Raw genomic sequence first — 60,948 nt, forward strand, 5'->3', positions numbered from 1 at the left:
GAAAATGAGCAAGCTCTGGGCTATTCTAGGATTTGGGCCTAGCCAGGAAAGAGAGGAACCTGCAGGGATCCTTTGAGATATGCAGGATCAATGAGACCAGCAGAAACTTTGTAGAAGAGCTCCTGGAAAGGTCTTATGTGCAAAGTAAGTACCTCTGGTCTTTTTGCCAGAGGGCTTGGGGTTTTGTTTTTTTTTTATAATTTTATTTTTTTAAAGGGCTTGGGTTTAATTCACTTATTTGTTTATTATTTCATCAAATATTTATTGAGGGTCTATTTTACACCAGGTTGTGGTAGATACCAGGAATACTATAATGAGCAACATATATACAATATCAGGTAGGAAGCATTTGGATGCAAAAAAAGGAAATCCACCCACAGTGGCTTGGGCAACAATGGTAATTCATTGGCTCATATAACTGAAAAATCAAAGGAAAACTTCAGGTGAGGCTTGATCCAGAACTGATGTTCTTTCGGTTTCTCCTCTTTCTTCCATGTTAGCATGAGGTGTCAGCGTCATCCTAAGCCTGGATCCTTTTGTGTTTCTAAGAAGTAGGAGATTGAGAGATTGAGAAAGATTCAGTAGCTCCAGGCTCCCTGCTTCTCTTTAATGTCTGTGAAGGGAAAGGGAGAATCTTTGTGCAGCAAACAGCCAGAGGTGCACACTGGCTGTGCACCAGCTTGGTCATATGCCCAGCTCTGAATGAGTCTGACCTAGTGCATCTCTAGCCCCAAGAGAGATATTAGTTCCATCTGAACAAAATGGATTCTCAAATGGAAACTGCAAACTCTTAGGAAAGGGAAAACCAGAGCCTACCAAATGGTTACTGTTGCTATAGAACTTAAAGCCTAATTAGTGGAGGAGACTACAAATACAGTCAATCAAAGAAAACTGGGAACTGGGACATTTTACCAGAACAAAACATCTCTATTAAACTGGCTACATAATTTGTAGGGCCTAGTGAAAACTAAAAAGGCAAAGCCCATTACTAAAAAATTATTTAGGCCCTGGATGGTTGGCTCTGTGTTAGAGCATCAGCCCGGTGAACCTGTCTCTCTCTCTCTCACTAAAAAATAAAATAAGAAAATAATAATAATCATTATTACTTTATTTATTTTTTTGACAGAGACAGAGAGAGTCAGAGAGAGAGGGACAGATAGGAACAGACAGACAGGAAGGGAGAGAGATGAGAAGCATCAACTCATAGTTGTGGCTCCTTAGTTGTTCATTGATTGCTTTCTCATATGTGCCTTGACCGTGGGGCTACAGCAGACCAAGTAACCCCTTACTCAAGCCAGCGACCTTTGGTTTCAAGCCAGCGACCATGGAGTCATGTCTATAATTCCATGCTCAAGCCAGCCAACCCCATGCTCAAGCTGGTGAGCTCCCACTCAAGCAGGATGAGTCCATGTTCAAACTGGTGACCTCAGGGTTTCTTTTCTTTTCTTTTTTTTTTTTTGTATTTTTCTGAAGCTAGAAACGGGGAGAGACAGTCAGACAGACTCCCGCATGCGCCCGACTGGGATCCACCCGGCACACCCACCAGGGGGCGACGCTCTGCCCCTCCAGGGGGCGATGCTCTGCCCCTCCAGGGCATCGCTCTGTTGTGACCAGAGCCACTCTAGCGCCTGGGGCAGAGGCCAAGGAGCCATCCCCAGCGCCCGGGCCATCTTTGCTCCAATGGAGCCTCGGCTGCGGGAGGGGAAGAGAGAGACAGAGAGGAAGGAGAGGAGGAGGGGTGGAGAAGCAGATGGGCGCTTCTCCTGTGTGCCCTGGCCGGGAATCGAACCCAGGACTTCTGCACGCCAGGCCGACGCTCTACCACTGAGCCAACCGGCCAGGGCAACCTCAGGGTTTCAAACCTGGGTCCTCCACGTCCCAGTTCAACACTCTATCCACTGTGCACTGCCTGGTCAAGCAAGAAGAAAAAAATTATTTAGAGCCCTGGCCAGTGAGCTTGGTTTGTTAGAGCAGGGGTAGTCAACCTTTTTATACCTACCGCCCACTTTTGTATCTCTGTTAGTAGTAAAATTTTCTAACCACCCACCGGTTCCACAGTAATGTTGATTTATAAAGTAGGGAAGTAACTTTACTTTATAAAATTTATAAAGCAGAGTTACAGCAAGTTAAAGCATATAATAATAATTATTTACCAAGTACTTTATGTCAGATTTTCACTAAGTTTGGCAGAATAAATCTTTATAAACCAACTTACTATAGTTAATCTATCTTTTTATTTATACTTTGGTTGCTTTGCTACCGCCCACCATGAAAGCTAGAATGCCCACTGGTGGGTGGTAGGGACCAGGTTGACTACCACTGGGTTAGAGCATCATCCAGATACACAAAAGTTGTGAGTTCAATCCCTGGTCAGAGCACAGATAAGAACAGATTAATGTTTCTGTCTCTCACTCTCTCTTTTTTCCTCTCTCTCTAAAGTCAAAAATAAAATTAAAAAAAAAATTATCTAGAGCCCTGGACAGATACCTTGGTTGAATGTTCTCTTGATATGCCAAAATGGCAGGCTCGATCCCCGGTCAGGGCACATACAGGAAGCAACCAATGAATGCATAAATAAGTGGAACAACAAATCAGTGTTTCTCTCTCTCTTTTTCTCTCCCTTTCTCTCTAAAACTCAATAAATTGAAAAAATTATTTAGAATTTCAAGACAGCAACAGTATTAAATCAAGTGCAGGACCTTTTTAAGGTCTTGGGTGCCTGCCCATAAAGCCCTCCTTGCATCTCTATATTGAGACCTGGAGGATGATAAGGAATTAGCCAGGTGGGGTGCCCCAGGTAGTGGGAACAGCTTGTGCAAAGGCCTGTTGGCAGGAGATAGGTGCCCTGGGAAAGCTGGAGCTTAGAGTTCCAGATGAGACTGGAAAGGTGGATGGGGCTCATGTCAGGCAGAATCCTGTCAGGGAGCATCTAAGAAACAAAAGCCTCCTAGGGCTCTTGCTTGGTGGCCCCGGTGAGCCCATCCATCACTAGGAGACAGGGAGGAGCCAGCTATGGGCCAGACCCCACCTTGGACGGAGACCCAATGCACAGTGAACAGGTCAGAGAAGTGTGGTGAGAAACCTGGATGTCAAGAATTCTCACCTGCCCTGTGGTGGCACAGTGGATAAAGTGTAGGCCTGGAATGCTGAGGTCGCCAGTTCAAAACCTCAGGTTTGCTGGGTCAAGGCACATATGAGACGTAACTATGAGTTGATGCTTTCCGCTCTGAGACCCAGAGCAAGTTTCATCACCACTCTGCCTCAGTTTCTCCCCAGGATCACAGGGGTGCTGTGTGAAAAGATCTAACCCTTACCTTCCTCTCCAGCTCTAGCATTCTGTGATTTTCTTCTGGGGTTCCTAACAGTCTTAACTTCAGATAATAGAAAAAAGGAGGGAAGGAAGGAAGGAAGGAAGGAAGGAAGGAAGGAAGGAAGGAAGGAAGGAAGGAAGGAAGGAAGGAAGGAAGGAAGGAAGGAAGGAAAGAAAGAAAGAAAGGAAGGGAAATCCCTTTTTCATAGCAGGTCTTTATGTTATTAACAAACTCTGCTGAAGGTTTGAGGAGGTGTAGGAAGTTTACTTAGACTAATCTCCATATGCTCAAGTTGAATATTAGACATCCTTGGTCTTGGAAATCATTTTGGCTCTTCCATAAGCAATTTCTCACCGGCACCTTTTCTTTATTTAGCACTGTTATAAGAATGCCCAAACTTGTAGAGAATTTTTATTAAAATTTATTTCAGTCAAACAGAGGATACGCCTGCAAGCTGGATCTCAACAGACAGAGCTCTTTGAGGAAGAGGTGGCTGCAGGGGCAGCAGAGCTGCATCCCGCTGACTCCTGCTCCTGACTCACTGCTGACCGTTCTCACCCAGGACTGAGTTGCTCAGGAAGCCACGCCACTGCCATGGCTTTTAAAAATCCCGGAAAGACACCCATGGAACCAGAGATGGCGATTCACTGAATTAGAATTATGCTAATCAGTTGCGAGAATAAGTCTTTGAAGAAGGTGTGTGCTGACTTGATCAGAGGTGCAAAGGATAGGTATCTCAAAGTGAAAGGACCAGTTTGGATGCCTACCAAGGCGCAGAGAATCACTACAAGAAAAACTTCCCGTGGGGAGAGTTCTAAGACTTGTGATTCGTTTCAGATGAGGATCCACAAGCGATTCATTGACTTGCACAGTCTTTCTGAGATTGTTAAACAGATTACTTCCATCAGTATTGAGCCAGGAGTTGAGGCTGACATCACCATTGTAGATGCTTAAATCGGCCTTTTTAATAAATTGACTATCAGTGGTTAAAAAAATGGATCTCCACAGACTGAGATAAGTACTTCTAAAAATAACAGTTTGCAGTTTGTTTTATGCCTATGTGATTAAGGAGAGTAGTAAGGAAGATAACATGAAGGTGGAAGAAAGCAGGTGAGGTCAGATTACAGAATAGTTAAAATTATGTGCTCTCTTCAGGGTGGTGATGCTTTAGAAGAAGGGGTTAGAAAAGAGGTATTTCAAAGATGTGTTAACATAGATGCACAGAAACAATGACAGAACTTGTTTAAGGTGAAGATAAACCTTTCACTAAAGAAGTTATAACCTTGCCCTGGTCAGGTAGTTTGGTTGGTTACAGCATCATCCCGATACACCACCATTGTGACTTTGATACCCAGTTAGGGAACATATAGAAACAACCAGTAGCCTGACCTGTGGTGGCGCAGTGGATAAAGCCTCGACCTGGAATGCTGAGGTCGCTGGTTCGAAACCCTGGGCTTGCTCGGTCAAGGCACATATGGGAAGCAACTACTATGAGTTGATGCTTCCTGTTTCTCTTCCTCTTTCTCTCTCTCTTTCTGCCCTCTATCTAAAAAAAAAAAAAAAAATTCAATAAAGAATCAACCAGTGAATGCATAAATAAATGGGACACCAAATCAATGTTTACCTTTCTCTCTGTCTAAAATCATTTAAAAAAAAAAAAAAGTTATAGCCCTGACTGACTTGCTCAGTTGGTTAATGTTGTCCTGATACTTGATGGGTCTTATCCCGGGTCAGGGCACATACAAGAATTAACTAATGCATGTATACATAAGTGGAGCAACAATTCTCTCTCTTTCTTTCCCCTTCTTTCTCTCTAAAATCAATTTTAAAAAGTTATAAACATTCAGTTTTAATTAATAAATTCTTTTTTTTTTTTTTTTTTTTCTTCATTTTTCTGAAGCTGGAAACGGGGAGAGACAGTCAGACAGACTCCCGCATGCGCCCGACCGGGATCCACCCGGCACGCCCACCATGGGGCGACGCTCTGCCCACCAGGGGGCGATGCTCTGCCCATCCTGGGCGTCGCCATATTGCGACCAGAGCCACTCTAGCGCCTGGGGCAGAGGCCACAGAGCCATCCCCAGCGCCCGGGCCATCTTTGCTCCAATGGAGCCTTGGCTGTGGGAGGGGAAGAGAGAGACAGAGAGGAAAGTGCGGCGGAGGGGTGGAGAAGCAAATGGGCGCTTCTCCTGTGTGCCCTGGCCAGGAATCGAACCCGGGTCCTCCGCACGCTAGGATAAATTCTTAATTATTAAAAAAAACCTTCAATGTGCCAAGACTGCGGGTTCAATCCCCAGTCAGAGCACATGCAAGAATCAACCAGTGAATGCATAAATAAGTGGAACACCGAATTGATGTTTCTCTCTCTCTCCCCCTCCCCCTTCCTCTCTTTTTCTCAAATCAATAATAATTTTTAAAAAAGTTATAGGCCTGGAGCGTGACTACCCACCATGACTTGCCCAGTTAGGAATTTATGATCAGATGACCCTGTGAGATTACTTTCATAGAACTCCGTTTTCATTCACAGAACCCTAGCCTCTGCCACCTCACTGGTAGAACCCTAGCCTCTGCCACCTCACTGGTTTTCTTTCCCTCCTCATTGCCCTTCCTCACTCTCTCCATCCTGATTGCTCACTATAAATTTTTTGTAAATTATTCAGCTGAGCAAAAAGCAAAAGACTCACTAGCACAAGTTCTGAGATCTCCTTTAATGGGACCCACTCTCTTCAGGTTTAAAAAAGCAGTTTGGGCACTGGCCGGTTGGCTCAATGGTGGAGTGTTGGCCTGGTGTGTGGATGTCCTGGGTTTTATTCCCAGTAAGGGCACACAGGAGAAGCGACCATCTGATTCTCCCCCCCTCCCCTCCCCCTTCTCTCTCCTTCTCTGTCTCCGCCTCCTGCAGCCATGGATCAATTGGTTTGCCCCGGGTACTAAGGATTGGCTCAGGTGCCAAAAATAACTTAGTTGCAAGCATGGCCCCAGATGGGCAGAGCACCGACCCCAGATGGGGGTTGCCTGGTGGGCCATGGTTGGGGTGCATGTGAGAGTCTGTCTCTTTGTCTTACCTCCTCTCACTTGGAAAAGAAGAAAATAAAATAAAATAAAAAGCTGTTTGCTCCTCTCTATCACAAGGGAATAGCACTCTCTCCCGATGGTGACAGCCTTGTCTGTCTATCCCCTAGTCTGAGTTCATGGAGACAGGAAACAGGTCTAGTTGTACAAATCAGCCCCTCATATGTGGCAAGAAGCTCAATAAATGTTTGTAGGATCACTGAATGGGATTATTCAGACCCCCTTCCCCTTCATCCCCCACCTTGAAGCCCACCTTTCTTTTTTTCTCCTCCCAGGTAATGGTTTTGACAAAGCATTAGACGGACGATCCAGAAATTTTTAATGGGGTCAGTTTGTGAAAGAAGCTGATGGAATAGACAGAGTCCTGGCTAGGACAGTTGAGGCAAAAGTTGTATTCTCCAAGGAGAGTTTAGGGATTTTTGGTGGATATCAGATAGGGTAGATGTAGACCCAGGAGGAGGAGGTAGAGATGACACTAAGGCTCCATGCCTGGGTTTCTTGATGGGCACCCAGCCAGCCTTCCTGGCTGTGGCTGTGCCTAGAGATCTTATCTGGGGCCTGGCAGATACCTGGATCTGAGTCATGGGACCTGAGGCCTAGGAAACAGTTTTAATGTTGAAATTCAGGGGAGGGCAGAGGGTGGGTGATTCTAGTTGGCCACCAGCACATCATCACCACCCACACTTCCTGTCACCCACAGTTACCTTCATGTTTACCACTCATTGACCCTGTCACTCATTTGTCACCCTCACCATCATCTCTGCATCACAACCACTACCCCTTTCTTAACCATGCTGTCACTTGACTCGGTTCCCATCACCTTCTCCTGTATTGCTGCCATTCCTGTCCCAGCTCCATGCCAATGACTGTTGCTATCAGAACCAATCCAGTCTTCTTTATCAACTGCCTCAACTCCAACCCTGTCACTGCTTAGTTACATTCCCACTCCCCTGTCACCTTGACTATCACCACCTGGCCCAGTTTCCATTACTTCTAAGTCCTCTGGACTGTCACTATCTTTCTCTCCATCCCCTCTTTAGTTCACCAGAACTGCCCACCTCTGCTTCCTCACTGTCATCAACATCCTATCTTTTCACCTAGGTCTTTTCTGTTTGCTTGTTTCATTGTTTAGAGAGAGAGACAGAGAGAGAGAGAGACAGACGACAGACAGACAGACAGGGACAGGAAGATAAGGAAAAAGATGAGAAGCATCAGTTCTTCGTTGTGGCACCTTAGTTGTTCATTGATTGCTTCCTTGTATGTGCCTTGACTGGGGCCTTCAGTCGAGCCACTGACCCCTTGCTCAAGCCAGTGATCATGGGGTCATGTCTATGATCCCACCCTCAAGCTAGCTCAAGCCAATGAGCCTGCACTCAAGCTGGCGACCTCAGGGTTTCAAACCTGGTTCCTCAGTGTCCCAGGCCAACGCTCTTTCCACTGCGCCACCCCCTGGTCAGGCCTACTCAGGTCTTGAAATGAGTGTTCCCCTTTGGTGTAGACATCATCAATGTGTCTGAGCCTTTGCACCTGTCTTTTCAACCTCTGGCATCCTTTGGGCTTCCTTACCTGGAATTGCCATGCTCCCTAACTTTGCTCCCTTCTCTTATCAAGGGTGCTTCATTTCAACCCTCTGTTGGCTGTACTCTGAAGAGCAGCCTAGACCTAAAGTCTCTATTTATTAAGTTAATTATTATTTCCCTTTTTAGAATTCCCTGATGTCCCCTTGAACTATTACCTCCCCCATACACTCTTGTAGTCCTCCAGTACCTTGACATGTAACCCTTATGATCAGCTACTTATTCATTGTGTTTAAGGCTGTCTTGCCCATCAGACAGGACACTCTGGGAGGGCAGTAATTGTGTCTGTCTCAGTCATTGCCAGGTCCCCGAGCACGGTATTTGGCTTCTACTAGAGGCTCATGAATGTCTGTTGAGTGAATCTATTTTTTGAGCTCTTGTTTATTGAACACTTAGTGGTGCCAGAGACTGTGCTATGTGTTATATACATATTAACATATTCATTCCTGGTCATATTTTTGTTGTCCATTTTTATTTTATTTACTTTTTGAACATTCAAGGACTTTTGCTGATTTGACACAAACACTTGGAAACAAACTAAATACCCAATGATAGAGGAAAGAGTAAATGAAGTATGGCTTATCTCTTAGTTATGAAAATCATGGTTTGTTTGTTTTTTTGCATTTTCCTGAAGTTGGAAATGAGGCAATCAGACAGACTCCCGCATGCTCCTGACCGGGATCCACCCGTCATGCCCACCAGGGGGTGATGCTCTGCCCATCTGGGGCATTGCTCCATTGCAACCAGAGCCATTCTAGCGCCTGGGGCAGAGGCCAAGGAGCCATCCCCAGCGCCCAGGCCATCTTTTGCTCCAATAGAGCCTTGGCTGCGGGAGGGGAAGAGAGAGACAGACAGGAAGGAGAGGGGGAGGGGTGGAAAAGCAGATGGGCACTTCTCCTGTGTGCCCTGGCCGAGAATCGAACCCGGGACTCCTGCACGCCAGGCTGACGCTCTACCACTGAGCCAACCGGCCAGGGCCTGAAAATCATGGTTTTTAAGAGTTGATAATTATTCTATAATCCTAGCATTAAGTGAAAAGGACATTATACAAACAAGCCTGTGCAGAAAGAATTATTTTTAATTATGTCAACAGAGTATGATGACTCAAAGATGAAAAAGAGTGAAAGGATTAATAGGCATTGTGTTATTTTGAATTGTAATTTATTTTTATTTCTTAAAGTCATATATTCTTTGATGAGCATTATTACTTTTATAATAAAAGCTATGCATTTGTAAAAAAAGAAAAAACAAAGAGGTAAAAATAATGTTTTATGTGAAAGGGTCAGTATTTTATAATCCTATATTTTTGATTTACAAGATCGTAAATTCTAGCCTGACCAGATGGTGGCACAGTGGATAAAGCATTGACCTGGGATGCTGAGGACCCAGATTTGAAACCCTGAGGTTGCCGGCTTGAGCGTGGGCTCACCAGCTTGAGCGCCCAGGTTGCCAGCTTGAGCTTAGGGTCATTGACATGACCCCATAGTTGCTGGCTTGAACCCAAAGGACTCTGGCTTGAACAAGGGGTCACTGTCTTGGCTGGAGCACCCCTTCCCCAGTCAAGACATGTATGAGAAAGCAATCAATGAACAACTAAAGTGCCACAACTATGAGTTGATGCTTCTCATCTCTCTCCCTTCCTGTCTGTCCCTATCTCTCTCTTGCCAAAAAAAAGTAAATTCTAGACTGACCTGTGGTGACACAGTGGATAAAAGCATCGATCTGGAATGCTGAGGTCACTGGTTAAAAACCCTGGACTTGCAGGGTCAAGTCACATATGAGAAGTAACTACTACGAGTTGATGCTTCCTGCTTCTGCCCCCACCCCACCCCCATTTCTTTTTAATTTTAAATATTTATTATCTCTGGTAGATATTTTTCTTTTCTTTTCTTTTTCTTTTTTTTAAAGATTTTATTTATTGATTTTAGAGAGAGGGGAGAGAGAGAGAAAAGGGGGCAGAGGAGCAGAAAGCATCAACTCATAGAGTTGCTTTTCGTGTGTGCCTTGCCTGGGCAAGCCCCGGGTTGAACTGGCAACTTCAGCATTCTAGGTTGACACTTTTTCTTTTTTTTTCCTTTTTTTTTTTTTTCATTTTTCTGAAGCTGGAAACAGGGAGAGACAGTCAGACAGACTCCCGCATGCGCCCGACTGGGATCCACCCGGCACGCCCACCATGGGGCGATGCTCTGCCCACCACGGGGCGATGCTCTGCTCATCCTGGGCGTCGCCATGTTGCGACCAGAGCCACTCTAGCGCCTGAGGCAGAGGCCACAGAGCCATCCCCTTCGCCTGGGCCATCTTTTGCTCCAATGGAGCCTTGGCTGCGGGAGGGGAAGAGAGAGACAGAGAGGAAAGTGCGGCGGAGGGGTGGAGAAGCAAATGGGCACTTCTCTTGTGTGCCCTGGCCGGGAATCGAACTAGGTTGACACTTTTTCCACTGTGCCACCACAGATCAGCCCCCTCACCCCCTTTCTCTCTCTCTCAAATCAATAATAAATAAAGTTTTAAAAAAGATTATAAATTCTATGAGGCCAGGCCTCTTGTTTATCTCCCAGCACCAGGCCTGAATGAAAGAGAGATCAATTAAGTGTGGTAGAATTAATTAAGTGTACCTTTTCTGCTGCATCTCTCACTTTTTCATGTAATTCGTCAGAGTAACCTCTCCCTGCACAGGAAGAGTATTCTGGTGGCTGCCTTGATTTACAAAGCCAAAAAAACGTACGCACGTGATGGCATATTTAAGAAGTGATATGAATTTGAGAAATTCTTACTAGAAACATGAAAATAAGACCTGACTATTCACTAAATCTGCTCTTCCCTTTGTTCCTGTCTCAGAGAGAAGGAGTGGGGTGGATTACTAAGGCTCTTGGATTTTAAAAGTGCTATATGAACACTTTTTCTTTTTCCTTTTTCTCAGTTTTATTGTCTGGAAAGGGGAGTGAGATTCTTTCCCACTTTAAATTATTAATTTATTTTCTTTGAGTAGCATTTTTTTTTTTTTTACAGAGGCAGAGATAGACAGGGACAGACAGACAGGAATGGAGAGAGATGAGAAGCATCAATCATTAGTTTCTCGTTGCACATTGCGACTTCTTAGTTGTTCATTGACTGCTTTCTCACTTGTTCATTGACTGCTTTCTCACATGTGCCTTGACCGTGGGCCTTCAGCAGACCGAGTAACCCCCTGCTGGAGCCAGCGATCTTGGGTCTAAGCTGGTGAGCTCTTTGCTCAAGCCAGATGAGCCCACACTCAAGCTGGCGACCTCAGGGTCTTGAACCTGGGTCCTTTTGCATCCCAATCCGACGCTCTATCCACTGCGCCACCACCTGGTCAGGCTGAGTAGCATTTTAATGAGAACAACACGAAAGCGGGTGCATAACATAATAAATAAAATCTAAAATAAAGACAAAGTTCAAACAAAAGGTATTTATAAAACAAATCTTCCAGAAGAAAGAACTGAGACTAGGTTTGAAAATTTATTTCAAATTAACCAATGAGCTTTACAAGGTTTAGATCAGGGGTCCTCAAACTTTTTACACAGGGGGCCAGTTCACTGTCCCTCAGACCGTTGGAGGGCCAGACTATAAAAAAAAAAACTATGAACAAATCCCTACGCACACTGCACATATCTTGTTTTAAAGTAAAAAAACAAAATGGGAACAAATACAATATTTAAAATAAAGAACATGTGCTCACTTCGGCAGCACATATACTAAAATAAAGAACAAGTAAGTTTAAATCAACAAACTGACCAGTATTTCAATGGGAACTATGCTCCTCTCACTGACCACCAATGAAAGAGGTGCCCCTTCCAGAAGTGCGGCGGGGGCCAGATAAATGGCCTCAGGGGGCTACATGCGGCCCGCGGGCCGTAGTTTGGGGATCCCTGGTTTAGATGATACAAAGCCCAAGCGGTGGAGACAGAGAATTGCTAGTGTGTATAGAACAGCAAGAATTTCTGACAGATAGAGACAGAGCTCTGAAACCAAAACTGACTCCTCTTACTTCACAGGCCTGAGTATAATTTTATACACAAATAAGACAAATACAATACAGAGACATGAGCATGACACAAATAAAACCTGATTAAGCCTAATAGCAGAGTTGTAATTTGGCCCTTAACACAGGAGGGGACGAACACAGAGCGTAACAATTAACAAGGCAAGACCTTACAGAACAAAGAAAGAAGTTCAGGATATACAATTTCTTTCTATTGCAATTTAAGTGAGCACTTCTTAAATATTCCAATTTCAAAGCAATAATATCCAAAGTATCTAGATACTGGAATGAGACTACTCTATAGAAAATATACAATCAGAACAGTTTAATTGTTCAAGCTGGTATTTTCTAATTTTGAGAAAAATTTGATAGGTAGAGCAAGACTGAGAGAGAGAGAGAGAGACTGTCAAGAGTTGAGGGCAAGCCTGACCAGATGGTGGCGCAGTGGATAAAGTGTTGGACTGGGACACAGAGGACCCAGGTTTGAAACCCCAAAGTCGTCAGCTTGAGCGCGGACTCACCAGCTTGAGCGCAGGGTCGTTGGATTGAGCTCAAGGTCACTGGCTTGAGCAAGGGGTCACTCACTCTGCCCTCCATCCCCGCTCCGTCAAGGCACATATGAGAAAGCAATCACTGAACAACTAAGGAACTGCAATGAACAATTGATGCTTCTCATCTCTCTCCTTTCCTGTCTGTCCCTATCTGTCCTTCTCTCTGACTCTCTGTCTCTGTCTCTGTAAAAAAAAAAAAAAAGTTAAGGGTGAAGAAGGCCTGAACAATATGGAATTTCTGACCATTTTCCATTGTGGTGACAGAAGTTGTTTAGGTCTAGTAAGGTTTTGAAATCGTTAAGTACCATCCTCCGGCCATTGAAAGCCATTATCTAGTTTATATTGAGGCCAAACAGTGTTGCAAGAGAAAATAAGGCATTTTGGCTTGATGTCTCCCTCAAGGCTGAAAGATTTAACAGCTTAAGGGAGTGGATTTTGGAGGTGTGAAGTGTGTATTGCCCATAGTGTAGAAAGAGAATGGCAATAAGGGTGAGGGGTGGTGAGTGGCTGACTGTGAACCCTAATAGTGTCCCACTATGGACAGGTGTCCCCGTCAATAGCTGAGCCACCCTGAGAGAGTGAGGGCAGTCCCTTAGGCTGAGAGTCCCTTAGGTCAGGCATCCCCAAGTCCAAGGGGCCCCAAGCCAGGAGGCTGAGGAGTCTTCCAGCCTGGCACTAGGGATTTTGAGATGTGAGTGGAAGTGAGTGAGAACAAATTAAAAGACCCAGTGAGAGGAACCATAGGGTCACTCACTGAAATTGATGACCAGTGTAGACTGAGAAATCGGCAATGGAGAGGAGAAGTTCCCACTGTCCAGCATTCTCTTTCGCTGGCTCAGGAGGGCCACAGGGGAAGACCCCCGGCATGCAGGTCGGTCCCATGACCCCAAGCACGATTTGGAGGTAAGCCCAGTTTGAGCTGCTTCTACCCACTGCTCTCCAAGTTGCAAGCCTGAGATGGTCAGGGACCGAAGTGCTACTCCAATCCTGCCCATGTGGGACCTTCCTGGGTTTTGGCACCAAATGTTAAGTCACCAAAGGAGGGAAGCACAAGGCTTGGTGGGTTTTATAAGAAATTTATTTATGCATCTGAGATGGGCTGAGATCCTAGTGGCGTCAGCAGCGAGAGGGTGAAAAGCCTCAGCCCATATAGGACTGAGTATGATTGTATTTCTCCCTGCAGGGGAAAACTTCTGTTACCCATGGCAGTTTAAACAATGGAAGGGGTAAACAAAGGAGGGGGTGGTGATTAATGGCCAAGCAACAGAACATTCAATCAGTGAAGGGGGATAACTAGCTGGCAGAATGTCCGAGAGTCAGGTGGAGGTAGGACGTCAATCAGGATTGCTCAGGTGGAGAGCTATGGAACTTGCCCTGGTGCCAGCTCACTTAAAGTTCAACCTGGCTAGTTGAGGCTTTTGGTAAGGGGTCCTGGACCCGAACCTAACAAGGGTTACCACACCAGCCAGACACCCAGGAGGTATCTTTTGCTTCCTGCTAATGCATACCCGCAGCCAATCATTTTCCAGCACCAGGCTCCCGTCTAACCCCCTTTGGCCCGGCCACCACCATCTCTTGCCTTTATTACTGCAGCTGCCTCCTAATCAGATTCTCTGTTCCACTCTTGCTCCTCCCACCCCAAATTTGTGCTTTCTGAGCTACAAACACACTAAGCTTTCTAAATACTCTAATCTGCTCCTGCCACTCCTGTTTACAGCCCTTCAATGGCTTCCATCACTCTCAGGATCAAGTATAAGACAGTTCATGATCTGTCCCTGGCTGACCTCTTTATCATCACCATGTTCTCACCCTACTCTAACCACACAGAATTTCATGTTGGCCTTTCTCAGGCTCCCTCTGGACTTTTGCATGCACTGTCTCTTTTTTTTCAGAGGAAATTGTCCATTCTACCCCACATTTGGTTGCCTGGCTAACTCCGTTTCACTTCTCAGCTGTTAAAGTAGATGCCCCTTCCAACAAGAAGGCTTCCTGATTGCCACCCCGGAACCACCAACTTGGTTCGGTGCCCTTCCTCTCAACTCCACAGGCTCCTGTGCTCGTTACCGCTAATATTTACACTGTAACTTTCCTCTTCCTCCTCCTCCTGAGAAGTTTTATTTGAGCCAAACTGATGACAATTGCCACGAAGCAAAATATCAATGGACTGAGAAAATGCTCAAGGGCAGTTTTACCACTTATTTTAAACTCCAAATCAAAAGGGAAGACATAAGGGGGTTACTTGAAATTCATTGGTGACAGATTAGGAAGGCAGGCCTTGGCCAACTAGCTTAGTTGGGTAGAACCTGGTCCCAATACACCAAAGTTGTGGGTTTGATCCCCAGTCAGGGAACTGTAGGGCCAGCAGTGGCCTCCGCCTGTAGTGGCCGCTGCCGTGGCCATACAGATGCAGGTTTCCATTGGATTCAGGCAGAAGTAGAAAAAGTGTGGAGCCAGAAAAATGGGCCATTCAGTTTATTAAAGTCTTGTAATGGTGGACGAGCAAACAGGTAGGAAAGACTGCTTCCCTCTTTCTCTCCAGACTCACCTGGGTTCCCAGGCCACCACAAGCAAAACACCACTCCTCAGCCAAACAGGCCTGGCCGAAATCTCAGGGCTCCCAAGCCCCTTGGCTCTTTCTTTCTAGACTCTCCAGCAAAACAGTCTGGGGGAAAATACCCCTTTTCCGGCAAACAATAAGCAAAGCATCCTCCTCCGGTGGAGGCAGGCGATCCACAATTTGTAATCTGTGCCCTGAGGGCAAGCACCCGCAGCCTTTCATAGACTATACACACATGGTGCTGCCCCAATACAAGCAAGCAAACCTTAAAAAACCACTTGTTTAGCCTGACCTGTGGTAGCGCAGTGGATAAAGTATTGACCTGGAGTGCTTAGGTCCCCGGTTCAAAACTCTGGGCTTCCCTGGTCAAGGCACATATGGGAGTTGATACTTCCTGCTCCTCCCCCCTCCTCTCTCCTTCTCCCTCTCTCTCTCCTCTCCAAAATGAATAAATAAAATCTAACCCCCCCCCAAAACAAACAAAAAACCCAACAGGCACACACAAGAATCAACCACTGAGTGCATAAATAAGTAGAAAGACAAATCAATGTTGCTCTCTCTCTTTCTCACTTTCTTTAAAAAAAAAAAAGATTAGGTAGGCAGGAGAAAGCAAAGTGGAGGAGAGAGATTGGGGGTACAATTCTGAGATTGGATAAAAAATAAAACAAATAGAAATACTCCTCTTTTTAAAAAAATTTTGCGTATTGATTTTAGTGAGACAGAAACACCAATCCTGTATGTGCCCTGACTGCGGATCAAACCCACAACCTTTGTACTTCAGAAGGATGCTCTAACCAACTGAGCCATCTGGCCAGGGATAGATGTGCTTTTTTACTTTGGTAGGTATATGATAGTTAACAGTTAATAATTAAGCAGAGAACAATCATAATAAGGGTTTCTGTGGTCTGTGCTCTGGTGCAGTGATTGTGCCCTGAGGTGTCTGGAAAAAGGAAATTATTCTGACATTCCTATGGTATGTTATCTTAGATACAAAAAGACAATAGGCAGGCTCAGTAAAAATAAAGACTGACCTTTGGTGGGGGGAAAAGATTGACCAATCTGGGACACGGCTACGCACTATGATGCATTTTTAGTTAGAAATTTAGTTATTTATTTAAAAAATTTTATTTATTGATTTTATAGGGGATATGGTGGGGGGGGGGACGAGAAGTAGTTGCTTCACTCTACTTGATTATCTGTTGCTCATTACATATGCCCTGGCCAGGCAAGCTCAGGGTTTCAAACCAGTGACCTCAGTATTCTAGGTCCATGCTTTTACCCACTGCGCAACACAGGTAAGACAGAAATTTAGTAATTTATTTATCATTTTAAAAATTTTGGCCTGACCTGTGATGGTGCAGTGGGTAAAGTGTTGACCTGGAACACTGAAGTCGCCAGTTCGAAACCCTGGGCTTGCCTGTTCATACAACATACGGGAGTTGATGCTTCCTGCTCCACTACTCTTCTCTAAAGATGAATAAATAAGATCTAAAAAAAATTATAAAATATTTTTATTGATTTCTTAGGGAGAGGCTAGAGTGAGAGAGAAAGGCAGGAAGAGGAGTGGAAAACATCAACTCGCAGATGCTTCTGTATGTGCCTTGACTAGGCAAGCACGGGGTTTTGAACCAGGGACCTCAGCATTCTAGGTTGACACTTTTTTTTTTCCTGAGACAGAGAGATAGATAGATAGGGACAGACAGACAGGAACGGAGACAGATGAGAAGCATCAATCATTAGTTTTTCATTGCAACACCTTATTTGTTCATTGATTACTTTCTCATATGTGCCTTGACCGCGGGCCTTCAGCAGATTGAGTAACCCCTTGCTCGATCCAGCGACCTTCAGTCCAAGCTGGTGAGCTTTGCTCAAACCAGATGAGCCCGCTCTCAAGCTGGCGACCTTGGAGTCTCGAACCTGGATTCTCCACATCCCAGTCCGACGTTCTATCCACTGCGCCACCGCCTGGTCAGGTGACACTTTTTAATTTTAATTTTTATTTTTTTATTCTTCTGAAGTGAGACAGACTCCCACATGCGCCTGACTGGGATCCATCTGGCAAGCCCCCTAGGGGGCGATGCACTGCCCATCTAGGGCATTGCTCTGTTGCAACCGGAGCCATTCTAGTGCCTGAGGCAGAGGCCATGGAGCCATCCTCAGCGCCCGGGCCAACTTTGCTTCAGTGGAGCCCTGGCTGTGGGAGGGGAAGAGAGACAGAGAGGAAGGAGAGGAGCAGGGATGGAGAAGCAGATGGGTGCTTCTCTTGTGTGCCCCAATCAGGAATTGAACCCGGGACTTCTACACACTGGGCCAACGCTCTACCACTGAGCCAACTGGCCAGGGGCCAGGTCCACGCTTTATCGATGCTTTATCCACTGTGCCACCACAGATTTTTTTTTTTTTTTTTTTTTTTTTTTTTTTTTTTTTTTTTTTTTTTTTTCATTTTTCTGAAGCTGGAAACGGGGAGAGACAGTCAGACAGACTCCCGCATGCGCCCGACCGGGATCCACCCGGCACGCCCACCATGGGGCGACGCTCTGCCCACCAGGGGGCGATGCTCTGCCCATCCTGGGCGTCGCCATATTGCGACCAGAGCCATTCTAGCGCCTGGGGCAGAGGCCACAGAGCCATGCCCAGCGCCCGGGCCATCTTTGCTCCAATGGAGCCTTGGCTGCGGGAGGGGAAGAGAGAGACAGAGAGGAAAGCGCGGCGGAGGGGTGGAGAAGCAAATGGGCGCTTCTCCTGTGTGCCCTGGCCGGGAATCGAACCCGGGTCCTCCGCACGCTAGGCCGACGCTCTACCGCTGAGCCAACCGTCCAGGGCCACCACAGATTTTTAAAAATTTTTTAATATTTTTAATTTTTTTGAAATTTTTTTACTTGATTGATTTTAGAGATACAGCAGGCCAGGGCCAAGAAAGTTTTAATTTCAAACCATTAGGTCTTTGCATTTGTAAGGCCCACCATGTAAGCCTCTTCTGAACTTGTCAGGTTTAGTATGTGGCCTCTTTTTGGGCTACATTTCTCTTCTTTGGTCATATGCATTGTAACTTCTAATTTTTTTTTAAAGGTTTTTTTTATTTTTAATTTTATTTATTTTTTTTACAGAGACGGAGAGTCAGAGAGAGGGATAGACAGGGACAGCCAGACAGGAACGAAGAGAGATGAGAAGCATCAATCATCAGTTTTTCATTGTGCATTGACACCTTAGTTGTTCATTGATTGCTTTCTCATATGTGCCTTGACCGTTGGCCTTCAGCAGACCAAGTAACCCCTTGCTGGAGCCAGCGAGCTTGGGTCCAAGCTGGTGTGCTTTTGCTCAAACCAGATGAGCCCGCGCTCAAGCTGGTGACCTCAGGGTCTTGAACCTGGGTCCTTCCGCATCCCAGTCCGATGCTCTATCCACTGTGCCACCACCTGGTCAGGCTGTAACTTCTTATTTACTCACCAGCTTCCCTACATGCCTTGTAAGCCCTCCAGTGCTGGGACTATGACTTGTTTTCCATTGCACATCCAACACCTATCCCTGTGTGTGTGTGTGTGTGTGTGTGTGTGTGTGTGTGTGTGTGTGAGAGAGAGAGAGAGAGAGAGAGAGACACACACACACACACAGAGACAGAGAGAGACAGAGAGAGGGACAGATAGGGACAGACAAGCCAGAAGAGAGAGAGCCCTTGCTTAAGCCAGTGCCCTTGGGCTTAACCTGGTGAGCCTTGCTCAAACCAGATGAGCCCGCGCTCAAGCTAGCATCCTCAGGGTTTCGAACCTGGGTCCTCCGCGTCCCAGTTCGATGCTCTAACCACTGTGCAACCACCTGGTCAGGTCAACACCTATCACTTGATAGAGTTTCCATGGCTGCTGAATGCATGAAAGAGTAACAAATAAATCAAGTAGAAACTGATTAATATTTTTTAAGAGCTCAGAAGTAGACATTCAGAAGGATCCATCAATCAGTTCTCCATAGGAGATAAAATTGTCTTATGACCTAAGAAATAATGTGGATTTAATAGGCAGAATCTGAGGGTGAATATGCAGTTAGGAACAGTGGTGTGTTGGGGAGTGTCAGTGGGAGTGGTCCACTTCCTCTGGAGAAGTATTTTATTATTGACATTGTTTAGGATTGCTGCTAATGGTGATAACAAGACATAGTCATGCCCTGGCTGGATTGCTCAGTTGGTTAGAGCAGTGGTCCCCAACCTTTTTTGGGCCACGGACCGGTTTAATGTCAGAAAATATTTTCACGGACCGACCTTTGGGGTTGGACGAATAAATGTATCACGTGACCGAGACAAGCGTCAAGAGTAAGTCAATGTAACAGAGGGAATCTGTTCAGAGTTAAATATAAATAAAACGGAAATAATGTAAGTTATTTATTCTTTCTCTGCGGACCAGTACCAAATGGCCCACAGACCGGTACCGGTCTGTGGCCCAGGGGTTGGGGACCACTGGGTTAGAGCATTGTCCCAAAGTGCAGAGGTTCCTGGTTCAATCCCCGGTCAGGGCACATACAGGAACAGCTTGATGTTCTTGTCTCTTTCTCTCTCCCCCCCCCTTCCTTTTTCACTGAAATCAATAAGTAAGAATTAAAAAAAAAAGTAGTCTGACTTTTACTCAGTTTTGTTTTTAAGTTCTCTGCCAATAATGCACCCTATATTTCTTGTCCCCAGGGAGGACTAGCTCCCACCCGCACCCCCATTTACTATGTCACTGGTAAGTAACCCTAGTTACTGGATGGGCTGATCTGTTTTCCTCCCCTCAGAATTGAGCGGGGCATGATTTCAGAGGTGTCCAACCTCTCAAACTTCTGCAGGGCAAGGCTATCCTCTGCCAGAGCCAGAACCCACCTATGTCTCCTCTGGCACCCCTGGCTTCCTCAGGGGAACCCTCCTGACTCTTCTTGCTGGTGAGTTTCTGCAGTGAGGGGACTATCCCATGCAAAGACAGGAGCACAGGACCCGACCTGGATCTCACTGACCTGCGGCTTTGGGACAGCTCTCAGGCCTCATACTCTCAAGGGTCTCTTGGGATCTCACTTTTGCCCACGTGTTAAGCTGGGGTATTTGGTGACTTGAGGCCTGCCTGGGGTTCTTCATGGAATTTCCCAAGCTGGGGAAAGGATGTCAGCCAGGGTACGATGAAAAGTTGCCCCCTCAGGCTTCCTCTTCGAGCTCTTTTTTCTGACCTGAGTGAGGCATTCTACCACAGGGGACTGGCTGTTTGGGTGTGTCAGAAGGCGAGTCTGGACAGGTGGACAGTGGAGTCTGGGCCCAGGGTGGGGCGTGTGTATGTGTGTTATGGAGAGGGGGTAGGTGAGGGTGGATCCCAGGCAAAGGTCAGGGATGGGAGACATGGCACCAGCAAGCCGGCTATCCTTGCTTGGTGACAGATACTGGGTTGGGCTAAATCCTGGCTCTGCTGTGAAGCTGAGAGGAGGCTGGAGGGTGGAGAACAGCCCCTTGATGAGGTCACTTCTTGGGTGGGAGCCAAGATCCCTTTCTGGGAAGGAAAAGCGGTATCATAAAAGCAAGAAGGATTCAGGTTAGACTACAGGAGGGATAGGTGATGAGGAAAGAAGAAGATGTGACTCTTCATTTGGGCTGCCTCCCAGGAGGGAAGGACAAACCATACCACCTAGCTCTCAATGCAAGCAGTCTTATTAGAAGGAGAAGGAAATGGATAGGGTGACCTGGAGAACAAGGCAGCCTGAAGCACCTTATACTCAGGGTTTAGGGAATTCACAGTTAAGGAGAAAGTCCTGGGACATTTGAGACTGAGTCAGTCACCTCCAAGCCCAGGACCTCAGTTGTTCCTCTGTGAAATGGAGAGAATCTTCTTGGTCCTTGCCTACCAAAGACAAAGTGTTTCCTGACCTAGTCACCAAAGACCAGGGAGTTTCCCTTATAAGTTCCTCTTGATGTCCTGAGGACCTATTAAGAGAAAACACAGCTGAAACTGGGCTGAGTGGGGTGGAGATGAGGGAAACTGGCCCTAGTTTTATTTGGACAGAGTGGTGCTTTAGGATGCAAGTGGGCTGATCAGACACCCCTACCTGAAGGCTCCCATGACAACTCAGAAATATTCTGATCCTGCCTTCCCAGACATTCTGGGCCCCTGGTTGAGCCCCACTCACCAGACTCTCACTTCCCTCATCTTGTCTCTTTGCCCTAGGGTCCTTCCAGAAGGCTTCAGCCCCTCCCCATTTCCTTCCACAAATATTTATGGAGTGCCTTCTATTTGCCAGGCATTTTCTAAGCGGTACAGGAGGGGGAGATGATGGTGGATTGGGGAGGATTTAGAGGTGAACAAGATTGTTGGTCCCTGTTGTTTGTTTTCTCCCTGAGGGCAAACAGGTGAAAAAATAAGTGTGGTAGCTTAACCCTTACTGGCTCTGAAAGAGAGAAACCCAAACTGCTGTGGGAACCCACAGAAGTCCCCATGTCTAGCCTCGGGAAGGTCAGGGTGGAGATAATGTGGACCCTGAGTCTGGAAGGGCCAACTGGTCTTGGCCAAGGAAGACATGGAGGATGGCAAAGATTTTGGAGACAGCCCAATGGGCTCACAAAAACCAATTGTTAAGTTTTGGGGTTTTTTGTTTGTTTTGAGGAAGGTAGAAAGAGAGAGACAGGAACATTGAGCTACTCCTGTATGTGCCCTGACTGGGGAACCAAACCGGCAACCTCTGCCCTCTGGGAGACGTTCCAACTGAGCTATCTGGCCAGGGCTTAATTTTTTTTTTTTTTTTTTTTTTTTTTTAAAGAGAGACAGAGAGAGGAAGAGAAAGAGAGGGGAGGGGAAGGGAAGCATTCATCTGTTGTTCCACTCAATCATGCATTCATTGGCTGCTTCCTGTGTGTGCCCTGGCCAGGATTGAACCTGCAACCTGTTTTGGGATGATGCTCTTAATTGGCTGAGCTAACTGGCCAGGGCCCTTTTTTTTTAATTGTTAAATTTTCAAAAATTTTGTAAATTTCTTGTTAAACACAGTAATTATTAAATATTAAATTATATAAATATACAATTACATAAATTGTTATTAAAACAAAGGTAATAATAAAACTCATCACTTTCTAATTGATTTTATATTTTACTGTTATTTATGCTCCAAATATTACTTACAACTGCCTGACTGGTGGGGGTACAGTGGATAGAGTGTCCCAGCTTCAAAGCCCCATGGGTGCTGGGTTGAGCGTGGGCTCGCCTGGCTTGAGCACGGGGTCACCAGTTTGAGCATGGGATTTTTGACAAGATCCCATGATCAGGGCTTGAGTCCAAAGGTTAGTGGCTCAGCTGGAGGCCCCCACCCCGCCCCAATCAAAGCACATATGAGAAGCAATCAATGAGCAACTAAAGTGATGCAACTACAAGTTGATGCTTCTCATCTTTCTCCCTTCCTGTCTTTCTGTGTCTCTCATTCTGTCTCTCTCTCTCTCTTTCTTGCTATAAAAAAAATACACCTATTGAATCTTGAAGATGGAGAAACTATTTAATGGTGTGCTGCTACTCATCCTTTCCTATCTCCTTGTTCAGTGACATCAGTTGGCAGTTTGAAATCTGTCATGCGGCAGTATTTACGTCATTGAAATTGACTAACACTACAAGTCAGGGCTAAGTAGGGATTGACAAACTATGGCCCACAGGCCAAATGCACCCTGTGAGAATAATTTTTATGTTTTGTTTTTTGACAGAGACAGAGAGAGAGTCAGAGAGAGGGACAGATAGGGACAGACAGACAGGAAGGGAGATGAGAAGCATCAATTCTTCTTTGCGACATCTTACTTGTTCATTGATTGCTTGTTCATTGACTGCTTTCTCTTATATGCCTTGATCGGGAGGCTGCAGCAGAGTCAGTGACCCCTTGCTCAAGCCAGTGACCCTGGGCTTCAAGCCAACGACCTTGGGCTTCAAGCCAGTAACCTTGGGCTTCAAGCCAGCGACCATGAGGTCATTATCTATGATCCCACACTCAAGCCAGCAGCCTGTGCTCAAGCCTGTTGAGCCTGTGATCAAGCCAGTGACCTTGGGGTTTTGAACTTGGGTCTTCCGTCCCAGTCCAATGCACTATCCACTGCTCCCTCACCTGGTCAGGTGGTTTTTATGTTTTTTTAATAATTGACAAAAAAGAATATTTCATGGCTTGTGGAAATTATATAAAACTTAAATTTTAAGTTCCACAAATAGAGTTGTATTGGAACCCAGCCATGCTCTTCGTTTACTATTGTCCAAAGCTGCTTTCACACCACAATGGCAGAGCTGAGTAGTTGCAACAGAGACTATATGGCCTGCAAAGCCTAAAGTACTTACTAGCTTTTGACCCATTATAAAAAGTTTATTGATCTAGACTTAAGAAAATGATAGAGAATATGTTAATAATACAAGTTAAACCTAAAAGTTTGTTATGTCTGTAACCATTACATGTGAACAGCACAAAACCTTGAGGAAACATTCTTCCAATATTTGAATATTATCAGCCAATTCAGCAAAAAGGGTCACACATCACTAGCGAATGAATGAAATTTCAAAACATATGTTTGTTCTATTACTTGTAGCTTACTCTTTAATGTAAATAAAATTTTGAAACTATACTCGTTAGTCAGTGAAATGAATGAATTTCTGTGGAATCAGATAGTAATCAAACGTGTGTTCATGATCTGATTTTGTCAAATCCTGTATACATGGCATCCACGAGGTTAGCCTCATATACAGGTATAAGGATTAGCAAAAATCAAGTAAGTCATCCTAAAGAGCAATTGATGCTGCAGAATTACAATAAAGAGCACAGTGTGTGTGTGTGTGTGTGTGTGTGTGTGTGTATTAAAGATTTTATTTATTCATTTTTAGAGAGGGGAAAGACACACAGAGAGAGAGAGGGAGAGAAGGGGCAACGAGCAGGAAGCATCAACTCCCATATGTACCTTGACCAGGCAAGCTTGGGGTTTCAAACAGGTGATCTCAGCATTCCAGGTCAATGCTTTATCCACTGTGCCACCACAGGTCAGGCAAGAGCACAGTTTATTTTAGTATTTATATATACAAATATATATTTAAGCATAATATATTTATAAATATATATTTAAGTATGTAAATATATATTTAACATTTGTAAGTTGTCCACTATTTTACAGATTTTTATTTTATTTTTTTACATTTATTTTTCGTATTTTTCTGAAGCTGGAAACGGGGAGGCAGTCAGACAGACTCCTGCATGTGCCCGACCGGGATCCACCCAGCACGCCCACCAGGGGGCGATGCTCTGCCCATCCGGGGCGTCGCTCTGTTGCAACCAGAGCCACTCTAGCACCTGGGGCAGAGGCCAAGGAGCCATCCCCAGCGCCCGGGCCATCTTTTGCTCCAATGGAGCCTTGGCTGCGGGAGGGGAAGAGAGAGACAGAGAGGAAGGAGAGGGGGAGGGGTGGAGAAGCAGATAGGTGCTTCTCCTATGTGCCCTGGCCAGGAATCGAACCCGGGACTTCCGCACGCCAGGCCAACGCTCTACCACTGAGCCAACTGGCCAGGGCCTTTACAGATTTTTATTAGTAAAATTTATAATAAACTTACATATGGATATAGATGCATACACTTTTTTGAGAGACCTAGTTGTTAAGCATTCACCAGCACATCATGGGACAGATGGTTCTTGGCAGAGAGTGTCAAGGAGAGTCCAGGTGTTCAAGATAGAGAGAGATGTGTTGAGGCTGGAGTGAGATGTGAGGGCATTGTGAGCAGGGCTAGGGAGCCAGACGCCATCCTGAGGGCCATGAGAAGCCATGGAAGGATTCTGAGTACTGGAGAGACCCCATCAGATCTGTGTTTAGAAGATGACGTTGACAGGTGTGTGAAGATTGGTTTGTTAGGGACAGATTATAAGATACAAAATTAGTGGAGGGGAGAAGAGTAATAGTAGTAAACTCTTTTTTTTAATTAAAATTTTTTTTTCTTTCTTAACTGAGAAGCAGGGAGGCAAAGAGACAGAGTTCTGCAAGTGCCCTGATCCACAAGCCCCCTACCGGGTGATGCTCTGCTCACCTGAGGCATTGCTTCACTGCTCGGCAATTGAGTTGTTTTTAGCACCTAAGTCTTGGCCATGGAGCCGTCCTCAGTGCCCAGGACCAACTTGCTCCAACAGAGCCCACACTGAGGGAAGGGAAGAGAGAGATAGAGAGAAAAATGGGAGAGGGGGAAGGGTGGAGAAGCAGATAGTTGTTTCTCCTGTGTGCTCTGATTGGGAATAGAACCTGCTGGACATTCACATGCCGGGCCATTGCTCTAACACTGAGCCAACTTTCCAGGAACAAAAAATTTTAATAAAAAAAAATTGTGTGTGTGTGTGTGTGTGTGTGTGTGTGTGTGTGTGTGTGACAGAGATAGAGACAGAGAGAGGGACAGACAGACAGAAAGGGAGAGAGATGAGAAGCATCAATTCTTTGTTGCAGCACCTTAGTTGTTCATTGATTGCTTTCTCATATGTGCCTTGACCGGGGGGCTACAGCACAGTGAGTGACACCTTGCTCAAGCCAATGACCTTGGGCTCATTCCAGGGACCTTGGGCTTCAAGCCAGCAACCTTTGGACTCAAGCCAGCAACCATGAGGTCATGTCTATGATCCCACGCTCAAGCCAGTGACCCCGTGCTCCAGCTGGTCAGCCTTGCTCAACCAGATGAGCCCACGCTCAAGCTGGCAACCTTGGGCTTTCAAACCTGGGTCCTTCACATTCCAGTCCGACGCTCTATGCACTGCGCCACCACCTGGTCAGGCTAAAAAAATATTTTTATTAGCAAACTTTTAAGAGCACTTACTCTAAAATAGGCCCACTCCTTACCCCTCCATATGTATTATTAGCTCATTTAATATTCACAACTTCATGCAATAGATAGATACTCTTATCTCCTTTTTACAGATGAGGAAACTGAGGCACAAAGAAATTAAATATTGAGTAAGTAGCAGAGCTTGGATTTGAATCCAAGAGTCTGGCTTCAGAGGCCACACTCTTTTCATTAAAAACATTTTTTAAACTTTTATTTATTGAGACTGACTGGTGGTGTCACGATGGATAGAATGTCACCCTAAGACGCTGAGGTCCCAAGTTTGAAACCCCAAGGTTTCCGGCTTGAGTGTGGGTTCATCTGGCTTGTGCACAGGCTCTCCAGCTTGAGCACAGGGTCGCTGTCATGAGCGTGGGATAATAGACATAATCCCATGGTCACTAGCTTGAACCCAAGGTCGCTAGCTTGAGCAAAGGGTCACTACTTGGCTGGAGCCCCCCACCCCCGTCAAGCCAGGTATGAAATAATCAAAGAAGAACTAAAGTGACGCAACTATGAGTTGTTGTTTCTCATCTGTTTCTCTCTCTAAAGAAAGTAAAATAGCCTGACCAGGCGGTGGCGCAGTGGATAGAGCGTAGGACGGGGATGCGGAGGACCCAGGTTCAAGACCCTGAGGTCGTCAGCTTGAGTGCGGGCTCATCTGCTTTGAGCAAAGCTCACCATCTTGGACCCAAGGTCTCTGGCTCGAGCAAGGGGTTACTCAGACTGCTGTAGCCCCATGGTCAAGGCATATATGAGAAAGCATTCAATGAACAACTAAAGTGCCACAACAAAAAATTGATGATTTTCATTTCTCTCCCTTTCTGTCTGTCCCTATCTATTCATCTCTCTGACTCTCTCTCTGTCTCTGTCAAAAAATATATATATAATTTATTGATTTTTAGAGAGTGGGGAAAGAGAGAGAGAGAGAGAGAGAGAGAAACACCGACTTGCTGTTCCACTTCTTTATGCATTCATTGGTTGACTCTGATGGGGAGCACTTGGTGTATTGGGACAACACTCAAAACAACTGAACTACCAGCAAGGCAGAGCCACACTCTTATCCACTATATGTTGTTTTTAAACTAGAAAGATTGTGAGATTTGTGTTTCATAATTTCTTTAATTTTCTATTGATTTGACAGAGTGGAAGCAAGAGAGAGAGAGAGAGAGAGAGAGAGAGAAGCATCAACTTGTCCCATTTAGTTGTGCACTCATTGGTTACTTTTTATATGTGCCCTGACTTGGAATCAAACCTATAAGCTCAGCATGCCAGGATGACTCTTTACCCACCCCCACCCCCCAGTCACTTGGCCAGGATGATGGTTCTTAATTTTAATGCAAGTACAAAGTTGACCATGTAAAGACAGATAGATATGTCTGGCATAGAGTAGGAGCTTGAGGGCATTCTTCAGACCCAGCAGGACTTGACTCAATGATAATTGGGTGTGAGAGGCCAGGGTAGGCGGTCTTTTCCAGCTTCCTTCATCTGCTGGATAACACACCGACCACACTGGCCTCCTGTTTCTCTGTCTATGTTGGTAGACTGTCTCTCTGTCCTCAGGGAGGTCCCAGTCTTGGATACAAATCCTGGAATACACAGGTGGGAGAGGGCAAGAGGGGACAAAGCGTGTCTGGGCCCAGAGTGGGTTCTTGACTCAAGTGTATATAAGCTCAGAGGGGCGGGAGGTGTGAATTATCATAGACAGGAAGGGCTTCCATGGAGGAGGCATGGGTTTTGGATGGGGGAGGAAAGAGAACAGTTTCTGTTGCCATCCTGGTTTTTCCCCTAGGGCATCTGTATTTACAGTAAAATTTGATGATAACCCTCAAGGTACAGTGACAGATGACAGCTCAGCTGCAGATATATAGATATGAATATAACTGTAAATATGAATTTGAAAAGAATAGAGGTGCCTTTCTGTCATGAGTTCTGGCTGAAGACATGGGCAGGAGATAATAAGGGTGGAAGTGGAGGGTTGGGGATGCTGGAGGCGATGGCAGGGCGGGCCTCACGGGGGCGTTGGTCCCCTGAGGCCACATCTGTCAGCTTGGGGCTTCCTATCCTGCTAGCTCAGCAGGTCCCACGGGTTAGCAGGTGACTCACCCCTTATCCTTATCTGGCCCTGTTTCGGGAAGGGGCAACAAATATGTGGAAGGGAGCACCTGTGTGTTCATCTATACGGGATATATGCTCTGTTACATGCTTGAGTCTGAGATGTGTGCCCATGTTTTGAAATGTGCATAGAAACCAGGAAGTCCCTGTGCACACAGGTTGTGTGGGCTGTGCAAAAATGGGCCATAGGTGTGGAAGGTGTGTGTGGTATGAGGCAAAGGGGGTGTGGGTGAACACACAACCCTTCCCAGAGCACATGGGTATGGGTGCAGGTGTTTCCCTGAAAGAAGAATGCAGCTTTGGAGCCTGCTGAGCCGTCAGGGGTGACCTGAGTGAGATGCAGGTGAGGAGGGCTCCTGTGTTCTCCTCAAGGAGGGCTTGGCTGGACCAGCTGGCAGAGCTGGGCACTGTAAGCCCATGGTGACGGCAGCGGTTTCTTTAAGCTTATCCTTTAAGCCTCTGGTTGGAGGCCAGGGTGGCACCCTCACTCTAACCCTGAGAGGGCATGCACACCCCACGGGCCACACAGGCAGGTCAGGAGCAGTGAGTGCAGTGGGTAGGCGTCGAGTCAGAGCTTTGCAGGAGGACATAAAGGCCCAGGTGGCGTCTGGTCTGCTGGGATATAAGGAAAGCCTGTCAGCCCCAGGTGGCCCGTGCTCCTGCTTTGTGTGCATTCTGCGAGTTGGCATGTGGTGTGCGTGCATACCCAGCTCTGGGTCTGCTGACCCCTGCCACAGCACCTGGGGCCTGGGGCCGCCTTCCCATCATGCTCCATGATCTCAGAGATGCTTGAAGTGTGGCAAAGGGACTGGGATAGGAGCCAGGAAGCCTGGGTTCTACTCCAAGATTTCACTTAGTGACTTTGGAGATGTTCCTTTACCCTCCCTGAGGCTCAACTTTCCCACTGTGAAATGTGGAGGGGCAATAACCCCCATGGAGCCCCACCTCACAAGTCTGCTGGATGACAGATTCTCACGGAGATGTTTGGAAAGTCAGGAAGGCTTGGTCCTGGAGGCCTCATATGGGAATAGCAGTGTTCGCTGAGTTGTTCAGTTGAAGGACTAGGGGATGGAAGCAGGTAGAAATCTAAAAAGAACTTGTGCCCTGGTGGGTGCCATTTGGTTAGATCATTGTCCTGATACGCCAAGGTTGCAGGTTTGATCCCCAGTCAGGGCACATACAGGAATCAACCAACGAATGTATATACATAAGTGGAACAATAAATTGATGTTTCTCTCTCTCTTTTTTTCCTTCCTTTCTTCTTAAAATCAATCAATAAATAACATTTAAAGAGAACTTACACTCTGACCTACGGGGTGTTCAAATCTCTTAAAGAAATGAGGCATTTAGAGTTCTGGGGTTGAGCTTTAAAACAAATTAACATTACAGGCCAAGACCTGCCTGAGGTGAGGCTGGGAAAGTCTGTCCACCCAGGCCTGCCCCCTCCCAACACTGCCGGCCTGCTGGGGGTGAACACAGTGCCTCCCAGATGAGAGACTCCCAGGGCTCCCAGTCTCTCATTCCCCACCCCCCTCCCACCCCAGCTGCTTCTCTCAGGCTCACACTTCCCTGAGTTCAGAGTTTTCATCCCCAGGCTGTAGGCTTAAGCCAGAGCAAACAGACAGCACCAAAGTCAACAAAACAAGAAAAGAAACAGCACAGGTGATGTGAAAAAAAAACTTGGAAGACACAACGAAGGTGTGTGGGCTGGGCTGGTGTCTCCCCTCCCAGCAGGACCCTGGGGCTAAGGCCGATCCTGCCAGGCTCTTGTGGGAAGTAGGAGGAAGGGACTCCTGGCCACAGGAGTCAGGTTAGACTGCCAACAGGGGGTGCTAGTGCCCAGTCTCATGAATGTAGTTCAAACGAATGTGGTTGAGAGGGGGAGTATTTCCAAGTCCCCACCCCACCTCACAAAGCTCTAGGCTGGGTTCTAGCTGAGCTCTAGCTCAGCTGCTGCAGGAAGCAGGTGAGAGGCTAACTGGGGGCCAGGGTTGCAGGTGGGAGCAGTCAGAGTGGGAGCAAACTGGCTGGAGCAGGAGCAGAAATGAGGAGCCAGGTTCTCTGCTCTGCCTTGCTGTTTACCACAGGGCTCAGGGTCTTGGAGCCACAAATGTGAAACCCTCACTCCATCCCACCCACAGACATAGTCATCTGCCCATACAACCTAGCTCTCTCCACTGAGGGTAGGGGGAGCTCTATTATCTCAACATACATTTATTGTGCATCTGCTATGCACAGTATGCTATACAGGCCTGGTCACCCCAGGAGGCTGGCTTTCCAAGGCTCTATCACACCTACGTCCCCCAGCCACAGGGTGAGCTTGTTAACTGAGCTGGTGATGGCAGGTGGTTGTGTTTGCCCCCACACCTGAGGAGACAACCAGGGAGGCAAGACCAGTGAGCTGAGTGAGCAGACCTCAATGGGAAGGGTTGAGAGACGGATGCACCCAGCTAGAGCAGCTGAGATCTAGGTGGGAGTCCATATGCTTTGGTCCTGCTCTCTGTGGAACAAGCATAGTAATACTCCACCCCCAGCCCTTCTACTTGGCCTTGGTGTCAGGCAGGAGTCAGTCAGGGCAAGAGGAGTTGCCTTTTTTCAAACAGGCATCCTCTCTACCACACAGTGTTTGTTCTCCACCTGGCACTTGCCACACCCCTTACCAACTCAATCTATTCTCTTAACAACCCTGAGAGGTGAGGATTAGTATCTCCATTTTACAGATGAAGACACCCAATTAAATATCTTGCTCAAAGTTACCCGAAGCCAGTTAAGAGGCTGAACTGCATTCAAACTCAGATTGCCTGGCTAAAAAGCCTGAACTGTGAACCACAGCTCACCACCTGGATGGGGGAGGGTGCCGCTCCCACCCCATCTCTAACCCTGGCCGAACTCCAGACCAGCTTCAGACTCAGGCTCCTGGCCAGGAGGTCCCTGGGTTTCCCATTGCTCCTTCTGCCACCACTTCACTCTTTCTTCTTCTTTTTTATATTAAGAGATTTATTGCAAGGAATTGACTTAAATGATTATGGAGCCTTGATAAACAAGTCTGAAATCTGTAGAGCAGACTGTAGAACAAATCTGAAGGGCAAACTGGAACTCTCAGGCATGAGCTAAAGCTGCTGTTCACAGGCAGAATTTTCTTGTTGAGGAAGCTTCGGCTTTGCTCAGAAGGCCTTTTGCTGATTGGATCAGGCCTACCAGGATTATCCAGTGGTTGGCAAACCGCAGCTCGCGAGCCACATGAGGCTCTTTGGCCCCTCGAGTGTGGCTCTTCCACAAAATACTACATTTTTAGCAAAGCCCAGTTTAGGAGTACCCTAATTAAGATAATAACAATGTACCTACCTAAATAGTTTAAGTTTAAAAAATTTGGCTCTCAAAAGAAATTTCAGGCCCTGGCCGGTTGGCTCAGCGGTGGAGCGTCGGCCTGGCGTGCAGGAGTCCCGGGTTTGATTCCTGGCCAGGGCACACAGGAGAGGCGCCCATTTGCCTCTCCACCCCTCCCCCTCTCCTTCCTCTCTGTTTCTCTCTTCCCCTCCCGCAGCAAGGCTCCATTGGAGCGGGGATGGCCCGGGCGCTGGGGATGGCTCTGTGGCCTCTGCCCCAGGCGCTGGAGTGGCTCTGGACACAACAGAGCAACGCCCCGGAGGGGCGGAGCGTCGCCCCCTGGTGGGCATGCCGGTGGATCCCGGTCGGGTGCATGCGGGAGTCTGTCTGACTGTCTCCCCATTTCCAGCTTCGGAAAAATGAAAAAAAAAAAAGAAATTTCAATCATTGTACTGTTGATATTTGGCTCTGTTGACTAATGAGTTTGCCGACCACTGATCTAGGCCAATCTCACTGGTTCAGCTAACTGGCTATGGCACCACTGTGCTCTTTCAATCTTCTGTGAAGTCTCTCTGGTCCCAACTCCCCTATTTGCTCTGATTAATCGGGTACCAGAGACCCCACTGTTATTAAACTTTTCTTTTTTATGGGTTAAGAAATTGCTGTTCAGGGCTTCTCTTTTAAAATGCTTTAATGTGGAGGAATGTTGAAATTGATTAAGGCAAAAATCAAAGGCTGGAACTGGAAGGTGAATGGCTGATGAGGAAACTTGACAATGGAAGGGTCAGGCTGCCACCCTCTGAACCCACTGATTGGCTGGCGTCACTAAGCACAGGGCCACTAGACATTATGTGCCTGTGAATAGGAGGCAAGAGGAAGCACACAGCATTATTCACAAAGGATTCCTCCCATCCCCCAAAACTGAGGCTCAATAAAATCACATCAACACAGCTAACTTCCTCTATATTCTAAGAAATACAGGAGATGGAGGAAAAGTTAAATGACACCATAAAGAAGCAAACAGACCCATCTAGAAATGAACTTCCTATAGAACCCTATTTATTCAACAAGTCAGTGACATGAACGAACAAGAGGGAGAAAGGAGAACTGCTCATGTTTAAGAGAGCACTTAACCCAAGGAGTGTGTGGTGCTGTTTGGATCCTGCCTCAAACAAACCAACAAATTAATGCAAAAAGACATTTTGAAACAACTGTGGTTACTTGATAATTCCATGGAATTATTTATTTTGTTAGGTACAGTATTGTGATTATGTAAGAAAATGTTCATTTTAGAGATGAATATTGAAGAATGTAGAAATGAAATGACATAATGGCTGGAATTTGTCTTAAAATACTTCATAACAATGGCCCTGGCCGGTTGGCTCAGTGGTAGAGTGTTGGCCTGGCGTGCGGAAGTCCCGGGTTTGATTCCCGGCCAGGGCACACAGGAGAAGTGCCCATCTGCTTCTCCACCCCTCCCCCTCTCCTTCCTCTCTGTCTCTCTCTTCCCCTCCTGCAGCCAAGGCTCCATTGGAGCAAAGATGGCCCGGATGCTGGGGATGGCTCCATGGCCTCTGCCTCAGGCGCTAGACTGGCTCTGGTCGCAACAGAGCTACGTCCCAGATGGGCAGAACATCGCCCCCTGGTGGGCATGCCGGGTGGATCCCGGTTGGGCATATGCAGGAGTCTATCTGACTGCCTCCTGATTTCCAGCCTCAGAAAAATACAAAAAAATAAAAAAATAAAAAAATACTTCATAAAAAAAGATTGATGAAACCAGAATGGGAATGGACATATTTGGGAGAAGTTTAGATAAGGTTCAGTTGGAGCAGGTGAAAGCAGACATGTTAATTAGATCTACGAGAGAGAGAGAGAGAGAGAATGAGAGAGGAATGTTTGATCACTTCTTCTAGAGCAGTGGGCTGAGATCTGGGCTGGTGATGGGACCAGGGAGATGGAGGCATTTGTGTGGTCGGAGACATCGGGGATGTGCAGGGCAGACTTCTCCAGGCACAGTGATTGTAAAGATGTTCTATTTAAGGGCTCATAAAAAATGTTTAGCTTTAAAATAAGAAGTGGACTTGTAGGTTGAAAAAATATTTTAATATATAAAATTAATATATTTGTCTTTCTATCAACATTGTAAAATATAATTTTTATTTAATCTTTTCAAGGAGGATGGCGCCCACAAGACAAAAGTGGCAAGGGCTAGGAAAGAAAGACGTGGCCCTCGGGTGGACAGGAGACTGCCCAGAGATAGATAGAGTCTGAGGGAGGCAGGAAGCCACTAAGCCTGTACTTCGGGGAACAACCCTGCTGGGTGTCGTGGTCTGTTCTAGTAATATAATGTTATAGTCATTAACATATAGAAAAATGTGGATGATATATAAAAATAAATTAAGATACAATATTAAAAGCCATTAAGGCAAGTGAATAAGGTTATGCTGTCTGGACAAGAATTAATCTAGTGTGTACAGATATGATAGGCAGACTCTGCCTTTCGTGCAGGGCCCAGTTAATGTGTGTGTGAAGTTGTACAGAGATAAGAAGTGGCTTGATGTGATAACTCTGTAGGTTAACATAAACAAGAAGCTTCCCTAGGAACACCTTAAAAGTGGCTTGATGTGACATTTCTGTAGATTAACACAAAAAGGGCCCCCTTCTAGGAACTCCCAAAAAGGTGTTTTGATGTGATAATCCTGTAGATTGACACCTGTTAGAAGGCGTAGGCCAGAAAAGGAACTAAAGCAAAGGGCCCCCACCCTGCGGCAGAAGTCTCCCAGACTCCTACGTTGAACGTAGAACGTGGACTGTGTCCACACCGCTATGACCAAGGACAACAGAGAGGAGCACACCGACGGGGACCCCTTAAGCTGTACCCAGGCACGCCAAAAGGATCTGTGAGTAATAAACTGCCTATGTGATTTTTTATTTTATTTTTTTACAGAGATGAGAGAGGAATAGATAGGGACGGACAGACAAAAACGGAGAGGGAGGAGAAGCATCATTAGTTTTTTGTTGCGACACCTTAGTTGTTCATTGATTGCTTTCTCATATGTGCCTTGACGGGGGGGGGGGGCACATATCTGCTACAGCAGACCGAGTAACCCCTTGTTCGAGCCAGCGACCTTGGGTCCAAGCTGGTGAGCTTTGCTTAAACCAGATGAGCCTGCGCTCAAGGTGGTGGCCTCAAGGTCTCGAACCTGGGTCCTCTGCATCCCAGTCTGACGCTCTATCCACTGAGCCACCACCTGGTCAGGCTGCCTGTGTGATTCTTGCAACTAACTTGGGTGTCCTCCGGTGGCAATTAATCTTGGTACTGATAAATAGAATCCTCATAGCCACCTCAAGAGTAAGTAGTCTGGAAGAGGCTGCCAGCCCTGCTGTTAAGCAGGAGTGTCCCACTGTGCAAGAAAATCGAATCCGGACGCCTGATCCAAGACGTAGAGCACGTAGAGCTCGGGCTCTACTGGAACATGGTCCTCCCTCCAGGCTCCATCCTTGTCTTTCCCATACAGAGACGCATTAGGGCATCCTCAAGCTGGGCTAGGAGCCAAGACATCTGGGTTTGACTCACCTTGGATCTTGGGCTGTGCACAGAAGAGACTTTGCCTGCCTAGCCCAGCCTGCGCCCCAGGGACGGGTGTGAACGTGGGAGGACCCTCCATTGACACTGAGAGAGGCTCAAGGACCAGGAAAGCTGTACTCTGCTTAGGGTCCCAGTGTTCCATCAAGCTTTCCTGGCGGAGGCTCAATGCCTGTGGGTGCCCATGCCCTGAGACCCTGCCCATACAGACCTCTCTACACAGGCCCTTGGTGTAATCACTATGGTCTTAGAATGCTATAAATAAAATCCCACAGGATGGCATGATTTTCCTGCTTGAAGGGGGAGGCCCTGTGAGCATTTCTTCTAGGTCTCTACTTCCTGTTTGTTTTCAGTTGAACGACTGGAAAGGCCTCGGGATTTGGGAAAAAATAAGGGTGGGGGGAGATACCTCAGAGAGACACTGACTTTGTCCATTTGTGAGAAGCAAGGAGGCTGCCCCACTGGGGGAGCCCCCAGTGTGAGTGGGGAGACAGGGCTGTCATATCACACTGGGGCTGCCAGGCCACTGGGCATGCCTACTTTCTCTGGCTGAGCAAGAGAGTGGAGAAAGAGTAGCTTGCCCTGGGGTTGCTGAGTTGGGCTGTCTGCCCACCCCAAACCCCCTGTTCCAGGGCCCATAGCACCTGACCGGATCAGATAGGGCACGTTTCTGCAGTGAGCTGCCCAGTGACTGGGACTGTGCTGACGCAGGCAGGAAAATATTAACCCAGTGGAATGGACTCATATTTATGTGTGCATGACTGTGTGTGCATGTGTGTGCCTCTAGCCTTGCGCGTGAAAACTACTCTGTGTGTTCTCTCTCTTTCTCTCTCTCTCTCTCTCTCACACACACACACACACACACACAAGTGCACGCGCGCGGCTAGAGGCACACACATGCTCATTCACACACGTTTACACACAAATACAAAGACACAAATGGTTTTTAAACATACAAATTCCTTTAGTCATTGCTCAACTTTGTTGATGAGAGCCCCCTCTTCCAGGAAGCCTTCCATGATAGCTCTAGCTCATACCAGAAAGTGACAGTTCTGAGCTCTTTGTCTGGTTTCTGATGCCAAATTAGGCAGCCTAGCATGAGGTTTAGAGTGGAAGCAGGTCTGGGTATGACTTCTGGTTCTTTAACTTTTACAGGATGTTTGCCCTTTGGCAAGAGGCTGTGCCTCCTGACCCTGACTGCTCTAGTCTTTTCCTTTTTAATTGTTTTTTATTTTATTCATTTCAGAGAGGAGAGAGAGAGAGAGAGAGAGAGAGAGAGAGTGTGTGTGTGTGTGTGTGTGTGTGTGTGTGTGTGTGAGAGAGAGAGAGAGAGAGAGAGAGAGAGAGAGAGAGAGAGAAAGAAAGAAAGGGGGGAGGAACAGGAAGCATCAACTCCCATATGTGCCTTGACCAGACAAGTGCAGGGTTTTGAACCAGCGACCTCAGCATTCCAGGTCAATGCTTTATCCACTGCGCCACCACAGGCCAGGTCTTCTTTTTAATTTTTAAAAAATTTATTGATCTTGCCTGGCCTGTGGTGGCACAGTGGATAGAGCATCAGCCTGGAACGCTGAGGTTGCCAGTTAGAAACCCTGGGCTTGCCGAATCTAGGCACATATGACAAGCAATCAGTGAACAACTAAAGTGAAGCAGCTATGAGCTGATACTTCTCATTCCTCTCCTGTCTCTCTCCTTTGTAAAATCAATCAGTAAAATCTTTTAAAAATTAAAAGAAAAAAATTAAATTTTTACTGATTGATTTTAGAGAGAGAGGAAGAGAGAGAGAGAGACAGACAGACACACACACACACACACACACACACACACACACGAGACAGGAACATATTAATAGATCTGTTCCTGTATGTACCCTGATTGGGGATCATACTGGCAACCTCTGTGTTTCAGATTGATGCTCCAACCGAGCTACCTGGCCAGAGCTTTTAAAAAAATTTTATTTTGTCTGACTGATGTTGGCGCAGTGAATAGAGCATCAACCTGGGATGCTGAGGTCTCAGGTTTGAAACCCTGAGGTTGCCAGTTTAAGCGGGCACTCATCCAGCATCAGCGCAGGCTCACCAGTTTGAGCACATGGTTACTGGTTTGAGCATGGCATCACAGACATGATCCCATGGTTGCTGGCTTAAGCCCAAAGATTCCTGGCTTGAAGCCAAAGTCGCTAGATTGAGCAAGGGGTCACTGACTCTGCTGAAGCTCCCTGATCAAGGCATGTATGAGAAGCAATCAATGAACAACTAAAGTGATGCAACTACAAGTTGATGCTTCTCATCTCTCTCCCTTCCTGTCTGTCTGTCTCAAAAAAAAAAAAAAAAAGCTTACTTTTTAGAGAGAGAGGGAGAAAGAGAGACATCAATTTATTCTTCCACTTATTTATGCATTCATTGGTTGATTCTTGTATGTGTCCTGACCAGAAATCAAACCCACAACCTTGGCATGTTGGGATGACACTTTATCGAATAGAGCTACTCTGCCAGGGTCTGTGTGCTCTAATCTCTGGTCTTAGTCCACTCTGTCCTGGAGGGCCAGGCATCACTCTGAGAGGGAAGGTTAAGAGCCCGGGCTGGGTGACAGGGGGTCTGGTTATTGCAGTGTCAGGTTTAAAGACCATTTTGACTCCTGCTTGTGCTGTCCCCCTCAACCCTGTCCCAGTCTAGCTGCTTAACCCCCGCTTCTCTGGGATGACCCTAGGGCAGGATGCAGAGCCCTGATCTGGGTGTTCTGGTCCTGGCTATCCTTGGTCAAGTTGCTTCTTTGCTCTGAATCTCATTCCTTACCTGAAAGGTGAGTTTAAAAGGGGACACTTACCTGGGTTAGGTAAGGGTCATATATATATACATATATATATATATATGTATTTTTATATAATATATATATTTTTAGCAAGAGAGAGACAGACAGACAGATTGGGAGAGAGATGAGAAACATCATAGTTGTGGCACCTTAGTTGTTCATTGATTGCTTTCTCATATGTGCCTTGACCAGGGGGCTATAAGCAGAGCAAGTGATCCCTTGCTCAAGTCAACGACATTGGACTCAAGCCAACGACCTTGGACTCAAGCCAGCGACCTTGGGCTTTAAGCCAGCGACCTTTGGGCTCAAGCCAGTGACCTTGGGCTTTAAGCCAGCAACCTTTGGGCTCAAGCCAGTGACCATGGGGTCATGTCTATGATTCCATGCTCAAGCCGGCAACTTCGTGCTCAAGTTGGTGAGCCCACGCTCAAGCTGGTGACCTTGGGATTTCAAACCTGGGTCCTCAGCACTTCAGGCTGATGCTTTATCCACTGCGCCACTGTCTGGTCACGACTTCAAGTGATTTCAGAGAGACCAGGGCTCTTTGAGGGACCTGCACTGTGCTCTCATCCCCATCCCTGCCCCTTCAGCCAGAGTAGCTCCTTTCTTACTGATTGATACTATGGACACCTCAGTTATACAAAGGATTCCAGGGCTCAAGAGTCTGAAAAACCCCACGTCTAAAGCAGTTTGATTGAAAGCAGTTTACATGATAATTTAATCAAATGGCATGTTGGTTCAAACAAATAATTGGCAGTCCAGCAGATGTTAGAATTTCTATCTTCTCCTCACCTGTGCCTTCTCAGTCACACTCCTGTCCCCAGAATCCTGCCCCTGTCCCTTGCCTCACTCCCTCGTGCTTCCTGGCAATCCCGCTGACTCCCATGGTGGATGCTCAGGCACTGACATCCTCTGTTCTCTTTTCTTTCTCCAGCTGGACCCCTCCCCCAAGTTCTGGCCCAATTGTGCCTCTGCCTACTAGATGCTTCAGGGCTTCAAGGGCCCCACATTGGCTACTTTGCTATTCTTTTTGTTTAGAACCTTTTGATGTCAGTGGTAGAGCGTCAGCCTGGCGTGCAGGGGACCCAGGTTCGATTCCCGGCCAGGGCACATAGGAGAAGCGCCCATTTGCTTCTCCACCCCCCCTTCCTCTCTGTCTCTCTCTCTTCCCCTCCCGCAGCCGAGGCTCCATTGGAGCAAAAGATGTCCCGGGAGCTGGGGATGGCTCCTTGGCCTCTGCCCCAGGCGCTAGAGTGGCTCTGGTCGAGAACCTTTCGATGGCTCCTCAGGCTCTTGGGATGAAGTATGATCTCGTGTCATGCAGATTAAATCCTTCATGGTCTGTCCCTGACCAATTCTCCAGTCTTCTCCCTGCAAGCAACTCATAGTTCCCAGAATACATTAGGTCTTCTAACAATCCCACTGGGCTTCAAATGCTTCAAATCATCACCTAAACCCCACTGTCCCCCTTGATGGACTCAGCTCCCATATCATCTCTTTTTCTTTTCTTTTTACAGAGACAGAGAGTGAGTCAGAGATAGGAATAGATAGGGACAGACAGACAGAAACAGAGAGAGATGAGAAGCATCAATCATCAGTTTTTTGTTGCAACACCTTAGTTGTTCATTGATTGCTTTCTCGTATGTGCCTTGACCGCGGGCCTTCAGCAGACTGAGCCAGCAACCTTGGGTCCAAGCTGGTGAGCTTTGCTCAAACCAGATGAACCCACGCTCAAGCTGGCGACCTCGGGGTCTTGAACCTGGGTCCTCCACATCCCAGTCTGATGCTCTATCCACCTCCTGGTCAGGCTTTTATTTATTTTTTTGTAAGTGAGAAGTGGGGAGGCAGAGAGACAGATGTCTCACATGCACCCTGACCGAGATTCCCCCTGCAAACTCCCTGTGGGCCAATGTTCTACCCATCTGGGATGTTGCTTGGCAACGGAGCTATATATTTCAGTGCCTGAGGTGAGGCCAAGGAGCCATCCTCAGCGCTCAGGGCCAACTTGCTCCAACTGAGTCCTTTTTTTTTTTTTTTTTTGTATTTTTTCTGAAGCTGGAAACGGGGAGAGACAGTCAGACAGACTCCCGCATGCGCCCGACCGGGATCCACCCGGCACGCCCACCAGGGGCGATGCTCTGCCCACCAGGGGGCGATGCTCTGCCCCTCCGGGGCGTCACTCTGCCTCGACCAGAGCCACTCTAGCGCCTGGGGCAGAGGCCAAGGAGCCATCCCCAGCTCCCGGGCCATCTTTTGCTCCAATGGAGCCTCGGCTGCGGGAGGGGAAGAGAGAGAGACAGAGAGGAAGGGGGGGTGGAGAAGCAAATGGGCGCTTCTCCTATGTGCCCTGGCCGGGAATCGAACCTGGGTCCCCCGCACGCCAGGCCGACGCTCTACCACTGAGCCAACCGGCCAGGGCCATCCTACTGAGTCTTGGCTGTGGGAGGAGAAGAAAGAGAGAGAGAAGAGAGAGAGAGAGAGAGAAAAGGGGAAGGGCAGGGGTGGAGGAGCAGATGGTTGCTTCTCCTGTGTGCCGTGACCAGGAATCAAACCCAGGACATCCACATGCCGGGCCAATGCTCTATCACTGAGCCAACTGGCCAGGGCCCCATGCCATCTCTTGTGGAAGATTCTTGCCCCCTCTAAGATGGCTTAGCTGCTGCCCATATTATCTCCAATTTATTACAGTGTATCTATCCTGAGTCATCTGCCATTAATCTATCTTTCCCAAACGACAAATGGGACTGTGTCTTCTCCATCTCTGGTCCCCAGCACCCAGGCTAATAAATGAACTTAACCCCTGACTCCAACATGGATCTCAATTCCTTCCCTCACCAACCTGGTCCCAACCCAATCCAATTTTGCTGGAGCTCTGACCTCATCCTAGACCTCAGCTTCACCTTTGACCCTTACCTCAACCTCATGCCAACAGGACACATAAGAAAGGAATAAAGGCAGGTGTCCCCATGTCTCAGTTATATTCTCCTGTCCTGAAGGAAGGACTTAGCATCCTAAGCCCACTTACGTAATCAGAGGTGAGAGGTGGTGCCTCAGTGGGAGGGTGGGAGAGGTAGCGGAAGAGTCATTCCTTAAAGACAGACTTCCAACTAGGAAGCCCTCAGACTGCAGCTGACCCCTGCGTTTCCCTGAAGAGTGACCTGCAGGACAAGTTAAGGTGGGGACCTGGGCAACCCAGGTTCCAGACCTGGCCTGGTCTATTGGCACCCTCTGGAGGACAGTTCTATTACCAGAGCTGGCTTTGGGCAACAAACTCTTACACTGCCTGCCCAGCAGGAGGGATTGCCCGGCCTCAGGACGTCCTGGACTCACTGCCCACCATCTACCACTCCAGTTGGCAGACCAGCAACGATTGCCTTTTGTTTCGGGACTGAATCACTGCTTAAATCCCACATTGCCTCTTCCATGTTGGCTTAGCCATACCCAGCTCCCGAAGTCCTCTCAGAAGGCAGCTGGTCCCTGGCTTGCTCCTGACTCCACCTCAGTCACCGAGCTCTTGCAGTCCTGGGTCAGAGCCACAGACTCTGGCTTCGGTTCCTTCACGGGGGGCCTCACTTGCCGTTCCCAAGGGAAGCGTTTTCAAGGACAGGGCCTAGGTTTTCCCCTCCCCGGCTCAGACGGGGGCTGCCAGAGGATGAGGCCCAGGGTTCTCCACCCTCTAGCCCAGACTAGGGACCCCAAGAGGACCAAACTTGGCTTTCTACCTCCCCTCCCTCTTAAGCAGGGGTTTCCTTTCAAATATGGTTTATGTGTCCTCCTTCCCCTCAGCCAGGGGAAGTCCAGGGCCTGAGTCTTCCCTTCCTCCTTCAGAATGGGGGCTTCCTGATGACCGCCCCAGGGTCTCCTCCCTGGCTATTGATCTCCAGAACTTCCCACATTCTGTGAGCTCTCCCCACAGCCAGATGCTCAGGAGCCGGTGGAGCGACCCCTGGGTCCGGGGCCCGGGGACCGGGATGGTTTCCACAGGCTCTGGGCTGGACACTTGGCTGGGAGGCCAGGCTGTTCCTCTGGAACCATGGGCCCAGTGCTCACCTAGAGCTTCATTCACCTCTGACCTCACAAGAGCTGTCTCAGAACCCGTTTCCCCGGCGCCACTGGCGGGAGAAGGGATGCTATTTTGGGCAGTTCATCCGATCTTGGCTGAAGTGATCCGGGCCAAACCCCTGTCCCACTGACCTCTCCCCTGGAGCAGCAGAGTAGAGCAGCACTGGGAACCGCCCCAAGGAGGGCTGAGAGGCGGGCCTGCGACTGGGGACGCAGGGACAGCAGTGTCCCGGCTGGGGGAGAAGCCAGAGCCTGGGACAGTCATGGAGAAACAAGACCAAGACCTGCTGTAGCTGAGAAGCTCTCCAGGTGGATGCTGAGAAACAGCACTTTAGCAGAGTGAGTCTGGCTCTCAGCAGGGCTGGGACAAAGGACCTCCACCGGGGCCCAGGCCTGGAAATGCCACTCCTTGGGGACCATCTGGGGAGGGGGTGACACGGGGCTGTCTGGAGAAGGAAACCCAGCTGGGAGGTGAAAGCCTGGATGTCTGTTCTTGTTTAGTCTGGAGTTGCTGCAGGGCACTCTCAGTGGGCTTCAGTTTCCTCACCCGTAAACGGAATGCTGGGAGGATCAGCAGTGGAGCAGAGTTTGGGAGATACCTTATGCTGGGCTGTCAGCAAGGTGTGAGGCTGGGACCAGGAGAGAGCAGAGCCCAGCAATGGCAGGCTAAAGCAGAAGGGATGCAGGTCAGAGAGATGTGTTGATTGCTGGCTTTGCTAGACTGGTTTCTACCCCTGGATCCCCCTCTGGAGAGGCTGGGGCTGGGACTAAAGGGTTTCTGCAATCTTAGGGCTAGAGAAGAAAGGGGACATACAGGATGGGGAAACGTAAGAGTTATGTTTCCTGCCATTTGCAAGGAAAATGGGAATATGAGATATTTCCAAGAATGGTGAGAAGGGTAAACTTTGCTCTGAGCTGCGGTATAAATTAAATGAATTTTTAGGACCTCATTGTGTGTGTGTGTGTGTGTGTGTGTGTGTGTGTGTGTGTGTAAGGAAGAAGCCTTGGAAAGTCTCAGTTTAAGTCAGTAAGCAGCAAGAGGGCTTGAGGTTAGACTAAAGGCAATAATAGTCACACACATGAGGGTGGAGCCACTGAGGGGAGTCTGGGCATCCCCACTGTTCAAAGTGGGGTGGCAGACATGGGAAGGTCAGAGGAGCTCTGAAGGGCCTGGTCCAGAGGTCAGGGGTCCTGAAGCCAGCAGGGGTATAGAGGGTGGGACTCCAGGGCCTCTTCCCATTGGCTGAAACACATCCAACCCCACCCCTACTCCTTGCCAGGTTGGCTGGGTTAAGGGGTGGAACTGGCACCAGCTGGCCCTGTGGCTTCTCCCTTGGAGGCTGGAGTCTGATGAGAATGTGAGGCCAAGTTCTGTGCCCCCCAGCCCTAGTGACCTATTTTTGGTTTCACAGCATCTAAAAATCTCTGACTGAAAATGACTCATGCAGACAAGGAGAAGCGGTAAGTACCTACTCATTCCCCTATGCCAGCCTCCCGTCTCCCACCCAGAACACCCAGTATCCTCTCTGCCCCACTCTCAGTCTCTCCCCCATGTCAGTGGATGCTCTCAGTAGTTCATGGTGCCCAGAAGAAGAGCCTCTCCCACCTGCACCCATAGCCAAGCACAGGCTGGGCCCTGGGGTGAGGGGAGGCTCAGAAAGACCTAGGTAAGAGTCAAGGGGTTGGTCAGTGGGTTCTAACTGCTCCTATGTAGGTGATGCTCAATTAAACTGAATTCACTACCTCTCACCCTCTCAGGCTCAGGTTTCTTTGGGGTAAAATAAAAGCTAAAGTCCTTGCAATGGATGAGGCCCTAATTACCTAGTCCATTTCTTCTCTGACCTCCCTCCACCCCTCCTCTCCCCATGGCAGTCACACTGACCTCCCTTCCTAACCGTCAAACATGCTCAGAGTCCTTCAATGACTGTTCCCTCTGCCTGAAACACTCTTCCTGCAGTTAGTCACATGGCTCACTCCCTCACTCCCTCATTCCCTCACTCCCTTCATGTCTTTGTTCAAGTGCCACATTCTCAGTGAGCCTTACTCTACTTATTTGAAACCACACCCTACCTCCTTTTTCTGCTCTATTTCCCCCTAGATATACTGCCTTTGAACACAAATATACTTGCTTTTGACTTCTCATCTCTGCCTATCAGCTCTACATGAGCAGGAATATTTGTCTGTGTGTACTTTCTTCGGTAGAGAGAATGAATGGTTCCCCCTCTGTGCTGAGACATTGCTGTCTTTAGTCCAAGACTCTCTCCTGGGCTTTCAGACTCTGTTTCCAAAGACCCACTAGTGTCTCACAGGCAACTCAGTCACAGTTGAAAACAGCCTCCTCTGCTCCCCCAAGCCTACTCCTCTTCTGATGGTCTCAGCTCAGTTTAGGATCCCCTTCTCCTCTGTTGCTCAAGCCAGAAGTCAAGACTTTGTCCTTGGGACCTGGCCGGTTGGCTCAGCGGTAGAGCGTCAGCCTGGCGTGCAGAAGTCCCAGGTTCGATTACCGGCCAGGGCACACAGGAGAAGCGCCCATCTGCTTCTCCACCCCTCCCCCTCTCCTTCCTCTCTGTCTCTCTCTTCCCCTCCCGCAGCCGAGGCTCCACTGGAGCAAAGATGGCCCGGGCGCTGGGGATGGCTCCTTGGCCTCTGCCCCAGGCGCTAGAGTGGCTCTGGTCGCGACAGAGCAACGCCCCAGAGGGGCAAAGCATCGCCCCCTGGTGGGCAGAGCGTCTCCCCCTGGTGGGCGTGCCGGGTGGATCCCGGTCGGGCACATGCGGGAGTCTGTCTGAGTGTCTCTCCCCGTTTCCAGCTTCAGAAAAATACAAAAAAAAAAAAAAAAAGACTTTGTCCTTGGCACTTCTTTCTCTTCCATGCCTCACATCTTGTCACCAATCTCCTAAAATATGAAGAATGTGCTCACTTTCACCATTCCTTTTTTTTTTTTTTTACAGAGACAGAGAGAGAGGGATAGATAGGGACAGACAGATAGGAACAAAGAGAGATGAGAAGCATCATTCATCAGTTTTTCATTGCAGCACCTTAGTTGTTCATTGATTGCTTTCTCACATGTGCCTTGACCATGGGCCTTCAGCAGACCGAGTAACTCCTTGCTGAAGCCAGCGACCTTGGGTCCAAGCTGGTGAGCTTTGCTCAAACCAGATGAGCCCGTGCTCAAGCTGGCAACCTCGGGGTCTCGAACCGGGGTCCTCCACATCCCAGTCCAACACTCTATCCACTGCGCCACTGCCTGGTCAGGCACTTTCACCATTCTTTCTACCACCATCCTATTCTTCCTAGCCATCCTATTCTTCCAGGCCACCATTCTTTAAAATTAAATTTATTGGGGTGACATTGGTTAACAAAATTATATCGGTTTCAAGTGTTCAATTCTATGATACAGGTCTGTATATTGCTCTGTGTACCCACCACCTAAAGTCAATTCTTTTATCACCACATGTTTGACCCCTTTACCCTTTCCTACTCCCCCATGCTCCTCTCCTCTGGTAACCACAGTGCTGTGCCTGTGTCTGTGAGTTTTTGTTTGTTTGTTTTTTATGTTTTTTCATTTGTTGTTTTATAGTTTTATATCCCACCCACATATTAGTGAAATCATACGGTTATTGACTTTTTCTGTCTGACTTACTTTGCTTAGCATAATATTCTTAAGGTCCATCCATGTTGTCACAAATGGCAGTATTTCATCGTTTTTTATGACACATATTCCATTGTATATAGGTACAACGTCTTCTTTATCCAATCATACTCATACTTCAAAATTCTCTTCAGGCTCACCTCTGATACTGCCATTATCCACCGTGCTCACTAGATGAAGCAGTCTGAGTGGAGAATGAGTTTTTACTTTGTATCTCTAGTGCCCGACTCATAAGTAGATGCTCAATAAATGCTTGTTGAATAAATAAATGTTGGCGAGCAGGTTCACTGGTTGGCTTGAGGTTAGTTGGGTAGTTAACTATTGGTTGGTTGAGTAGATAATTAAATGAACTAGTTAATAGGACAGTCAGTTAATTGATTAAGTTGCCTGAAGGGTTGGTGGTGAGTTGTTAGCTATTTGGCTCCTTGATTAGCATGTATTACTTAGGTAATTATTTGGTTGGCTGTTAGTTTCTTTGTAGACTAGTTTTCTTAGATGTCATTTTCTCATTCTGTACCCTCTCTGTGAGCTATCTCATCTATGCCCATGGATCAAATGACCATCTATGATTTGGTCCAAATTGTGTATCTCTAAATGAGACCGCATGGCCAGCTGCTTCTTTACTGGTCATCTCCCCCTATCTGTCTAGGGGGCTCCTCAAACTCTACACACCCAGAAGAGGACACTCATCCTCCTGCCTAAGCCTGCAGCCTCTCTCCTGTGCCCCACCTGCCATTCCGCTGCTCTAGCCAGATCCCGAGGTCATCACTGACTCATCGCTCTCTGTTTTCTCTAATCAACACCAAGGTCTATCAGTTTGACTGTCTCCTAGCCATTTTTACAACACTTTGAATCAGGCTGCCATCACCTCTCAGCCTGTCTGTGACAGAAGCTCCCTGAATGCTCACCACAGCTCCAAGCCTGCTCTCTCATCCAGCCTCCATAGAGAAGGCAGTCCTCTTGCTTAAATCCTCCACCTGGCCCCAGGGCCCTCTGGGTCGAGTTCAGACTAACATGGGCCTTCTGCCATCTGGCTCGGCGCTCCTCTCTGCCAATCCGATGCTGCTTTTACCTCTCTCTCTGGCCAGCCCATCCTTGCAGAATTCCTCAACAGATCACACAGTGTCTAGCTGCAAAATTTGCCCATGCCACTCCAATGTCCAAAACTCCCCCCACCTCCTCTGAGGCTCCTTCACTTGGCCAGACTTCTAGGCTTGACTTAAATTTATATTCTTCTGGAAAAGCCTCCTAGCCCCCTCCTCAAGGCCATTTGCTTCTTACCTGCAATCTCATAGAGCTCACACTTCACCTGTGGCAACACTTTTCACACTTTATAGTAATGGCTCAATTATTTGTTTTTCTTACTAAAAGCAGAAGTTATGCCAAACATAGTAAGCATAATAGGGATTCAACAACTTTTGGTTCAGTGGTTGGTTGGTGGTGTTTTGTTGCTTACTGTATCTGGCCAGCTGTGTGGTGAGGAGGAAGGGACCAGGGTTCCAGATTCTTTTGGTGGCCTTGACTTCCTGCTCTGTTCACATCCCCTCTGCCTCTGTGGCACCTTACTAGAACTGTTCTTGGGTCCCTGTCGGTCCTCAGGCTGCTCATTGGCTCTTCTTCGGGGCTGAGGAGACCAGCCATGAGGACAAGGGGACCCTACCTGGTGAGGCATGAGAGCTGGAGTTAGGTGGGAGTCGAGGGATCGTCCAGGCATCTCTACATCCCTCTCTATGCGCAGCCATGGGTTTGTTTCCCTGGGATATCAACAGAGCAAGGACTGGGGTGGGTGAGCTATGAACAAGGGGACTCAGCCAGAAAAGTGATAGTTGTTTTATCTATGCCTGGTTTATGTTTCTCACTCCCTCTGCTTACTCTTTACTGCTATGAGGGTGGGGCCATTTAAGAAATTTAGGAAGCCTGGGGCCGGGTGGGGGTTGATGTTGCTATCCCAACAGGGCCTGATGTCAGCTTCAGCCATCAACAGGGGGAGAAGAATCACCAGTCTTAACAAGCATTAAAGGCCACACTTAGAATTATCTCTATCCCTGCTTCTCTTCTTTAACCTCCACACCCCATCTCCCAACTCAAGCTCTAGCTTACCCTATCCAACAAACGATAGAGACTGTAACTTACTTTTTCCTCTATCCATCCAATCATGAGCTTATTAAATAAATATTTATCCAGTGCCAGGCACTGCAGAAAGTTCTGGAGGTCTATGGAAAGTAAGAGAAGAATTCTCCAGTTTCCATTCATCCTACAATATATATTGAACACCTACTATGTGTCTGGCCCTGTGGTAGGCACTGAGAATATACCAGGGAGTAAGATCCAGTCCCTCCCTCCCTCTTATTCACTCACTTACTCAAACATCTGTTTGTGTTGACCTGGTTGCAGAGCCTGGTTCACTTTGCAGACCCCTTCATCTTTGGCAGAACTTGGTGTGTATTTCAGTTCTAAGTGCTGTTTACAGAGCCTGGGAGCAGACTCGGCCCCACCCTGTTTGCAGAGTGCCTTGTGGTTGTCTGGTCCCACCTGATGTCTTGCCTGTGTCCTCAGAGATCTGGTTCCTGCAGGTAGGCAGGCAGACAGATAGACAGAGCTCCACCTTCCTGCCTGCTCTCTCCCACTTGCTCCTTCCCCCAGCTCTTTGGCACCAGAGATGGCATTCATCAGACCCCCAACTGCCCCTTCTGCAAAGTGGCTTTGGTGTGTCCTCTCACTGGTCTGTCCTCACCAGGAGGAAGAAGGGGCATGACCCGGCTATTTACCCTCGTCCCTCTTCATCTCCCTGTGACACTCAGGTGTCTCTGATCCCAGCTGTCTCAGCTTCTCTGAGCAACAGGAGGTGTGTGTGGACAGGCCAGTGGGTTATCCATTAACTCAGCTTTGAATTAAGGGCCGATGGGCAGCAAGTGCACTTGAGTCTCACTTCTGCACATGGCCTCGGGCTGCTGCTTCAGGTCTCCCCACAAATCCAAGATGATCCCGTCACCTGTGTTAACAAGGGTGCAAGCAATACTGCAGAAGGAGATGGTGCGAGAATTCCTGGCCGAGCTCATGAGCACATATATCATGATGGTGAGTGGGGGGGGGGGGTGGGCTCTGAGGAAGGGTCATGAACCCCAGGCCTTCAGAAGTTTGGGGCTCAGTAAGGGCAATCCATGATTCCCTCCCACTGCTGGCCTCAGGGTCACATTGTCCATACCCCGGTCTCTAAGCTAGAAGCCTGAGGGTGAATCACAGGACAGTAAGGAGAGAGCCTGTCTTTCTCACTATGTATTTTTGGAAGAGACGGGACTCATAATGTGGAGGCAGTACAAAATTATGGGCCTGGGGGGTCTCAGGGGACATGGCGGGAAGTGGGGAGAATGGGAACCAAGAGGAAAGAGATTGGAGAAAATATTGTGTCAGGTTTTGAGATTTAATCCTGAGGGCAATGGGGAGGCACTGAAGGTTTCCAAACAGCGAAATGATGTGGTCAGATTTAGAGTTTAGAAGGAAATTCTGGTTGTAGTGTGGAGTTTCAGCAAAGTGGGCAGGCTGGAGGGAGGGGAACCTGTTAAGAGACTGTTGCAAAGACCTAAGATACATAGAGGGTGGTGAATGGTCCAGGGATGGAGGAGAAGCACATGTTTGAGGCAGCTGTAGCACATGGAATCAAGGAGATTTCATAAGCCATAGATGTGGATTAAATGCCAAGGGGGCCATTCTGAGCCCAGGGCCCAGTGCAGAATGAGAGGTAAGGTGAGTTTGGAGGTGAGCAGAGGTGCTGGGGAAGACATCTAGCAGGGGGTTGGATATAGAGGTCTGGAGCTCAAGAGAGTGCCTTGGGCTGGAGTATAGTGTTAGAGTTCATCAGAATATGGATGGTGGTTATAAAATCTGTTCAGTGAGAGTGTATAGGAAGAGAAAATAAGTTGAGGATAGAGCCCTGGAAAATGAAAAGAGGCACACAAAGGGACCTGGGAAGTATTGACCAGAGAGGTGGAGGACAAGGCAGGGGAGACAGTCCAGAAGTGTGTGTGTGGGTGGGTGGGGGTCCACAGGAGGGAGTGGTCAGCAGTGTAGGAGGCTGCAGACAGCCAGAGGAGGTGAAGACTGACAAAGGTCTGTAGGTTTTGATGATATGGAAGTCACTAGGGACTGGAGCAAGGGCTCTTTTAGTGGATGGTAGGACAGAAACAAGATCACAAGCAGGAGGTGAGGTTTCTTGGAAACTCCCTCTCTTCACTTGCTTCAGCCCCGGCATCTTCCCCAGCAAGCCTCTGCCCCTAAGCTGTAGCCATGTTTGTTTGCACCTTATGGAGGGCCTAGGTCCATGAATAGAAGGGGCAGACTCTGGGAAGCGCAAAGGTGGTCAGGAGCATGCCAGAGGAAGTAGGGAAGAGAGGCAGTGTGCGTGAGACAGTGTGAGTATGGTTGTGTGTATGGTTGTGTGTGCACACGTGACTATGAGGTAACTTGTTTGTGTGTGTGCTGACCACAGGTGAGGAGATGATGGAACCTGTGGAGCTCAAGGGACTCTGGATACCTGGGTTCTTATCCTGATCCTGCCACTGAGTCACAAGCTGGCCGTGGGCAGATCTCTCTGTGGCTCGCTGTCTGTCTTCCCAGTTATGTAGTGTGATGAATGGGGCCTTCATGGGTTTTGGTGCTGGGTTTGAATTCCAGCTCTGCTATCCTTTACCTATGAGATCTTCCATAAATCTCTTAGCTGTTCAGAACTTAAGCTTCCTTGTTAGTAAACCTGACACTAACATTGAGTTGGCAGACATATGTGAAGAAGGCCAAGAGCCCAACACCCAGTAGGACACATGTGTTTGTCTCTGGGCATCCTAACAAGGGCTCCCAGCTGCTCTCCCCTCCATGACTCCCACCCACTCCTCCTCCCCCATTACTCTCCCTGCTGCTTGGCTCCTGAGCTGTACGGACAGCACTGGATTCTGTCTTGCCTTAATTCAGGTCAAAGTAATTCATTTATGACAAAACATTCCAGTCCTCTGAGGGCTGTTAAACCTTGGAACTGTGGAGGAGGGAGGGTGTCTCCTTGGAGAGTTCTTAGGAAAACCAGGTGTTCCTAGGAAAACCCACATACATTGATGCCTACCCATGCCTGCATTTCTCTTCCTTTTATCAAGACTTACTGAGCACCTACTGCATACCAGAAGCTATGCTAAACTAAACCCCTTAATGCACCACTGTCCCAAATCCTCACAACAATCCTGTGAGGGTCTATTATTATCCCCATTTCTCAGATGGAGAAACTGAGACTCCATGAGAGACTATTACTTTCTCAAGGTCACATTTTTAAAAAAGATTTTATTTATTGATTTTATAGAGAGAGCGAGGGTGGGTGCAAGAGGTATCAACTTATAATTGGTTCACTTTAGCTGTCCATCACTTGCTTGTAATATGTGCCTTGACTGGGCAAGCCCAGGGTTTTGAACCAATTACCTCAGTACTCCAGGTCAATGCTCTATCTACTGCACCACCACAGGCCAGGCCCTAAGGTCACATTTTAAGTTAAGATTAAATCCAGTCCAGTCTGATATCACAGTCTTCACCTTACATCTCTAGGCTCTGTCCCTTAGCTTAGCTATGGGAGGATTTCTAACACCCTGGCTTGTGAAATGTCCTCCAGCTGAGGTAAGGTCCTTTCTTCCAGGTTTAGGATAAATTCAAGACCTCTCTCCAGAACTTGTTTTCTCCATTTGTAGAGTGGGGGCAGAAATATTTGCCGTTTAGATTTGCTGTGAGAATTAAAAGGGAGTAACACATGGAAAAGAACTTTGGGAGGTTTCAACTCATATAGGACATTGTGTTGCTGTTATTTTTAGTTGCTGGGCCTGTGCCAAATTTATAGGAAGCTCAGTGAGTCATCAGGGTAAAGGTTTTACTAGAATAGCAAGTGTGACCTTGAGTTACATTTACTGCAGCCAGGATGAGGGAGATGGACTGTTCTATTCAATTCCACTCGACAGTCTCTAAAGGTGTTGTCCTTGGGGCTGGCCCCATGGCTGTTGGTGCGACTTGGACAGGCTGGGCCACATTTACTGGCCAGGAAGGGGAGGAGCTGGCCATCAGGGCTCTGAAAAACCAGCTGTTGATGTGAACTGAACCATAGGGCAAGGGTTGCAAACTCACATGCTCCAGGGGCAGGAGAGAGCAACTTAGAGTGGTGGGGTCTGTGGCTGACTGCAGGGTGCTGACCTGTGCACGGCGCAGCTGCCACTGCTCCAGCTGACTGTTGCTGTGCAGGGCGAGTACAGGCCAGCGCTACCTGGGCTTCTGATTTCGTAAGAGCTGAGACTTCCGATGGTTGAAACCAAGTTATACAGCCCTGGCTGGGTAGCTCAGTTGCTTAGAGCATTGTCCCACTACGCCAAAGTTGTGGGTTCGATCCCCTGTCAGGAATATACAAGAAACAACCAATGAATGCATAAATAAGTGGAACGATAAATAGATGTTTCTCTCTATCTCCTTTCTTCTCTCTCTAAAAAAATCAATCAATAAATTTTAAAAAGGTCCTGGCTGGATAGTTGAGTTGGTTAGAACATCATCCCCATACACAAAGGCTGGGGACTCGATCCCAGGTCAGGGCTCTTATAGAAACAGATTGATGTTTCTGTCTGTCTCTCCCCTTCTTCTCTAAAATCAATACATAAAATTTTAAAAATATAATTAATTACAAAAAAAAACACACCCAAGTTATCTAAATAAAACATGTGTGCTGGATAGATGAGGCCTATGGGCTGCCATTTGGCAACCGTGACTCAGGAGATCATGTGAGGTTTATTCACTCATTCATTATTTTTAGCAAACATTTCTAAGCTTCTACTTGGAAATAAGGACCCTTGGTCTTCAGACCCTCCATGCTCCACTACCTGTACCTCCTGACACACCTACACCTGTCAGCCTGACCTGGCCTCACTCCCCACTCCCACACCTCCTTTGTTCCTGTCCTCTCCTGCCTCACCCTATCTTTGGCCCTATGCTGGCCTGCCTCTGGGCCCCCTGCACCTGTCCTGGGGCTCTGGAGGAACCCCGTGGGCCCTGCTCAGCATTTCCCCTCCTCTAGCCGGGCTAGTTCACTTTTCCTCAGGCTTCCCCTAAGCTGCTCTGTACTTGCCTATCTTTTTATCAGCAAAAGGCTTACTCTCCAGCTTGACAGAGAACACCCTGGAGGGCTGCCTGGATCTGGCTCCTTACCCACTTGCCCCCTCACCACCAGAACACACGGACCTGTGCATCCACATAGTCCCCCTCCACGAGGGCCGGGCCTCCTCCTTCATGGAGGACCCTCCATTCCTGTGCCAGCCCCACCTCTCATGAGGTACTTGCTCTGTCCTTTTCTCTCCCCTTCATCTCCAGCTGCCCCCCTCTCAATCTTTGTGTGTGTGTGTGTGTGTGTGTGTGTGTGTGTGTGTGTGACAGAGACAGAGACAGAGAGAGACAGAGAGAGGGACAGATAGGGACAGACAGGCAGGAAGGGAGAGAGATGAGAAGCATCAATTCTTGTTGCGGCACCTTAGTTGTTCATTGATTGCTTTCTCATATGTGCCTTGACAGGGGGCTCAAGCAGAGCGAGTGACCCCTTGCTCAAGCCAGAGACCTTGGGCTTCAAGCCAGTTACCTTTGGGCTCAAGCCAGTGACCATGGGATCATGTCTATGATCCCACGCTCAAGCCAGTGATTCCGCACTCAAGCTGGCAACCTTGAGGTTTTGAGAATGAGGTTTCAAACCTGGGTCCTCTGCATCCCAGTCCGAAACTCTATCCACTGTGCTACTACCTGGGCTCTATCCACTGTGCCACCACCTGGTCAGCCCCTACCCTTCAATTTTTTTTTTAAATTTTTTTTTTAATTTATTTTTAGAGAGGAGAGAGAGAGACAGAGAGAGAGAAGGGGGGAGGAGCTGGAAGCATCAACTCCCATATGTGCCTTGACCAGGCAAGCCCAGGGTTTCGAACCAGCGACCTCAGTATTTCCAGGTCGACACTTTATCCACTGCACCACCACAGGTCAGGTCTACCCTTCAATTTTAACATATCAAAGTCGCTCTACTTAAAACAGCACAACACAGAACAAAGCCTCCCTCTCATCATTTATCTCATTGTTGTTTCTTCTCTTTCTCTTCCTTTTCCTCCTCCTCCTCCTCCTCCTCCTCCTCCTCCTGCTCCTCCTCCTCCTTCTTCTTCTTCCTCTTTTTTAAAGATTTTATTTATTGATTTTACAGAGAGAGAGGAGGGGTGGGAAGGACTGAGAAGTGTCAACTCATAGTTGTTTCACTTTAGTTGATCATTGTTTGCCTGCTGTATGTGCTTTGACCAGGCAAGCCCAGGGTTTTGAACTGGTGACCTCAGCATTCCAGGTTGACACTCTATCCACTGTGCCACTGCAGGTCAGGCATTGTTCCCTCCCTTCTCAGGCATGTTCACAAAGGGAGGTCTACACTGGAACCCTATGACTCTTCTTTACTGCCTCACCTCTCAGTCTTTAGGACCTGGCTTTGGTCTCCATGGCCTGATGATACAGTGCTCACAACATTACTACTGACCTCTGGGCTGTCACGTCCAAAGGGATGCTTTCCAGGCCTTCATGGACTTGACCCAAAGGCTGCCTGTGACTGTGTGGACCACACCCTTCTTGGAAAACTCCACTTCTCCCTAGTGTCTGGGACACATTCTCTCTTTGTTCTTCTCTCATTCCAACACCTGCTTCAGCTGGGGTTTCTAATGCCCATTCACAGGGGCTGATGCATGGCTCTAGGTTCAGCCCTCAGGTGCCTTCTCACCTGCGTCCTCTCACCTGTCTTCATCCTCCTTGATGGCTTCAGAGGAGTCTTCATGTCTATAATTCTACAGGTTTTCTTTTTCAAAAACTCCAGAACAGAACTGTCCAAGAGAAATACAACATGAGCCACATATGTAATTAAACATGTTCTAGTAGCCATATTAAATAGATAAAAAGTGACAGGTGAAACAAATTTTAATAATTATTATATTTAACCCATATAGCCAAAACATTATCAGTTCAACATGCAATCAATACACAATTATTAATAAGATTTTACATTCTCCTTTTCTTACTAAGTCTTTGAAATATGGCTTGTACTTTATACTTAGCAGATTTCAGTTAGGACTAGCCACATTCCAAGGATATAATAGCTACATGTGACTAGTGGCCATCATATTGGACCATACAAATCTAGACTCTGATTTCCAGTAGTCTGGACATTTAGAGCTCCCTCAGCATCAACATGTCCAAAACACATGTATTGTACTTTTCAAAGGAGGTGTCATCTGAGCACAGCTTTAATGTAGAGTATCAATTTTTCAGGATCTAGGATCGGGTATTCAGGCAGAGGGAACAGCATATGCAAAGACATAGAGGCATAAAAAACCAAAGCATTCAGGGAGCAGTGTGTTGTTTGGTTTGAGGCTGTTTGGCTTAGGTGACTGCCTGAATTTAAATCCTGGCTTACTGCAGGCAGGCTGTGAACTTTGGACAAACTACTCAACTTCTCTAAGCCACAGATTACCCATCTGTCAATTGGGGAGATTAATAGGACCTAATGCCTGTGTTGATGTAAAGGTTAAAAAGGAAGTGACAGATGTAACTTTTACCAGTGCCTGGAACATAGTAAGTTCTTAATAAATGATTGTTTAGTAGTAATACTATTGCTGAACATAGAGAACACTGGAGCAGATATGAAACAGAAAGAAATTATAAAGGGTCCTGAATGGTGGCCTCCTGAGTTTGGACTTTATCCTAGGAATGAAGGGGAGCTGGTGACTGGATGAGGGGCCGGCATGATCAGATCTTTATATTAGAAAGGTCACTTTGGCTGCAAGGTGGAGATCTGGGGAGAATATGAGCAGAACTGATTGGGTGTGAGGGAGGAGGGGGAGAAAGCTCTCATTTGTGACATCCAAGTTTCTGATTTGGCCAACTGAAATGGGGAGCATAGGGTGGGGGTCACATTTTCTGAGATGGTAAGCTTCAACATAGAGCCCGAGATGCCTGTGGAACACCCAGACTTCCAGTGCATACCTAGAATTAGGGATCTGACTCCTGGGTGAAGGTTTGGGGAATTTTAGTGCAGTAAGTGTATCTGAAGCCATAGACAGGGTAAGAAGATCCAGGAAGAGTGATTGGGGTAAGATGTGAAAAGGGCCAGGGATTGAGCCCTGGGATCATCCATATTCATGAGGCAGATGAAGGAAAAGGATGCGGGAAGGAACAATAGAGAGGGAGAGGCTATGGAGGTAAGAGGAAAACCAGGAGAGATGCCATGGAGGCTTAGAGAGGGACTGTTCAGGAGCACGAAGTGGTTAAGAGGGTCACGGTCGGCAAAGTCAAGTAAGACAACATCTGAAGGGACCCTTGGGAAATCAGAAGGCTGGAGCCCTTGGAGAGAGCTTTGGTATTGTTGAGAGGGGGAAACAGAAGCCAGATGGAGAAGGGAGAACAAGGGAAGAAATAAAGGAGCCAGCCAGGGAGTCTTTTCCTAGAGCCTGACTGACACAGGAAGGGGGCGTCCAGGAGTCCACAGGTGGAGAGGAAAGCTGGGCGGAAGTAGAAAGGTTTCCTTTTAGGAGGAAGAGGCCTAAGTCTGTGGGAGCCAAAGGAAGGGTGAGGTGGAGGATACAGGCAGGAGGGAGACCCCTGGGTGCAGGTGGTGGCTGTAGGAGATTGAGGGCCTGGCTTCACACCTCTAATCTCCCTGTGAAGTGGGCCCTGGAGGTGTGCCCTGAGGAGATCCAGCAGCCAGGGATGGGCAGAGCTAGAAGTTCAGGAATGACACCTGAGGGCAGGAGAATTAGAACCCCACTGGCTTCCAGGGCTGGTGTGTGTGGGGTGGGGGTTGTGGGTGGGGGCTGTGGCAGAGTCCAGGCATGAAACCTCCTTCAGGCTAGGCTGAAGTGTGAGGTGCTCTGAGAGGTTCAATGTATACCAGCCATGCCGTCCTTGAAGCCCAACCTCTTCCCTGAACTTCAGGCGGGGCTCAGGTCTAGGGGCCTAGATATGTCTGTAAGAGCCCCTGACTCCACTGCCCCACTACTTAGCTCTCTCTGGCCAGTTCTTAGGGGCCTTGACAGAGGCGAGGGGTGAGAGGTCATGAGGAGGGGTCTCTGGAGGAAGAAGGCATGGTAGAGGGCCTCTAAGGACAGTGCAGGGTGACCCAGGGTGTGAGGATGAGGACCCCAAATTGAGCTCTGAGCCCTGCTGTGAGGCTGCAGCCTCTGGGCAGGCAGTCCACTCAGAGGTCCTCCCTTGCAGGTGTTTGGCCTTGGTTCCGTGGCCCATATGGTTGTAGGAGATAAATTTGGCAGCTACCTCGGTGTCAACTTGGGTTTTGGCTTCGGAGTATCCATGGGAATACACGTGGCAGGGAAAACCTCTGGTGAGTGAGCCTGGACCCTGCCTGACCTGCCAGGCCAGGCATCCCCTGCAGGTTCTTCCTGCCCCCCTCCACCAGCCCCTTCTTCCAGTCAGCCACGTGGAGGGAGAACACCCTACACCCCTTTCCTCTGACTGTCTCACTCAGGCTCTTCATGAGCCTCCTTGACCTACCATTTTTACTGGCTGCGTCAACTTAGTCAAGCTATATAACCTCTCTACTCCTCACTTCCGTTAATGGTCAAATGGAGACAGTGGTCCCTGCCTCTGGGTCCTCATGAGAATCCTTGCCTTATTATTGTTGCTGCTCTCAATATTATTTACTATTGTTGGTTTCTGCTCTCACTCTCCTGACACACTTGCCCTCCCCACAGGGGCCCACATGAATGCGGCCGTGACCTTCACCAACTGTGCAATAGGCCTCATGTCCTGGAAGAAGTTTCCTGTGTATGTACTGGGTCAGTTCCTGGGTTCCTTCCTGGCTGCTGCCACCATCTACGGCCTCTTCTACGGTGAGTGTCCTGTCCTGGTTGTCCACTTCTGGCCTCAGCCTCCTACTCTGAAATATGGGCAGATCTGATCTAAGGTCCTGGCCTATGATCATTTGTCTGTGAGTGAAGCCCTGGAGATGCTCCCCACCCCTCCATCCCACAACCTTATTTCTGGGGCTCCAGTGGGATTGAGCTAGGGGCAGTTCCTGCTAAATCTATGTCTCCACAGGTGCCATTATGGAGTACTCGGATGGACAGCTGACAGTGGCTGGCCCTATAGCCACTGCTAATATTTTTGCCACCTACCTTCCAGCCCACATGACACTATGGAGAGGCTTCTTGGATGAGGTCAGTGGTCCAGGGTGGGTTCCCCTCACCTCAGAAGGGGTCAGCAGGCAGCCCCGCACCATAGAGAGAAGAACAACTCTGATAGGAACTGTACTGAGACATGTCTCTTCTAGTCTGACTGGGGGCACTGCTGAGGCCCTGTGGCTTGGCTAGGGTCCCTGGGTGGCTGCCACGCATCTGCTTCCCAGGTGTTTGTTACGGGGATACTCCAGCTGTGCCTCTTCGCCATCACGGACAAGAAGAACAATGCAGCACTGCAAGGGACGGAGCCCGTGGTGATTGGTATCCTTATTGCCATCATTGGAGTGTCTCTGGGCATGAACACAGGATATGCCATGAACCCATCCCGGGACCTGCCTCCCCGCTTCTTCACCTTTATTGCTGGCTGGGGCACCCAGGTCTTCAGGTACTGCCTTGCCCAGCCCATTCCTTGTTTTCTGTGGGTTCCCTGCATGCAGAGGGGTGGGCATGGGGTGAGGGGAGTCCTGCAGAGCTACCAGGTGGCCTAGGGAGGCAGTCGTGGGTTCCAAGCTTCCCTCGGACCAGCAATGATGCAGATACTGTTCCTGAACTGAAAGCAAATCCTGCCGCAGGTCAGCCTCTGTCCCTGAACTAGAGAGATGCTGACCAGGGCCCAAGGCTTAGGAGTGGCTCCTGGGCTAGGAAGGGGGTCACTCCTCTACTCTCAGGCCCTGTCTCAGAGTGAGGTGGAGGTAGGTGCTCTCCCAGGCATCCGCCCCCTCACCAGGTCTGCCTTTTGCCTGCAGGGCCAATAACTGGTGGTGGGTGCCAGTGGTGGCACCACTACTGGGTGCCTACTTAGGTGGCATTATCTACTTGGTCTTCATTGGCTCCACCGTCCCACGGGAGCCCCTCGCATTGGAGCAATCCACAGAGTCTGAAGACCACAGAAAATCTGTGATACTCAGGACCACGCCTCACCAAACCTCCTCTTCCCTTACCCATGTCTCTGTGTCCCCCGAAAACAGACCTCCAGTCCGGCCTGCCCGACCCATAAGTGACCCCATCCGAACACAGCAGTTCTAAGTAAAATTATTTGAGACCCCCATCCTCACCCCAATAAAGAAAACCTTGACCCACAATGGCACTCCTGCTTCCTGGGTGCCTCCTATGGTTGATTGGGCTTCCTGTAGCCCAAAGCTGGAGCATAGAGCTAAGAGGCCTTCAGCTCCTTCCAGGCCTGGAAGCTGGGGCGCCCCCTGGGGGAGGATAGGGAAGGGCCAACAGTACGAACAGGAGATTAAAAGACGCCAGGCACAAAACAGTGGATTTCCAGGCATAGGATAGGGATGAGATGGTTTGGGGAAGGACAACAGCTGGCTGGTGGGGGGCCAGCTCTGGGCGACACCCTGAGCTGCCCTGGGACAGGACTTGAGACGCTGTCTCAGTTTTGGCCAGTCCTTGCACCAGACAAGCATGTAGATCAGTTTCTCAAACTTTTTTTCCCCCCATTATTGCTTCACCTTAGAAGCCTTTTTGATATTTTTTCTTAATCACCTGTCTTAATACCATAGATATACTGTATATCTCTTTACATACTTTATGTATATCTATGCTTTATATAAAAATAACAAGATGTTTTTCATTATTCCCTTCCAAGAATCCATTTTTTCTCTTTTAGGAGCAAAATCAGTTCCTATCCCCCTAAAATCAGTTCACCCTCCACCCTAGAAAATGCCTGATGTAGGCAGACTCACAGTATGTAAGGGGTTAGCCTCCTCTTCCTTCTTCCTGGGCCAGTGCTCTCCCACATTAACAAACTTCAGAGTTAGAAAGGAAGCTGCAGAGAGGGAACTTCTCAGAGGTGCAGAGATAGGAAACAGCCTCATGGAGTTCAGGGGGACAGGCCCAGAGGTAGGATGGAGGCGGAACAGCCAGGATCCAACAACTCTGGAGCCAGGCAGGAATCATCTTTTCTGGGATTCAGAAGGCATCACCCATGGTTCCTATCACTGCTTGTGTGTGTATCCTTTCAGCAGTTATTGAGCACCTCCTGTGTACAGGTCTTGCCTGGACACTGGTGCTGCTGTGGGTGAGGCTGGACTCTGCCTTTGAGAAACGCAGTCTAATAGGCACAGGAGGAAGGAGCTAAGTAGTGCAGAGGGGGCTGCACGGAGGCTGTGGGCTCACAGGGCGCTCACAGCTGGGCCTTGAAGCCAAGGCCAAGCATGGCTTCCCAGAGGGGACAGAGCAGAGCTGGGAGCCGGGGGTAGACTTTGTCGGGCTGGTCGCTGCACTTTACTGTTTGTGGGGACAGGAGGCAGAGGAGGCTGGGCTTTCTTCTGGAGGTGGGGACAGGGTAAGAAGAGTTTAGAAAGCCCACCTGAGCTTCTGTGTGTAGGCTGGTGGAAAGGGGAAACTGGAGCCTGCCAGGGAGTGTGGCAAGAGGCCATAATTCCAGAGGAGCAGCACAGTACCTAGTAAGTCAGTGCCAGTGGGCATGGAGACAAGAGAAGGATTTCACTCGATACCCAGGAGGTAAAGCCCACAGGACTTGGCTCAGATTGGGTGAAAGAGTGGGTGAGGATGCAGCAGGAGTCAGGTCTGACTTTCAGTTTCTGGCTTGGACTTGGGACATTGGAGATGTCCCCACTGAGGGAAGAGCATGGGAGAGGAACTGGTTTGGAAAGGAAGATGATAAAATTACATTGTGAACATGTTGACCTTGAATTGTCTATAGGACTTGAAGGGCAAGGGATGTGTTGTCTTGGGTAAATTACTCAACCTCTCTGGTTCTCTTCTCATTTGTAAAATGGGTCTAATAATATTACCTACCATTTGTATTGCTGTAAATATTCAATGAAATAAAACATATATGTACTCAATAAACAATTATGTCTTTTGTAGAGACTGGAGTTCAGAAAAGAGTTGAAGACAAATACTAGAAAAGTTGTGGTTGTACGTATATAGCTGGGGCCATGGGATAGTGAAAGGAGAGTCAGTGAGCAGGGACTTGGGAGCAAAGCCAGGAGGTGGCTGTGAGGTGTGGAGCGGACACCTTGAGAAGTTTGGCTGAGCGGGGTGTGTGTGTGTGTGTGTGTGTGTGTGTGTGTGTGTGCATGCGCGCGTGCACAAAGTGGATGATCAGGGGGCACTGGAAGCCAGCCTAATGCCCATCAACATGGGGATAGATATCATACTTATATCGCAGCATAGTCACATACAACAGATTTGATACATCAGTAAAAACTAAGGCAAAACAGCCATCTGCAACAACATGGAATAGTTTTAGAGGCATAAAAAGCAATGCAGTAAACTGCATACA

The 60,948-nt window shown here is 48.0% G+C and overlaps 1 protein-coding gene and 1 pseudogene across 4 annotated transcripts; both read left to right on the forward strand.

Moving 5' to 3' along the window:
- The first annotated feature begins 3,905 nt into the window (after positions 1–3,905).
- Positions 3,906–4,265, forward strand: LOC136392981 (small ribosomal subunit protein uS10-like; annotated as a pseudogene).
- Positions 4,266–41,978: 37,713 nt separating this feature from the next.
- On the forward strand, positions 41,979–60,515 carry AQP7 (aquaporin 7). 4 transcript variants are annotated; one of them, XM_066367827.1, is made up of 8 exons: positions 41,979–42,107; positions 43,181–43,229; positions 48,381–48,498; positions 56,704–56,827; positions 57,198–57,335; positions 57,544–57,662; positions 57,851–58,068; positions 58,430–60,515. In XM_066367827.1, exons 2-8 carry the CDS (start codon positions 43,204–43,206, stop codon positions 58,707–58,709), a joined length of 1,023 nt encoding a protein of 340 aa, XP_066223924.1. In that variant the 5' UTR covers positions 41,979–42,107; positions 43,181–43,203; the 3' UTR covers positions 58,710–60,515. The 4 variants fall into 4 exon arrangements, with proteins under 4 accessions (XP_066223924.1, XP_066223926.1, XP_066223925.1 ...); XM_066367828.1 differs by having other exon boundaries at positions 42,018–42,077; XM_066367829.1 differs by lacking the exon at positions 48,381–48,498 and having other exon boundaries at positions 41,998–42,107.
- The last annotated feature ends 433 nt before the right edge of the window (positions 60,516–60,948 follow it).

This window comes from Saccopteryx leptura, chromosome 2 (genome assembly GCF_036850995.1).
Source record: "Saccopteryx leptura isolate mSacLep1 chromosome 2, mSacLep1_pri_phased_curated, whole genome shotgun sequence".
In the NCBI taxonomy this organism is placed as follows: Eukaryota; Metazoa; Chordata; class Mammalia; order Chiroptera; family Emballonuridae; genus Saccopteryx; species Saccopteryx leptura.

What these genes read in the sequence shown, in the direction of transcription:
- AQP7 (XM_066367827.1), top strand. Translation starts at nt 43,204, where the DNA reads ATGACTCATGCAGACAAGGAGAAGCG. An exon ending in CGTGGCAGGGAAAACCTCTG is followed by an intron (nt 56,828 to 57,197) that starts GTGAGTGAGCCT and finishes CCCTCCCCACAG; the next exon opens with GGGCCCACATGAATGCGGCC. An exon ending in TGGGGCACCCAGGTCTTCAG is followed by an intron (nt 58,069 to 58,429) that starts GTACTGCCTTGC and finishes TTTTGCCTGCAG; the next exon opens with GGCCAATAACTGGTGGTGGG.